Source organism: Amblyraja radiata, chromosome 28 (genome assembly GCF_010909765.2).
Source record: "Amblyraja radiata isolate CabotCenter1 chromosome 28, sAmbRad1.1.pri, whole genome shotgun sequence".
NCBI lineage: Eukaryota > Metazoa > Chordata > Chondrichthyes > Rajiformes > Rajidae > Amblyraja > Amblyraja radiata.
In genome coordinates this window covers 17,147,137-17,219,225 of record NC_045983.1, presented here as the reverse complement: position 1 = coordinate 17,219,225, position 72,089 = coordinate 17,147,137, and the positions used below count along the sequence as shown (strand labels likewise).

Genomic DNA, 72,089 nt, shown 5'->3' with positions numbered 1-72,089 from the left:
CGGGTATCGCCGTGAGGGGAGGGGGGGGGAGAACTTGGGTATGCAAAACAAAGAATTGCACTGTGACTTATCACACGTGACAATAAAGTATTCATTCATTCACAACAACTGCCGTGCACTGCTCTTGATGGCCAGGATGTGGAGACCCAAGGTATTTTAGGCTCCGGCCACCAGGCCTGAGTGGTGGTGTGGCCTCAGGCTGGGCACTGTAGAATATCAGCAGCCACAGCTGCCTTCAGAGCTCGGACCCTAACAATGCCAACCCAGCGGAAGCTGGAGCAGCATGATGAATCCTTAGCCAAAACAAGCTGCTGTGCATGAGCTTTTGCTCGGTTCTTAATGTTTCCTTTAGTCTGCCACCCGATTTTTTATCTTAGTTTAGAGTTACTGCATGGAAACTGTGGAAAGTGGTCCATCGGCCCACCATGTCCACACCGACCATGGGATCACCCGTTCATCAGAGTTCTATGTTTGACCGCTTTCGCAACCACTTGCTACACACGAGGGAAAATTACAGAAGACAATTAGCCAAGAAACCTGCACGTCTTTGGAATGTGCCAACACCTTTTGTTCTTCTGACTCTGCCGATTATCATGGTGTCCATTATACTCACCAAGGAGGTGATTGGGGCTTCCTTGTCCACCATTTCAAACCATTCGGTTTAGTTCCTGATCCTCCTCGAACACCATCCCTCTCACAGTAGTAATTGCTTCTATATCGCTAGACTCCCCTCCCCCTTCCTTACTCCTCACTGTATTTACCCCAACGCAAAGGAAATTGACCTTCTACCATTTACCACCAAGCTTTTTATTTCAAGGAACTGGATCTTTGTGTATGGAATGTTTTTGCTTTATTAGAAGGAAACAGCTCCTGAGGGGGCAATGTGGTTTGATGGATTTCATTAGTTATCTGCTTACACTGTGTGCTGCATCACTGGGCCTATTGCACTCTCGGGCCTGTTTAATAAAGGTGCCTGGTACTTCTCAGAATTCACAAGGCCCCTCAGCACTTAGATCACCCTCAGCTTGGCAATTAAAGAAACATATCTTTGGTGTGATTCCAGCAAGGGCACATCACTAAATTTGAATTCATCATTTTTTTATATAAAGTAATTTTGACCATTAATCAATGAAAATGAATGAAATTTGCTGATGCCAGAAATGTGAAATAAAAGCACTATGTGCATGAAGCACGTTGAACAGCAACTGTGGAGAAATAGCTGTTTCAGGTCAGAACAGGGAAGGAGAGATACTTATTAATGAACATCTGTCTGAAAAGGTGGGGTAGGCAGGAACACTTATCACATTTAAACAGCGTTGGAAGATTCATGATCTACAGGGTGATGGATATGGAAGGTGTAGCTATTTGGATAGTTATTATTTGACCAGTACATATTATTTGATGCAATGGGATGAATGGTTTTCTTCTTGCAATTATCTTGATACCACCATTGCAATATTCTCTGAAAAGTACGATTGAGTATGGATATTCTGGGCAACATAGCCATAAACATCCTCGCACATCCATACTATCTGCTGCTCTGTAGCTTTGTTGGCCACTGTAAGTAACAACCAAATATAAGTGGGTGGGGTGGGGGAGCCGATGGGAGTGTAAGAGGAAATATTGAACTCACGTGTACTGTGCTGAATGTCTCCAAACACCACAAAGCCTCTCCACCAATTTAAACTGTACAGGGCAATGGAACTGAGCAGTGAAATGGTCTCAATTTGCCTGCACAGGGACAGCTCTTACCAGCTTCCAAGCCTCAGTGCCATTGATTCAGGACATGGAGACTGACTACCATATCAAGGCCCGTTAGCCCAGGTCTGTCCACACTGGCACAACACAGCTGGGGTGAGTGCGATTCACAAGATGCTTTGCAGCATCCAACCAAGGATCTATTTGTTTGCGCTGACCAAATTCACCAGCTCCACCGTCTGGAGAGACCGAGGCAGCAGTCGCATTAGCTTCAATCAACTTTTGTAGTCAAACACCATCTATTCATTAGATAGACACAAGAAGCTGGAGCAAATCAGCGGGACAGGCAGCAACTCTGGAGAGAAGGAATGGGTGACATTTCGGGTCGAGACCGTTCTTCGAGGGTCAAGTCTTGACCCAAAACGTCACCCGTCCCTTCTCTCCAGAGATGCTTCCTGTCCTGCTGAGTTACTCCAGCTTTTTGTGTCTATCTTCGGTTTAAACCAGCATCTGCAGTTCCTTCCTACACTATCTATTCATTGACATTGGTTACAGTCCGAGGGTTATTCAGCACAGAAACAGGCCCCTCGGCCCATCAACACTGTACCAACCATCAAATACACAACTGCTTTTTTTAAATCTTCCTCTCTTTCCCATCAACTCCCCCCAGATTCTGCCGTGCACCTGCGCACCAGGGGCAATTTACAGCAGCCAAATAGCCTTCCAATCCACACAGCTTTACAATGTGGAGGAAACCGGAACACCCAGGGGAAAACCCAGTCACAGGAAGAACATGCAAACTCCACAGAGATTAACTGATCCATCTTACTAACAACTAGACAGCAATTCTAAGCTACTATCTACCTCACTGAAGACCCTTGGACTATCTTTGATTGGACTTTACTGTACTTTATCTTGCACTAAACATTATTCACATTATTCCCTTTAGCATGTATCTGTACACTGTGGATGGCTCGATTGTAATCATGTATAGTCTTTCCGCTGACCAGTTAGCACACAACAAACGCTTTTCGCTGTACCTCGGTACACGTGACAATAAACAAAACTCCAAACTCATAACTCAAAGCTCATTAGTGTTGAACTCTGGAGCTGTGAGGCAGTGGCTCAACTCATTGCACCACTGCTACCAGCTGAGCTGCTGCTGGTTCCATCATTCTTGCTCCACTGAAGCCCAGTGTGGGTGTAACATCAGCACACGGACTGCATTGGTTCTCGAAGATGATTCACCAGGACCTCTGCAAGAGCTGCATGGGGAAGGGTAACCAATGCTGTCCTGGTTAGACACTGAGGTGCAGAAGCTAGTTTGGGTCTGAAGACGGGTCCTGATCCAAATCACCATCCTCCAACGAGGCTACCTGACCCCCTGAATTAGACTGGGGCTTTTTTTCTCTTTGGGCCGAGAGAGGCTGAGGGGTGACCTTATTGAGATGTACAAGATCACGAGGGGCATGGATAAAGTGATCGCTCACAATCTTTTTCCCAGGGCATAGGCCTAATGCTTAAGTGGGACCACAGGGGCAACTTTTTCGCTGAGGGGTTAGTCTGTATCTAGAATGGGCTGCCAGAGGAAGCTAAAGAAGTGGACACAATTACAACTTTTAAAATGTGTTTTCTAAAGACATTTAGGCAGATTTTTAGATAGGAAAGGTTTAGAGGGAAATGGGTCAAATGCAGGTGAATGGGACTAGCTGAGAAAGCCAACTTGGTCGGCATGGACAAGGTGGGACGAAGGGCCTGTGGCCATGCTATACAGTTCTATGACTATGACTCTGTGAATTACTGCAAGAGTTTGCTTTTGCTCAGGATTCCAGCACCTGCAGTCTCTTGTATCTCCAAAGGCTGCCCTATGTTGGAGAATGACCCTTATGTTACACCGCTTCACCGCACCACTGCAAACACAACCAGCTGGAACACTAGATTTGGGCTGCAAATACATATGTGACTTCCTGATAGTGGCTTCTGTGAGTCCAGTGAGTTGGTCTGAAACTCTTCCTGCTGCTCCGTCTCCCTCTGTGCAAGGAAATACATCTGTGCTGCCCTTTAAGCTCAGCTTTGCAGCTTGCATCTCAGTGCATTGTTCTGGGATCACTTTCTTGTCAAGCATATTATTTATATCTCAATAAAGTTCTCAGAAGATGTCCGATACTTCCGGGTGATGAAGATCAAAGGCAGACAGAACAGAGCACATTCCACATAGACCACACATGGCAGCAGGAGGAGCACAGGGCTGCTTTACCCAGCCTGCTGCTCCCCTCACTCCCTACAGCAAGGAATGGTGGATGTATGCAACGAGCTACCAGAGGAGGTAGTTGAGGCAGGTACTATCGCAACGTTAAAGAAACATTTAGACAGGTACATGGATAGGACAGGTTTAGAGGGATAATGGGCAAATGCAGGCAGGGGGAACTAGTGTAGATGGGACATGTTGACCGGTGTGGGTAGGTTGGGCCAAAGGGCCGAAGGGCCTGTTTCCATGCTGTAAGACTCTGTGGCTCTTTGACTCTAGGGCTTTGGGCCAAACTAGGACAATGGGACTGAAGCAGATGGAGCATCTTGGTCAGCATGGGCAGGTTGGGCCGAAGGGCCTGTTTCCATTCTGTATGACTCTCTATGACTCTCTCCATGAATGAGATTGACTGTTGAATAGGGCAGGGCAACTCTCCCCACTACTGTCTCAGCCTGGTGTGTGTCCCTGTCATCTTCATAGTGTCCCAGACATTGGAAGATCAGCCGGGGATTTTAAATCCTCTCGATAACCAGGAACTCCAAAACAATTATTCGTAATTATGGTGTCATCTTCATAGAAATGCATCTGGTTCACCAATTAACAAAAGTTGCAGATGCTGGGAATCTAAAATTAAAACAAAAAATGTTGCCAGCACTCAGCAGGCCAGGCAGCATCCGTGAAGGGAAAAATGGGATTGATGTTTTTGGTTGACGACTTGAGTGTTTCCAACATATTCTGTTCTTATTTTGGGCTCCCGGGCGGGAATGCTGACAATCTTCCCTATTCTGGATTTTTGTAAATTCAGGTCCAACAATATGGCTGGTTGTTAAAAACCCTCTGACTGGCCTAACAAAACAGCCCTTCAAGGGCAATTAGATTTGAATCCGAAGAAGGGTCCCGACCCGAAATGTCACTGAGCCATGTCCTCCAGAAATGCTGCCTGACTCGCTGAGTTACTCCAGTACTTTGTGTCTTTTTTGTAAACCAGCAACTGCAGTTCCTTGTTTCGACATTCTTTGTTCATTCCAAGGATTCTGGCTTATTGAAACATAGACACATAGTTATTCCAGGACTTCGAGTTCTATGCAAGATTCCAACATTTGCAGTTCCTTGTGTCTATGTTTTGAGCAATATACGTTGGCCTTGAATGAATAAATACTTACAGATGGAAACAGTCAGAAGCCTCATTATCCCAGGTAATTTAGGGTACCATCAATTTAAAGCATCAGTGAGAAATCATCCTTAAGGAAGATACAACAAGAAAATTCTGTGACAAGAAGTTTTGGGCTGCACGGTGGTTCCAGAGACTCAGGTTGGATCCTGACTGCAGGTGCTGTCTGTAGGAATTTCTACATCCTCCCTGTGACCACATGGATAAAAAACTGTAAATTGTCCCCAGCGTTTAGGATAGTGCGCGTGTACGGGGTGACTGCTGATCGGCGTGGACTCTATTGGCCAAAGGGCCTGTTTCCACTCTGTATCTAAAGTCTAAAGTCTAAAGTCTAAATTATGCTCAAAAGTAAAGGTGTTAAAATCGTTTTTATGAGGTGTGTAGGACTATCAATGCCCCAGAATCATGCCTTCACTAACACAAGCTGGGCTCTGTAAGCCATAGGAAGCGTTGGTCCCTGCAGTGAATGAGTTGCTTTATCAAGAGACTCAGATCTAAGGTTGTGCCCATCACAGTCAGTGCCAATACCACCTGGCTTCATTCCGCTGGCTCCAAGGGGCAGTGCAAAGGACCCCCCCCCCCCTCAGGAATTGCAAATGATTCCCTATAGCCAATGGGGAGATTTCCCCAGCGCCCTGACCAATATTTACCTCCATTCTACACCACGATCTGCCCATTATTACGTCGCTATTTATAGAATCTGCCTTCTATGTTTCCCTGTTACAATGATGATTACATCCTGATGAGATTTCATCGCCTTGGAAATATGTTGGTGCATTTTGAATGGGGAACCGTGCTCTATAAATGTAAGTTTTATTATTTTCTTTTCATTAACCCTTTCTGGTCGTCAAATGATTATCCCTTATCCCACCATAGGATCAGAGTTCTATTCGACCTGAGAAAATATAGAATAATGGGGTTTTCTTCCGTTGATGGTGGATGGTGCTACAGTAGGCGAGAATCGTGGACGAGAATAACTTCAAATAACAACAGTAAAGCTGGCTTACTGGTTTGTGTGCTCTATGAATCAAATGATTGATTAACCTTCGAAGAAAATAAACCTCGGCAACACAAATAGAACCCGTAGTAATAAATGCTAAAATATTAATGCATCAATTAATTATTACTGAAGGTTATTTATAGAATCAGTAGGACACTGGCTGACCTACATACGCTACAAGGACTGCAGAATCAGCAGGAAAAAAATCTATTACCAGTCAATATGTAAAACTGCCAAAGGAGTATTCTATAAAAAAGAGATTTTACAACAACGGAATGTATTCTGGGATCATCAGGATAAATTACCACATGGCCATTGAAAGGCAGTAGTCTTAAGAGTTTTACTGGGGAATAGCAGGCCAATCTCTTCCTCCCAACCTGATGACCGGTGCTAAGTTAAAGGGTTGGTGAGTCAATCGAGATGAACCAAGGTGTTTTTCATAAAGGGCACCAGGCAAAAGATGGCAGATGTAAGGCACGAGCAAGAAGGAGGTCGTGCTGCAGCACCCTGGCCACTCCCCCTTCTCCCCTCTCCCATCAGACAAAAAGGTATGGAAGTGTGAAAACGCACACCACCAGATTCAGGGACAGTTTCTTCCCAGCAACTGAATCATCCTACCACAACCAGGGAGCAGTCCTGAACTGCTATCTACCTCTTTGATGACCCTTGGACTATCCTTGATCGGACTCTGCTGGCTTTACATTGCACTAAACATCGTTCCCTCACCATGTATCTATACACTGTAAATGGATCGATTGTAATCATGTATTGTCTTTCTGCTGACTGGTTAGCACGCAACAAAAGCTTTTCACTGTACCTCGGTACACGTGACAATAAACAAAACTAAATTTTATAAGCACAAAAAATGCAGAAAGCAGAGGCAAGCCTGCGAATTGGGAGACATCAGGCTTTAACAAACTGACGGAGAGTGAGCAAACAGGCTATGAGCTTCTCTAGAAAGAAATATTCAAATTTTGTACGAGCTTCTACAAGAACACATAGAGGCGAAGAGCAACAAACATAAATATTATTAACAGTGACGAATGCAATGAACAGCACTGCATCTTCCACCCTTGGCACACTGCAGCCTGCAGGACTCACTCTGAATTGTCCAACTTTAGATAACTTATTCTTTCTTTCTGCATCGGAACTAGCATTTCTAACGCCATCAATTTGGCTCGGTTTTCCTGTCTATTAGCATAGTCTGGCTTGTTGGACATGCCCCCGAGCCTTATTATTAGTAACATATAACACAAACATACAAGCGTAATGGGCTTCTAACTGCTAGATGCAGTGCCATATTCCCACAGCTCTACCTATCCTCCACCTCACCTCCTCCCAACTGAAACATAACTTGTTTTTTTCTATTTCTCAGTTCTGACAACGATTACTTCGCTTTTCCCCCATGTTATAATTTCTTCAATAATGGACTCCAGTATTTTGCCAACAATGTTGTTCAAATAACCTAGTAATAGCCCTCTATTATCTCTCTTCCTCTTCTTTGAATGTTTACACCCACCCTAAGGTTTCTATTTTTGCTTTCCTCAGGCAGGATCAATGTGCTTGCTGGGCAGTTTCCACCACAAAATGCCTTCCATCCCAACCCGTCCCACCCTTCAAGTCCACCATAAATGGGCAAGAACAGTGCTCAATCACTGGCCTTATTTGGAAACAAGTAAGGAAAACATTGGCCATTAACTGAGGTGTAATTGGACCTGTATTAGAGTCAAAGTTGAAGCTAAACAACATGGAAAATGAATGGGATTTAACCATTCTTTGTGCTCAAGGAGATATTTGAAGATTATTTTTAAGACTTGGTTTGCTGATGCACCCCTAGCTAAGTTAGAGGGAAAAGCCTAGCGCCTTGCACTGCCATTTTCTGAATTCCATTCAGAAACCATCCAGTGGGAGGTGCAGAAGAGCAAGTCCAGTCTCACTCTCATCAGACCAATTTGGAGAGTGCCTTGGAGAATTACATCCCACCAGCCCAGACTCAGTGATGACTCTCTCACATCAAAGAGTGGAGGTTTACGGATCCAATCCTGGCCTCAGCTACCAAAGCACTAAATCAATTGTAGTGCAATACTGGAGTTGTTGGCCCTTGAATAAATTATTAAGCTATTAATCTACTCTCTGAGATCAATGTAAAAGACCACAACACTGTTCCAATAAAGTGCTTCCAGATAACTGCAAATGTATTTCCCAGTTATTTTACAACACTGGCTACACTTGGAAAGTGCAACATTAGTCTCTTGCCCAGAGTAGGGGAATCGAGGACCAGAGGACATAGGTTCAAGGTGAAGGGGAAAAGATTTAACAGGAATCTGAGAGGTAACTTTTTCACACAAAGGGTGGTGGGTGTATGGAACAAGCTGCCGGAGGAGGTGGTTGAGGCTGGGACTATCCCAACGTTTAAGAAACAGCTAGACAGGTACATGGATAGGACAGGTTTGGAGGGATATGGACCAAGCACAGGCAGGTGGGACTAGTGAGCCGAGACATTGTTGGCCAGTGTGGACAAGTTGGGCCAAAGGGCCTGTTTCCACACTGTATCACTCTATGACTCTGTAAAGCACCTTGGGCCATGGTTGTATGATGGTCTATTCATCGTATTTACAGGGCGGCGATGTATTTTACCACTGAAGGTAAGATCAATGATTTTAAGGATTCCTTTAAGGACGACACACAGTCTTCATGGTTAAAACGCTGGCACCAAATCGAGCATTTCAGTTACTCACAAACAAGAGACTTGATTTGGACAGAAACACTTCTTAATTCTTATTACGAGCCTGTCAGAAGACTGGGCTGTCAAAGCTGCCTCTGGGGTTTGCAGAAATTCATTGCACAGAAATGCTAAGTGGATCTCACTGGAACAAAGGATCCAGGAATAGACTCTTAATTTGATTGAAATAAAATAATATGCATGGAAAATGAAAGAGATTCAGAAGTGCTGATAGACAACAAATTGAAACTATCGCAACAATACTCAGCAGCAATGAGAAAAAACTTGTCAGATGTTGGTTTCCATTAAAGGTCAACATTGAGCCGACATCAGTGCATTCTCACTCAGAATAATATACCATCCAATCTGTGCCAGAAAAACATACCGACCCATCGCAAAAGAAACAAGAACCAACAAGTCTCACGAATAACAAGTCTTATGAACAAGTCTCATAAAATGCGGCATTCTATAGCAATTTGGATGAATGCATTGTTGCCTACAACATAGAACAATGCAATTAGGTGGGGCAGCCTATTTCGTAGCTCATCGAACATTTCACCGCATGAACAGGCCCTTCAGCCCGTGGCATCTGTGCCATCCAGGATGCCGATCAAAATGAATCGCAATTAGTCGGCACGTGATCTATACTGCACATTTCTTGCCTGTCTCCAGGGTTGTCTAAATGCCTCTTTAACATTGTAATGGAATCTGCTTCCGCCACCACCCTGGCATCACGTACCTCGGTGTGAAAAAAACCTTGCCTCACACATCTCCTTTAAACGTTCCCCCTTACACCCTGAAGCCGTGCCCTCTAGTGTTGGACTTTTCCACTCAGGGAAGACAACTCTGACTGCCTGCTCTATCTATACCTCTCGTAATATAATAAGCCTCTATCACCTTGCCCCTCAGCCTCCAACACTCCTGAGAAAACAAACCAAGTTCAACATAGAACGATACAGAACTGGAACAGACCCTTCAGCCCGCAATGCCTGTGCTGAACATAATATCAGGTTAAACTAATCCTGCATCTGATCCAAAAGCCTCGTAAATGCCACTATCCTTTCTGCTTCCAGCACCAGCTCTGGCCGTGGGTTGCAGGCACCCACCACTCTGTGTAAAAAACTTGCCCTGCACATTTCCTTTAAAATTTCCACCTCTGACCTTACACCTCAGTATTTGACATTTCCACTCTGGGATAAAGGTTCTGATCAAAGATCCTATAGCGAGCAAGATAGATCACTCGACGAAAAAGGCGTAGTACGGTCATGGGCAGATTCATGGGTAATTTTCTACCCCATTTCCGTAACCGGCTTCTGTCTCCAGACCAAAGATCCCATAGCGGAGCAAAGATAGCTAGTGCGGAGACGGAAGCCGGTTACGGAAACATCCTCGTAAAAATAAAAGTTATTTGATTAAAAATCTTCTCCTCATTTTCAGAATTATAATTTATTAACATAAACTGTTCCCCCGCAACGTTGATCACACTGCGAGTCGGGTCGGGTCGGGTTACTGAAATTGATGGAAAAAAGGCCCACGTTCCGCTCCGTTGCGTACTACACGTCAGCCCATTGCATTCAGAAGGAGTGGCCTATCTTGCTCTGCTATAGGATCTTTGGTTCTGATTGTCAACCTTATCTATGCCTCCCATAATTTTATATACTTCTATCAGATCTCCCCTCAACCATCGATGCTCCAAAGAAAGCAATCAGAGTTTGTCTAATTCCTCACAGTTTAAACCGTCTAATCCAGGTAGCATTCCGGTAAACCTCTTCTGCACCCTCTCCAAAGCCTCCACATCCTTCCTGTAATGGGACCCAGAACGCCAAATGTGGCCCAACCAAACTTTTATAAAGCTGCAAAATGAGTCTCCTGCTCTTCTACTCAATCCCTCTACTGATGACTAGCATGCTATATGCTTTGTTTACCACCCTATCAATTTGTGTTGTCACTTTCATGGAGCTGTGGACATGCACTCCAAGATCCCTTCGTACATCGATGCTCTGAAGCGTTCTGCCACATATAGTATACTTTCCCCTTACATTTGTACTCCCAAAGAGCAAAACCTCACACTTGTTCAGATTAAACCCCATCTGCCATTTCTCCGCCCACATTCCCAGCTGCTCCAGATCCCGATGAATCATTTGGCAACTTTCTTCACTGTCCACAACTCGGTTTCGCTCGCTCCAGAGGCTGCCCAGCCTGTTGATGTTTCCATCATTTTCTGTTTTTATTTCAGATTTCTAGCTTCTGCATTATTTTTGGATGGTGGACTGGTTAAATGTGTGGCCAAAGATCTGGCAAATGGAGTGGGAAAATTCAATGGTTCAAATGTGCTACATCAGTCATGTGTGCAACTGCACAATGAAATCCTTTTTTGCATATTTACACTGGAGATACCATAACTGTTTTGGCACCATTTCCAAAATCTGGTCTCCCCACGCGCTCGGTCTACTGGAGCAGTTCCTAATCCAGGTTAGCCCCACATAACCCATAACCCACACATGTCACTTAACCCATTTTGGCAAAAAAATAAAAATGAAGCATATTATGAGAGTGGGGAGAGTCATATAAACCTCTGAGATGCAGAGGATTTGAGTGTGCTGGTGCATGGTTCACATAAGGCTCGAATGCAGGTAATTAGGAAATGCTAATATATTGCCATTGTTTAGTGCTAGGGGAATTGAATACAAAAGTAGGGAGATTGTGCTCCAGTTATAAGTGGCTTGGAGGACTGGGTACAGTATTAGTCTCCTTATTTAAGGACATGAATACACTGGAAGAAGTTCAGAGGAGGTTTACTAAACTATTTTTAACCAGAGATAGATCCTTACTAAGCAAGGGAACGAGAGTTTACCGTGGTAGCTAAAACATGTGGAGTTGGGGTTACAATCAGATCAGCTATGATCTTTTAAATGTTGGAACAGTCTCAGGGGGCTGTGTTTCCCTGTGCCACTCTAATTTACATCTTTATGAGTTAAATTATGCTAATGTTACATCCATCTAGATTGTATCCCTGTGAAAAAGAAGATTAGCGGGTCAGTCAGTGTTTTCAACATGATTAATGGATAATGGAGACTGATATACCCTGCGGGCGAGACCAGACCAAAACTAAACCATTCAACAGTGAACAGGGAAGAATTTCTGCAAAGAAAGGTTGGTGGTATTCCACTTCCCATAGGGAAGGGATTGCCGGATCGAGAGCCATGGAGCTTTGCTGGACGTTCCTCAGACTATCATTGATCGGACTTTACTGGCTTTATCTTGTACCAAACGTTATTCCATTAGTATGTATCTGTACACTGCGAATGGCTCGATTGTAACCATGTTTGACAACCATGCTCGATTGTCTTTCCGCTGACTGGTTAGTAGGCAACAAAAGCTTTTCACTGTACCTCGGTACACGTGACAATAAACTGAAACTGCTGGTTGAGGATAGTAGTTAGAAGTTGAGTGAGCTGGGATGGTGTTTCACAGATCAGACATGGAGGAGGTCTGAGAATTGAATGGCCTGCTATTTTGTTGAGGCTTTGTGACATAAAATACATATCGGCATAGTTATCTTTATTAAATGTGTATTAACAGCATTCCCTGCAATGTTCCATGTAATCAAAACATCAAGGCTTCTTATTCATCTCTTTCCTCCCAGTTGTTGAGTATACTCGGTATTAATAAGGTCCAGGCAGTATGGTTACATCTTGAGTTTCACTCTGTTTGCATCAACTTTGGATGCTGCCATCAAAGTTGAATCTCAATCCGTGAAAATGATCAGTAAGTTTGACAGTGAAGATAGACCCAAAATGCTGGAGTTACTCAGCGGGCCAGGCAGCATCTCTGGAGTATAGGTATTTGGGTCGAGACCCTTCAACAGAATGAATGAAAGATGAAGAATGAAAGTCTGATGAAGGGTCTCGACACGAAACGTCACCTATTCCTTTTCTCCAGAGATGCTGCCTGACCCGCTGAGTAACTCCAGCATTTTGTGCATCTGCCGTTCTGCAGTTCCTTCTTTCACCTATATGAGGCGCGTTACATGGAGGACTTTAAAGGAGGAGAGATGGAAAGCCAGAGAGGTTTAGGGAGGGAATTCCAGAGTGTGCATTTGGAAGCCAAAGCTGCCATTGGTGAAGTGAAGTAATTTGGAATAATCACAAGGCTAGAAGTGTCATAGCGGTAGAGCTGCTACCTCACAGCACCCGGGACACGGGTTCAAATCTGACGATGGGTGCTCTTTGGGTGGAGTTTGCATGTTCTCCCTGTGACCGCGTGGGTTTTCTCCGAGTGCTCTGGTTTCCTCCTACGTTCCAAAGACGTGCAGCTCTGTAGGTTAATTGGCTTCTGTAAATTACCCCTACTGTGCAGAATATAGAACATGTTTGGGTGATCGATGATTGGAGTGCACACCCTGGGCCAAAGGGCCTGTTTCCAAATTAAACTGAACCAAGTGAAGGAGCATTGGAGAGGTATCAGTTTAGTGGCGATTATATACCTAGGGAAGAAGCAAGTCCAAAGAAAGATCTGAAAATAAGAACAGGAATTTTAAATTTGTTCACAGCGGTACCGTAACGCAGCGGTAGAGTTGCTGCCTATAGCGCCAGAGACCCGGGTGCCATCCTGACTACTCTGAACAGAATTTGTACGTTCTCTCTTTGACCGTGTGGATTTTCCCATGGTGCTCCGGTTTCCTCCAACACTCCAAAGACATACTGGTTAGTAGGATAATAATAATAATAATAATAATAATACATTTTATTTTCAGGCGCCTTTCAAAGTCTCAAGGACACCTTACAGAAATTAACAGAAGAGAAAAAAACATATAGTCGGAGAAAAATAAATAATAAGGACATCACCAATACACAAATTAAAGACAGAAATCGCTCCAAAGACAAAAAATCAAAAGACACAATGTGAATAGGCTTCAGTAAAGATTATAAATTGTCCCTGGTGTGTTAGTGTACGGGATCGCTGGTGGGTGCGGACTCAGTGGGCTGAAGGACCCGTTTCCACGCTATATCTCCAAACTAAACTTACAATGGCAGCCAATGTATAGGTATCAGGTTTAAAATTAGGTGCCTAGGCACTGATAGGTAGTGAGGAGATTCTGCAATGTCACGGGGTATATAAAGGCAAAATTAATTCCAAGTTTGTCTTGTATGGTTTGATCATTTTAGTACATTTCCCAAATATAATTGAAGACCAACTAACAATGAATAATTCTCCAACTACTATGCAGGACGGCATACACATTGTAAAAGTCTTCTTTCAGTAAATTCACTTTAATACATATTAGCTTACTATGTGTGTTCATCTGCACACACCTCATATATATTGCACAGACCATTGTACATTAAGCATATATATGTTTTCTACAGTCATTGTATTTATAGGTACATATTCATATATTGAATATTAATAACATTCACATATACAACTTATGAAAGTGTACATTCTTACATACAAAGATGTTGTAAATCTGATTGCATTCCGCTTACAGTGGGAATAAAGTCACAGAATCCTTTGCCAAGTTTGTTTGTTCCTTTCCTGTGAAAATCTTTACAATCCTGGTCTCAGAGTTCTCATAATTGTTTCCTGTATAGGAGGAGGCCATTCAGCCCATTGAGTCTATGCCATTTTCCAGAACAATCCCATTAGTCCGATTCTCCCAATTATTCTGCAGGAAGCTATTCTCTATCACGCGACTTATCAGTTCTCTCCTGATTCGCCTAACCACCTATCTACACCAGGGATAACTGACAGTGGCCAAGTAACCCACCAGCCTGTACATCGCTGGGAGGTGAAGAGAAACCAGAGAGCCCAGTGATGAGGAGAGGCAGAAGACTCCACTGGAGGTCTGGATCGAACCCAGGTTCCTGGTGCTGCTAGGTTACAGCGGCTAGTAGCACTACCCACTGCACCACCATTGCAAAATTACTTTACCTACAATGTGCAACATCTCATGGTGCATTCAGGAAACGTTTCTGACCATTAAAAGAGTATGTTTTGTTTTGTGAAAAATGTGTTTTATGGAAAATGTCTGTGCATAATTACTACTGTCAACATTTCTGAACTTTTAGTATTCACAGGGCAGAGTTGCTGCCTTACAGCGCCAGAGACCCGGGTTTGATCCTGACCGTCTGTACGGAGTTTGTACATTCTCCCTGTGACCGCGTGGGTTTTCTTTGTGTGTTGGCTTGCAGGTTAATTGGCTTCAGTAAAATTGTGAATTGTCCCCACTTGTCTAGGATAGTGCTAGTGTATGGGGATTGTTGGTTGGTGGGCCGAAGGAACTATTACCATGCTGTATCTCTAAACTAAACTGTTCATACCAGACACACAGGTCAAGTTGAGCGCAGATCGTACACGGAGTAAAATGGCCACTCTCTCTGCCCATCACACTCTCTCAGCAAACTAATTCCACTCAATTTTCAATCACTGATAGTTCCACTCGGAGACCAGGCTTGAAGTGACCAAAACAAACACAGCCAGGAAGAGAAAGGAGACGGGAAACGTACCAATCCAAGCTTGTCCTGGGCCACCAAAGTCAAGTTTAAACAGTTTGTACCAACAAGTTTCCCCATCCACATTCCTGATAAGAATATTTCCGGATTTCCCTTTCCTTTGTCTGCATATACATTCCCAACGCTGTTCGTCAAACTTGTTGGCAGTTGTATTGTATGTGGATTCCAACAATGGTCTGAATATTAACACAACATAAATAAGGAGCGTCAGTGGAAATAGAACACGATTGATTTTCACTCCAAATGAATCATTATAAAAGTAAATCTCACGACAAAAGAAAATTCTGACAAAGATTCACAGTTTAACTTGTCAGGATGAAATAAATAAAAATTCCTACTCGCTGACACAAAGGATAAATTATCTCCCTGAAGTCACGATGACTGCGCCCCATGTTGAATGCGTTGTTGGTGTAGATTTGACTGAACTAGATTAAATGGCTCCAGGAGCGCACACTGTCACTGGGTTTGTCCGTCCAACCTGTGACCTGCGTGGGTTTTCTCCGGGTGCTCCGGTTTCCTCCCACACTTCAAAGACGTGCAGGTTTTTAGGTTAATAGGCTTCTGCAAATTGCTCCTAGGGTGCAGGATGCTAAACTGGGATAACATAGTGGTAGATGGGCCTGTTTCCATGTCATATTGAAACCAAACTAAACTTTGCTTTTTTATTTCATTATTTGTCCATTACCAGCTGCCATTTTAGGTGGGATTACCATAGAACTGCAGTCGTTTTTTAGTTTGGTTTATTACATTATGAGGGAAGATGGTAAAGATAACCGTATTATCCAGCAACGTTACTGGGAAAGAGAAAGTCTTTGGTCCTGGGGCAATGCGGAAAGTGCAGTTTTTGCCACGATGCTCACTGTGGTCAAATAACATGCTGCTACTCAAAGTCCAGACACATGCTATAGGGTGCTGGTCAGGCAGCATTAGGACTACTGTGAGCAAATTTGGGCCCCATATCTGAGGAAGGATGTGTTGGTTCTGGAGAGGGTTCAGAAGAGATTTACAAGAATTATTCCAGGAATGTGTGGGTTAGCATATGATGAGCATTTGACAGCACCGGGCCTGTACTCGCTGGAGTTTAGAATGTTGAGGGGGAACCTCATGGAAACTTACAGAATAATGAAAGGCATGGAGTGGATGGGGAGATCAGACTCACTGGTGGGAGAGTCTGGGACCAGAGGTCATAGCCTCAGAATTAAAGGGAGCTCTTTTAGAATGGAGGTGAGGAGGAACTTCTTTAGTCAGAGGGTGGTTAATGAGTGGAACTCATTGCCAGAGAGGGCTGTGGAGGCCAAGTCAGTGGTTATTTTTAAGGCAGAGATAGACAAATTCTTGATTAAAACGGGTGTCAAGGGTTATGGGCAGAAGGCAGGAAAATGGGATTAGGAGGCAGAGATCAGCCATGATTGAATGGTGGAGTAGACTAGATGGGCCGAATGGCCTAATTCTACTCCTATCACTTGTGAACTTGTGAAGGAACAAGTGGCAGAGATAAGAGTGGAACGAGGATGGCACCTGAGTGCAGCATCGGCAGTTCTTAACACCAACATGGCAAAAGAGGCATTCAACTTTCTTAATTGAATTGTTATTAGACAACCAAGTTCCAAAGTTAAACAACTCCAGCCTCCTGTACATGAAAAGTTCAAACTGAATCCCCCAACAGGTGGTGGTAAAGATCCAACAGCACTCATCCCTGAGGTTATGGCTAGTACTTGCTTTCCAGCTGATCATAAAAAAGGCATATTATTTATTTATCTGTTATCACTTCAGTGCTGCCTGCGACACCACACGGAGACAAGCTAATGCGGCATTTCCGTTACAACAGTGGCCGCGCTCCAAAGATAGTTGTGTAGGAAGGAACTGTAGATGCTGGTTTACACTGAAGATAGATCCAAAATGCTGGAGTAACTCAGTGGGACAGGCAGCATCTCTGGAGAGAAGGAATATGTGACGTTTCGGGTCGAGACCCTTCTTCAGACTGAGAGTCAGGGGAGAGGGGTTGATAGTTAATTGGTGAAAGTGCTTTTGAACAACCCAAAAATCATAAAAAGGTTTTTCTAAATGCAGTTCTTTCTATCCCTGCATTCAGTTAGGGCTCCTCTGGGCAAGGAGGCAGCAAGTGCTTCATTCAAATTATTTTCTTTCATGATAGGGAAGAGTTTGTAACCTGCGAAACAATTTTCAGCAACACTGGGTAATTCCTGCAACCCCCTACATCATGGCCCTGTGAGAGGCTGTTCTTTACAGGCACCACAGCAGTTCAAGGTGGCGATACAACAACCACTGCTCTCACGGACAATTAGCAATGGGCAAGAAAGCTAGCTCTGCCAGCAACAACACAGCCCCCCTCAACTGAGAAATTGAATCCATAGCAAGCTCAGCCTGGTATACACACTAATGGGAAAGGTGAAGAGTGGGAGATGGAGAGGAGAAAGATGCTTTCAAAAAGCTACGCAGAAAAACGTCGCATTCACTTGTGCAGAAATCAACACTGCCAGTGTTGTTAAATAACCTATCGCCTGATACAGTAGAATTCAGTCAATTGCCTCCTTCAGCCAGCAATTCGAGTGCCCATTTCCGCTCAGGATCTTGTCCACAGGCACAGTTACCTGCCCTTTACCTCAGTCCGTGGTGATCACATTTGCAGAATCTACAAAAGAGACAACAACAATTTATAGACCAACGGTAGCTGCCCGACTCGAATGTTCTGCAATACTTACTTTGCGCGACAGGCATCTTTTCGAGGGGCAGGGAATATCTTCCCATAAACAAAAGAGGCATTGTCAATGAAAAATGGGGCTCTCAGCTTGTTCACAGGTTGTTCACAGGATATGAGGATGCAAAAGGCAATCCGTAGGGGTATCCGTGAGACTAAACCAGAGAACACCATCCCGTTTTAGGTGTCTTTTACAGGGAGGGACTGTTGGCATCTCGGAGAAGGTTCTGTGACGGGTGTCAAGGGTTATGGGGAGAAGGCAGAAGAGTGGTCTTAGGAGGAAAAGATAGATTAGCCATGATGGAATGGCAGAGTAGGCTTGGTGGGCCGAATTGCCTAATTCTGCTCCTATCACTTGACCATATGAGCTTTTGACAAGAAAGATGAGATTAAAACTTAGGTTAAAAAACTTAGGTTAAAAAAAAAAGGATGTAATAGAAATGTTAACTGTGCTGAAAGTGGAAAAATCACTAGACCTAGTTGGGGTCCATCTGAGCTCCTGAGGGAAGGGAGAAAATTACAGAGACCTTGGCAACAGTCTTTCAAACATCTCCAGGTTCAGGAATTGCATCTGAGGTTGGAAAACTGTAAATGTAATACCTGTACCCTTGTTCAAAATAGGGCGTGGGGCAAATCTAGTAAATACGGGCCAGACAGTTTTAAACCAGGTGTTGGGAAATTCTAGATGCAAGGACAGGAGTAGAAACAACTTGGAGAAGTGTAGATTGATTAGAGTATGGACTTGTGGAAAGGCAAGGTTAGGTGGTTGTCGAACCAACAATAGAGCTTTCTCACTGAATAGTGGAGAGGGGCTGATGAAGGAGGTGAGGTTGATGAGGTATATATGGACTTCAAAAAGGCATTTGATAAAGTGCCAATCTTCAAAATTGAAGGCCACGATACAAAACGGACGGCAACAGTATGGTTAAAAAATTGAAAAGTATCGAGAAACAGAAGATCATTTCTCGGACAGGTGGAAAGTGCACAGTGGAGTTCCCCAGGAGAAGGTACTGAGGCCATAGCATCCCTTAATATAAATTAATGACTTAGACGTGGGTGTAAATTACACAATATCTGTAGTTGAAGAGGAAACGAACCTTGGAGTTGTTGCGAATGGTAAGGAGGACAATGATGGACTTCAAGAAGGCATGGACAGGCATATGGTTGGGCAGGTAGGAGGCAATTGAAATTTAATGCTGAGTAATGTGAAGTGTCACAATTTAGTGGAAGAATGACAAGTGGCAAGCCTAAAGGGGGTCAGCGAGCAGAAGGATGTTGGATAGATGTGCGCAGCCTTTTGGAATTCATGGTGGGCTTGAGAAAGCGGTTATAAGGCAAACAGGATCCTGGGCTTTTTAAAGGAAGCATGGAGTACAAGAGCAAGGAAGCCGCGGTGAAAATGAAACATGCCATTTCACGTCATCTACCTGCTAAAATATGGCTAAGATGCTCCTTCCTGAATTAGCCTGTCCTGTCGGCTACATCACACAGCCTGGCATTGCATGTCTGTGTGCTCACTCTCTAACTGCCCACATTTTGTTACCAATGTAGACTTTGATTGAATTGATTGATTGAGAGGTACAGCAGGGAAACAGCCCTTCAGCCCACCAAGAGCTATGTTATCCCACTTTCGTGTCCACTCCCTACACACTTGGGGCGAGTCACAGAGGCCAATTGTCCCACAAACCCACGTATCAACTCACACGGTTACAAGGAGAATGTGGTGTCCAAACAGAACAGCACCAGTGGGGAGGATCGAACGCAGATCTCTGGTGCTGGGAGGCAGCAGCTCTACCAACTATGCCACCGTGCTGCCCTCAAAGGCCACTCTCATATTTATGTCAACCTCTCCGACTATGATAGGATATGATAAAACCTGATCTAAACTCCACAGCAACCATGACTCTGATATAGGTCCCGTTGTCCTATCCACCAACATCTTTGCGATTTATAACTCATTACCTTTTTATAACTCATTACCTACTCTGAGAAAGTGTCTTCAACCTGAAACTTTATGCACCTCTTTCTAATCTGCCAAGTAATTCCGGCACTTTCTATTTTTAGTTGAAAAATCACAATGAATTTGTAAAAAATATTGTCTCCGCCACAAATGAAGTATTGCGTCGAGTTCCAGGCATCATACTTTAGGAAAGGTGTAAAGGCTTTGGAGAGAAGTCATCCACCAAAATGATTCCGAGGTTGAGGAAGTTTAGTTACGTGGCCAGAGATTGAGATGCTGGGGTTGTTCTCCTTGGAGTAGAGGAGTTTGTGAGGAGGTGTGACTGGTGGATTTTAACATCATGAAGAATAGATAGAGAAGATACAGAGAAACTGTTCCCATTGCTGGATGCTCATGAGCTGAGGAACTGAGAATGAAGCAAGAACATGCTTTGCTGGAGAAATTCAAGGGGTCAGACAGCATCTGAGGAAAGGGATAGTCAATGTCGAGACCCTGCATCAGGACTTCATCATCGCTCTCTTGACTATTTAACTATTTTAGGCTCCATTCAAGACATAGGATGCACATGATAGGTTCAGTAATTGAAAAGTAAAACTAAATTGATGCAAATATGGATGTAATTAACTGAATTCCTTAAGCACGGATCCAATTGAGAAAGGTTTCAGTTATTTTTTGCTGGGATTCACGTATTAGGCCGGCACAGAGCTGCTTAAATGACTGCAATGGCAGAAAAGGTAGGTGGATTTAGAAGCGTCAGAATGTTACAATAGCACATGGAAGATCAAAGCTGGAGAGCACAGAAGCTATTTGGATTTTTAAAAAATAACCTGTCCCAGGAAAGGATATTGAGTTTAACAAAGATTATGTGGCATATTGTGACAATGCTTAGACAGGGACAATATCTAAATGCAACAAAGTCGATGAATTCATAGCACTGATTAAAATACATGGGGGTTCATTGAACATCTGTAACGGAGAAATAGATTCAAGGTGACCAAGGTTGGTCGCTAAGTAATCTGACATTTAGAAGGGACAGATAGAATTAAAGAATCCTCATAGTTCTGACAGAAAAGAATGGGATGAAGGCAGATGGGAGAAAGGTTACATGGATATGTGAGCATTGGGACAAGAATAGGCATTCAGCCCTTAACGCCAGCTCCACTAATTAATAGAATTGTAGCTGATCCAATTCCATTTAGCCACAGTAATCAGGAATCACTCTACCTCTACCTTAAAACTATTCAATGGGTCTATTTTCACCACCTTATGAGGTTGCAAAGGTTCCAAAGGTTCTAATAGTTCCAAAGGTTCCAAAGGTTCATGAGCTTCTGAAAACCAAATAGAATTGTCCCATCTCGGAGCTAAATGGACAACTCATTGAATCGCTAGTTCTAAATTCTCCAATTCTTTCCATGAGCTGCATTCTGTCAACACCATGAGGATCTCAAATCGTAACTTCAGTCGAAGCAAGCCAAGCCAATACAACCATCCCTCATAGAAATGTAAATGTGCATAGAATAATTTGAGCTGAGGTTAAGAAACCACAGGGACAAGAAGCATTGATGGGGGTAGTTTATGGGTATCCTAACAATGATTGTAATATTGTTTAACAAAGAACTGCAGATGCTGGAAAAATCGAAGGTAGGCAAAAACGCTGGAGAAACTCAGCGGGTGAGGCAGCATCTATGGAGGTAGACAAAAGTGCAGGAGAAACCCAGCGGGTGCAGCAGCATCTATGGAGCGAAGGAAATAGGCAACGTTTCGGGCCAAAACCCTCCTTCAGACTGATCAGTCTGAAGAAGGGTTTCGGCCCGAAATGTTGCCTATTTCCTTCGCTCCATAGATGCTGCTGCACCCGCTGAGTTTCTCCAGCACTTTTGTCTACCTTCGATTTTCCAGCATCTGCAGTTCCTTCTTAAACAGCATCTATGGAGCGAAGGAGTAGGTGACGTTTTGGGTCTGAAGAAGGGTCTCGACCTGAAACGTCACCTATTTCTTCACTCCATGGATGCTGCCTCACCCGCTGAGTTCCTCCAACATTTTTGTCTACCTATGATTGTAATATTAGTCATGATAAAATTATGGAAACCAGGGGTACTTACAAGAGAGCATACAGAAATCATGAGCAAATATAAATCTTCACGTTAATGAGGTAAACCAAATCTGCAGTATTGTGTGGATTACCATTGAGGAACCAATTAGAATTGACAGCTTTTTCACATTAGTATTCTGCAATATGGCAGGATTAATTAACAACACTGATACAATGAGCCTGTGGGAACGAGTGACTGGAATACCGGCAAATTTATCATCTGCACAAAACTAGGGATTTAATTCTGAACAATGAAAAGTCTGTAGATTGGCTAAAGTAGATTGGAACAGTCGATTAAACATAATGACATCTCACAATGCAAGGGAAAGAAGAGCATGCCGGAGAATAGAGATGATGAAGTAACTTCAAAAGAGGGAGAAAATAAAATGATGGCAGACCAGCAAAAGGCAGACAGATTGCAAAAGCTTTCTGTAGGTAGGTAGGAAAGGACTGGCAGAAGTAAAATGACAGAACAGGCAGAACAGAAGAAGGAAATTAATCCAATACATTGTCGTTGTCTTAGCAACAGGAGATAAATAATATCCTTGAAATAGTAGGGCCCTGAGGAACAGAGAAATTACTGGTGTTAAAGAACATTATATTTAACAGTGGGGAAACAGGCTCTTCGGCTCATCGAGTCCGTGCCGACCAATGATCACCAGTAGACTAGTTATATCCTACAAACCAGGGACAATTTACAGAAGCCAATTAACCTACAAACCTGCACGTCTTTGGGATGTGGGAGAGAACTGGAGCACCTGGAGAAAACCCATACGGTCACAGAGAGAACGTACAAACTCCATACAAACAACAATTAGACATACACGGAGAGGACTGGTTTAGAGGGATATGGGCCAAATGCAGGCAGGTGGGACTAGTGTAGATGGGGCATGTTGGTCGGTGTGGGCAAGTTGGGCCGAGGGACCTGTTTCCACGCTGTATGGCGCTATGACTCGATGAGGTGACAGAGAGTGAGGTGATGAGTAGAGTACGGCCCCTCGTCAGCAGTGCTACAAATCTGCTCAGAGCTGTGGAAAACTGCAGGGTGATATTTACATCATGCAGAATGTAGTTGCTAAACTAGAATCAACTTTTGTGGTATCCAGCTGATATCAGGGAATCCAAAAACCTGTCATTACTTCTACATCTGTCAACACTTGTCCTCTGAACACCATTGGTCTCTAAAGGTGAGTCAATAAACTAACAGTTATGTGTAAATGTGGTTGGAAATAGCTCTGTCAACCTTTGGTGACAAGCCCCAAACCCACTGACAAAGAAATTAATATTTTCAGCTTTACATAAATAGGGTTCTGTTGCTCCGCAGTTTGGATTGAGCTGTTTAAACAACACCTTTCCAAATACCTTCTTTTAAGTAACAGTGTCAGCTCAAATGTTACTTTTCAATGCTATAATTTTGCTTCATTTGCAGGAATTGTCCTGTCTCTCAATTCAGTGTTGTTGCACAGAGAATGAGGGCCCGGATTTTGCAAGAAACTTCACTGAGGGAACAATGATAGTTAAAGGGTGAACTAGCCCACAGCTGGTGACCAGAAAGATGCCCCATCTTCATTGTGACTTGCTAGCCTTCATTTCGAAGGGACTAGAATATAAAAGCAAGGATGTAATGCTGAGGCTTTATCAGGTGCTGGTGAAGCTGTGTGTTTACAGTACAGGTATTGTGAACAGTTTTGAGCCCCATATCGGGGAAAGAAAGTGGTAGCTTTGGAGAAGGTCCTAAGGAGGTTTACGAGAATGATTCCAAGGATGATTGGGTTGACGTATGTAGTGCGTTTGAAGTTTGTGGGCCTCTACTCGCTGGTGTTTAGAAGGATGAGGAGGGATCTCAAGGAAAACTACCAGATAATGAAAGGCCTAGATAGAGTGGACATGGAAGGGATGGTTCCATTAATGGGAAAGTCTAGTGCCAGAGGGGATAGCCTCAGAATAAAGGAATGTACCTTCAGAATAGAGATGAGGAGGGATTTCTTTATCTAGAGGGTAGTGAATCTGTGGGATTCATTGCCACAGATGGCTGTGCAGGCCGTCATTGGGTATTTTTAATGCAGAGATTGATAGATTCTTGATTAGTAAGTGTGTCAAAGGTTGCGGAGAGAAGGCAGGAGAATGGGGCTGAGAGATAAAAATAGATCAGCCACGATTGGATGGTAGAATAGACTCAATGGGCTGAATGGTCTCATTCTGCTTCTATGTTTTATGGTATCATGCTATCTAGTTTGTTTTGGTTTCCCATCAGCTTAATGATCAGCATTGTACCCATGAAGGTACTGCAATAGTACACTAATTGGCTATAGAAATTGTTACTGAAAATCCAGCATCCAAGCCAATTTAATGGTGTAAAATTGTTAATGAATGCCATTCAAACCCGCCAGAAGGCTGAACAATTAAAAATGTGTGCTCTCAGGCAGTAAATTGTTGTTGCAGCCTTTAAAATGTAAAACTTTAGATTTTTAAAAGAATCATCTTTTCCTTTATATAAAGCTTTGTAATCCAGTCCTTTTCCCTTCTTAGCACCCGATTTGAGATTAAATTCACCCATTCAAATTCCCTCTACTTCTCTATCCTTTGCTTATTTCCTCATTTGTTAAACCTAATCCCATTGCCCTGTTAGAGAACTTTAAAGGACTTGGATAGTCTGCTAAACAGGGGCATCTTCAGCTCAAACTTTCAGAAAGGTTGCAAGCTGTATTTTTTTATTCAGCAAAGTGGAAGGGCATGTGCAGGATCTCCTGACCCATCAAATACAGCTCTGCAGTTGTGAGAGCTCTCAGCACCATAAGGAACTCGTGTTTGGCCACCACATGGATTCACCCAATCTCGCTCCACATGACTGGCTACACGGCTGTTAAGTCATTGGTGACAAGCTTCTCTGATGGTAACCTTTTGCCTGCATTTGTGTCCTTTTCAATTATGCATTTTTTTTCCCTACTGGGAAAAAGGCTCTCATCTCCCATTTATATCAAAGATCATTGCAACTAACGACTCGGGCATGGACTGGAGCAAACAAGGATGGAGTAGGCCATCAGCAACTTTGCACATAAAAGTGTCACAATTATTATCCAAACAAATTTCTCACCCATGGATTGTAAAAGCCATGAAGCTACGCCGATCCCAGAGAATCTACCGACTTGACTTCAGCTACGAGAGATTTAACGTGAGGCACCAGACTTATGGACATTTGTGCTTAGAACATAACTCAGTTGGTTGCACTTTGACTTGTCGGGGCCAAATGGCCTGTACTACTACATAATTATTTTACAGACTCGGTGGGCCGAAGGGACTGGTTCCGCGCTGTATCTCTGAACTAAACTAAAGTAAATATCTAGCTCGTATCTGGGCAGGCTAGTGCAGATGGATTAAAGCTCCATGTCTTAGGGTTGTGGTTCATTGGAACACCAGAGTGATATCAGGCCATCTCCGCACAGGTTGAGACCAGGAAACTTTATTTTATGGACTGATTGTGGAGTTTGTTTTCAGGATTCGCTCAAGATTTCACTTATTTTTAAGTGTCCTTTCTTGTGTACGAAGTATTTGCAACGTTACAAAGTGCTAAGTACATGGAAATCTGCCTGTCAGAATTAAGTTAATAGTCACCTTCTAATAACATACTAGTTTAGACAAACACTGATTAAAGAGTAGCAATGCATCTTAAAATGGCTCTATCCTTAGTTTGTTTTCATGCCGTCATGTCCAAGTCAGGCATTCATTAGTATCATTCTTTCCTTAACTCTTCAACAAGGAGGGTAAAAATAAGCACTCTTCCTTGGGTGCAGTGAATCATGCCATATTTTCACTCGGCACTGACGTTTTTCCAATTTACTATCTTTTGTATTCTTACGGTTCGGCACAGCTCAGCTAATGATTGGATGTGCAGCCTTAATTTAAAGTCCCACCCAGAATATCTAGGCCACAAATACAATTTCCAATCCACGTTGAGTCCATGGTAACTAACTATTAATGGTTCATAATGAGTATCTCTTCCATGAGCGTGTATCAAAAGCAAGACATTTGATTCAGACCGACTTCTCTTTCATTACACTTTGCACGCATTAAAGAAAAGAGTTACATTAATATGGCGTCTTTGTAAATTGCTTCAAAAACCATTAGAGGCAAAATAATGACTCTAAATATGCAGATACTTTTATGAAGGAAGTGACATGCTAAGTCAATATAGACACAGTAAGATCCCACAACAATCTCCAATGAAATGAGTGATCAGGTCATATTTTTGAATTCATCTAATGGATTAACATTCCACAGCTCCCCTACTTTTCTTCCAAGCAGTAAAAGCAAAATGTTACAGCTACTTGAATGGAGTGGGCAGAGCCTTGGTTTAAGGTCTCATCTAAAAGATGGCACCAGGATGGCAGCCTATACTTTGCAGACAAACCTCACAACCGCAAATTGATTCAGAACCAAAAGCGGCAGCCGCTGAGCCCCAGCTGACAAAGATATTTGTGTTTCTGGCTGATGTTTACATTTGCTAGCCTAGAAGAGATTTGCCTTGTGCCTGGGCCATTCAATGTGGATGGTTCATTCAACAACACAAGGTTCTCATTGCCTTTAGAATAGCTCCCGTCTTCCTCCCCTTCTACCCTGAGTGATGTAGACCTCCTTGTCCCCAGGTCATTGCCACAAGAAAGTGGCCTTATTGTGGCTGTAATTGTCTGGGGAGGTTAGAGACATCAGGATCCTAATTCATCCCTGCCTGAGAGTGGACTCTATCTACCTCATTGCTGACCCTCGAACTATCTTTGATCGGACTTCACTGGCTTTACCTTGCACTATCGTTATTCCCTTATAATGTATCTATACACTGTAAATGGCTCGATTGTAATCATGTATTGTCTTTCCGCTGCCTGGCTAGCACGCAACGAAAGTTTTTCACTGTACCTCGGTACACGTGACAATAAACTAAACTGAAATGAACTATGACAAGGATATATTAGACTGTGATTCCTCTTGAACCATCACGTGAGCTGGCTCGTTCAACATTTTGTAGGGTGTTGGAGAAATTAATAGCTAAATCAGGCGGATGTTCAGTAATCCAGGACACAAAGTTCAGGACACAAAGTTCAGAATTAAAGGACGTTCTTTTCGGAAGGAGATGAAGAGAAATTTCTTTAGTCAGAGGGTGGTGAATCTGTGGAATTCTTTGCCACAGAAGGTTGTACATGCTAAGTCCGTATATATATTTTTACGGCAGAGATAGATAGATTCTTGATTAGTACAGGTGTTAGAAGTTATGGGGAGAAGGCAGGAGAATGGGGTTAGGAGGGAGAGATAGATCAGTCATGATTGAATGGCGAGTAGACTTGATGGGCCGAATGGCCTAATTCGACTCCTATTCCTTTTGACCTTATGACAAAGTAAAGGGAGTGGGTGGGTGATGGAGAGACGTGGGGAAATTGGAGTTATTCTCCAGTCACCTTTCTACCACAGATGTTAAGGGGCTGTCCCACTGCGGCAACCTAATTGGCGAGTTTAGAAGAGTTTAGGAGAGTTTGAAGTGTCATGTTGAAGACCTCATTCGACTATGTAGAAGACCTCCTTCCACCTCCTTCAACTATGTTGAAGACTAGCTTCGACTAGCTTTGGGAAGATTGGACACCGAATAGTGGAGAGTGAAGACGACCTCCTTCGATCTCCTTCGACCTACCTTCAACTACCTTTGATTACCTTTGACTACCCTCAATTACCTACGAATAAGATGCCGACCTACTACGACCTATTACGAGTAAGAAAAGCCCTCCCTTCACCACCTCCAGTTTAAATTCCATTTGGAATATTGTGGAGGACCAAGAAACCAAGAAAAAAGCAAAAGAAAAATATCGATTTATTCCATGGCGACCCTTTTTTTACTCGCGGGCATTTTTCAGCATGTTGAAAAATACGGCGCGACCTATTTTCGAGCATGAAGGAGAGTTACAAAGACCTCCAATGACCTTGTGTCGACCATGTTGTGAGTATGAGTCGAGGGCAAACTTTTCCAAACTCGCCAATTAGGTTGCCGCAGTGGGACAGCCCCTTTATGCTTACTGGGCTATAGTTCTTAGGTTTTTCTTTGCATCCATTCTTAAATAGAGGCACAGTATTAGCCACATCCAGTCTTCCACCATCTCATTAGTGTCTAACGATGATTCGTGTATCTCAATTTATTTTTAATCTGAGGAGTTTTTCTGCCATTGGAGCCAAGAGAATAACACCAAAGGGACACAATTGGGACAATTTGCCAATTGTGAGACAAAATGTTTTTTTCATTTGGTTATTTCTTTCAAGGGACATAATTCACATTCTGCAGAACATGTGCAATTAATTGTTCCCGTCTCCCATTTAATTGAATGTGTCATTAAAAGACACATGAATGTACTTTAGAGAGCAGTAATTCAGCTGATTTCTCGTTGCCCAGCCTCTGAAACATTTGGATGAATTTGTATTATTCGTGCCAAAGAAAGGAGTGGTTATTTGATGGTGTCAAACACTGCTGTTTAAATAGACCACAATGCCAGCGTAATGGCTCTGAACTTGTAGCTATTAACAAAATGGGCCCATTTGCTAATGAAGAGCTCTACAGCTGCGATTGATAAAGGCAGCATTGATCTGTGAGCAGCATGATAAGCGAGAGAGAGAGAAAGCAGCTCAATGTTCAGTTTAACCCTGAGCATCGTAGAATGGTACAGTACACAAGGAACAGTTTCGGCTTACCTTATCATGATAAATACAATGACTATCTATGCTAATCCCACTTGCCAACATTAGACCTGTCTCCCTCAACGCCTTTCCTATTCGAGTATCTGTCCAAAAGCCTTTGATACATTATAACTGTACTTGCCTCCACCACCTTCTCTGGCAGCTTACTCCAGATATTCGCCAACCTCTGTGTGGAAAAATATACCCCTCAAAAATCTCCTTTCAATTTCTACCCTTTTGCCATTTGTCCTCTCATTCCTCGGCCCTTGGGAAACGATTCATCTATCTGTCTTATCTAAACCATTCAATTTATACAGTAAATCTCTGTAAGCTCTCCCCTCAGCTTGTAGGTTCTACTGTTAATAAACCCAGCCTCATTAATCTTTCCTTAAAACTACTGCCTTCCATTCCAGGCAACATCCTTATTGGACGATTCAAGTGATTGACACAATGCATTCCAATGTTTTTATTAAGTTTGTTATTTATGAAGGTGACAAATGAGGTGTTCTGCCTTAGGAATCCCATGGAACAGATTCACTTTAAGGTTGATTGGGAACTGTTGTTTTCACTACTGAAGTGATACTCAGTAAAGCGAGGGAGCTAGTCATCGATTTCCGCAACCTGGCTGGAGTACATGCCCCATTCTACATCAATGGTGCTGAAGTGGAGATGGTGCAGAGCTTCAGGTTCCTGGTGTAAATATCACAAACACCTTGTTCTGTCCAAGCATATTGACGTTACGGCCAAGAAGACACACTAATGTCTCTACTTCCTCAGAAGACTAAAAAAAATTTGGCAAGTCGCAAATGACTTCTACCATTTTCTGTAAATGCACCATGGAAAAGCATCGTATTAGGGTGCATCAGGAGGAGGCGCTGTCCTGAACGGCTGCCTGTCCTGCAGCTGTCCGTTTTTTCCCCTTCTTTTTTATTATTTTTAGTTCGTTAAGTGTACAGTCAGGGGGTCTAAATCTTTTATGTGTGGGGGGTGGTGGGGGGGAAGGGGGAAACTGCTTTTCTAAGTCCCTACCTGGTCGGAGAGGTTGCCATCCTCCGAGCAGCGTCTTCGACCTGTCCTCGCGGCCTACCAGCGGGTCCTGGGCGACGTTTCCCTGAGGGGACCTGGCCAGAACATCGGCTTTGGCGGTGGCGCAGAACGTCGGCGTTGGCGGCGGCGGCGCAGAACATCGACTTTGGCGGCAGTGCAGCGCTGGAGCGCTATTGCGGAGCGGGCGATGCCTTTCCTGGGTCGCCGCGCTGGGACTCCAGTATGCTTGGTACCGCCGAGGAAAACATCGTGGAGCCGCGGTTCTGCGGAGCGGCCAGCTGCGACGTTGAACTTACATCTCGCCGAGATCACCAGTGTGTGGAGCTCCGTCTGGCATGGTCTGTTGGCTTGGAAGCCGCAGGCTCCGGTGAAAAGGCGGTCGTTCCTGGCACCCCAAGCCGCTGGGGGTTCTCCCGACGCCGGAGTACCATCACCCGGCGAGAACATCTGGCGCCGTGGCGGCGACTGTGGAGGCCTCAATAGGCCCGACTATGGGTGGACAAGAGGATGGGGACTGGACTTTGTGCCTTCCCCCACAGTGGGAATCACTGTGGGGGGATGTTTTGGTGTTGAATTTCTTTATGAATACTGTGTTGTATTTTTATTAGTGTGCTGCAAGGACATCAGAATTTCCCCTGAATAAGGGGATTAATAAAGTATTTATCTATCTATCTATCTATCTATCTATCTATCTATCTATCTATCTATCTATCTATCTATCTATCTATCTATCTATCTATCTATCTATCTATCTATCTATCTATCTATCTATCTATCTATCTATCTATCTATCTATCTATCTATCTATCTATCTATCTATCTATCTATCTATCTATCTATCTATCTATCTATCTATCTATCTATCTATCTATCTATCTATCTATCTATCTATCTATCTATCTATCTATCTATCCTTTGTTTGGCAACTGCTCTGCCCAAGTCTAAGAAATTGCAGAGAGTTGGGGGCACAGCCCAGTCCATCACACACACCAACCTCCCCTCCGTTATCTACACGTCACGCTGCCTTAGGAAAGCCGCCAACATAATCAAAGACCACTCACACCTGGATTAGTCCATCTTTTCCTCTCTCCCATTGGGCAGAAGGTACAAAAAAACTTGAAACACGTACAACCACGTACAGATTTAAGGACAATATCTATCCCATTGTTATTGAAGAATCATCTCTGACCCCTCTCACCCTGGCCACAAACTCATTGAAGCACTTCCCTCTATAAGGTGACTCCGGACTGTTAAAGCCGCTACAGCCAGACATAAAAACATATTTTTTTCCACAAACAGCAGCTCTACTCAACAACCAAAAGTCTGTAGCCTCCTTTTGCTCTGGTATTTTATTTCATTCTTCACATGTTTAAATTATAATGTTTTATTCTTAATTGTTTACTGTATATCATGTTGTTACTTGCGAGCAAAGCACCAAGGCAAATTCCTTGCATGTATACATACTTGGCTAATAAAATGTATTCAATTCAATTCAATTCAAATCAATTTACCAGGCCTCTCAGAAGCTAAAGATACTGTATATTCCTGACTCCCCCACCATAGACTTTGTTGCGTTCATTGCAGTTTTTTGTATCGGGCACTTTCTCTGCAACTGTAATGTTATATTCTGTAGTCTGTTTCCTTTCACTCTACATATCCTGATGGACGTGTATAGCTTTTCATTGGAATCATGTATGAATGGTTTTACTTGGATAGAATGAAAACAAAGCTTTTCACTACATCTTGGATCATGCTGAGATGTAAGGTTTCAATGTACCATGAGCTTACATCGAGCTTTGTTGCAACAGTACAGAGCCCAAAGATGAAGAAGTCAGAATGGGAGATGGATTCAAGAAGTACAAGTGAATCCCTACTAACAAGGAGGGATTGCTTGTGTCACAATTGGTGTGAAAGATCACTAGATACAGGCGAAAGTGTGAAGCAGAACATCTTGGAAAGCAAGACGTTATGTTTGGTGGTGGTATGGCATTGGAGATGCAGGTGATCACAAATGATACTCCATTGAATGTGGAGACTAGTAGCACAGAAGCAAGTACATATATGCAGCCCTATCCTTTTTCTGGGTAACAAGAGAGATGGCAGAAATCGGGGAAGTGAAACAGGCGCAGCTGAGATGTAGTGGAAGGGAAACCAGACTTAAAGAAAAGAGGTGGCAACATCGGAACAAACATGTCAAGGACAGAAAGAATGAGAATGGAATGGAGTCCTTGCAGGAAGCAGGGTGAGAAGAAATCTAGTCAAAACAATAGTGGGATTAAGTGAGTTTACAGTGGATATAAATTAACATGGGCTTGGAAATGTAGCTCAGGAAGCAAAGAGGTAATGACCTAAGGTCAACAGAGATTACTGGGGCAACAAAGTAGATAATCAATAAACCATTGGAATATTTGAATCTGAAATGGACTTCTGAAGTAGATGGACGGGCAGGATAGAAATGGTTCACTTTACATATGAGGAAGAAAAGTAATCTTGGTGGTGGTGAGAGATGAAATGAAGAAGCTCAAGTCCTCAATAGCAGCTAAATTGTGGAATTGAAGCAGACCCGGGTGAAATCTAGTTCGTTATCCTTTTTATAATACCAGATAATGCACCCCCTCCTCACCATTTATAATGAAAGAGAGTCCATGTCCGTGTTGGAATTCATTTAAGTAATAGTTGTAGCGCAAGCAGTCTGCATTTTTGATGATAGTCATCGTCATAGAATGATAGTCGTAGCTAGTGGAAGCTAGTCTTCAACATAGTCGAAGGAGGTCGAAGGAGGTCTTCTACATAGTCGAAGGAGGTCTTCAACATGACATTTTTTTTCAATCTCTCCTAAACTCTTCTAAACTCGCCAATTAGGTCAAGTGGGATAGCCCCTTTACATCAGAACTGATGCAAAAGTAACTGTAATGTGAAAACGCACACCTCCAGATTCAGGGACAGTTTCTTCCCAGCTGTTATCAGGCAACTGAATCATCCCAAGCACAACCACAACCAGAGAGCGTTCCTGAATTACTATCAACCTCATTGCTGACCCTCGGTCTATCTTTAATCGGACTTTACTGGCTTTACCACGCACTAACGTTATTCCCTTATCATGTATCTATACACTGTAAATGACTCAACTGTAATCATGTATTGTCTTGACTGGATAGCTTTGCAACAGAAGCTTTTCACTGTACCTCGGTACACGTGACAATAAAATGAACTAAACTAATAACAAACTGCAACGGGTCCCCGTAATTTAATGCTTTTAAGCACAAAAGAGATTTTACCTTGAATATACTTCAGTGCATTCTCTTGATCTTCCTCCAAGTGGTTAGCAGTCCAAAGGAATAAGCCTGCCCCGATAATAGTAACAAATGGGCAGATTAAGAGAGCATGCTGCAGACTCTCAAACTTCTTATCGATTAAATCCGGTTGAGACTCCTGAAGAGCTGTGGAGATCTGCATGCAGATAGGAGAATTAATCATTTCATACGCAACTTGTTACACCAAAGTCCGCATTTGGTTCAGCAGCCCTGCTGCTCAAACCCTCACCCAGATCTTTATTACCTCTTGACTTAATTATTGAAACATCAGTTCTTGGTCAACCTTCCTCGAACTACTTGATTTGAGGACATTCAAAACTCTGCTGAATGTATCGGGCAATATTCAGTTCACCCCATCGACTCTCTCTACCAACTCATTCTGGCTCCTGCCGTCTAAAAGCATCATGGGTGGCCTTTTGCTTTACATCCACTTTCCCACTGCCCATGTCCTCAAATTCCTTTTGTGAACAAAAATCTATCAGAGATCCTTGAATATCCAAAAATGACTGAGCAGACCAGAGGTGAGAATTCCTAACATGCACACCCCTCTTTGTAAAGAACCTTGGCCCCATCTCAGTCTTAAAAGGCTGGTCCTTATCCTGGGTTCAGGACCTCAGTTCTTCACCCACTTCAGTCCCTCATAAGAGATTTGTATGGATCAATGAGATTACCTCTCATTCTCTGAAACACCAGTAAGCCCGTCCAACTCAATCTTTCTTCAAAGGATATTCTTCTCATCTCAGAAACCAATCTTGTGAACCAGCATTGGACTGCTCCAAATCAGGTATAATTGTCTAATATAAAGAGACAACCACAGATAGTGCTGTCACCATCTGTACACGCTGCTGAATTAAATAGACCTTGGTGAAACCTGAAGAAACCAAAATATCACCCATCATTTTTCTCCAGAGATGCTGCCTGACCCACTGAGTTACTCCAGCACTTTGTGTATATCTTCGGTATATACCAGCATCTGCAGTTCCTTTCTACAGATTTTGTCTGCTCCACTGCGAAATCCACTCAATGTGTGCCTACTTTGCAGATGAGCTCCTCCCTCCATCAGGAGTACAATGAGATCCTCTCTCACTGCCCCCTCTCTGTTATTCCTACTGCTCTCCAGCTCTACGAGTGTCTGAAGAGGGGTCCTGACCCAAAACGTTACCCATCCTTTTCCCCCAGAGATGCTGCCTGACCCACTTTGTGTCTATCTTCGTTGTAAAGCAGCGTCTGCAGTTCCTTTCTATGCCTTGGTGGCATTGTTTGTAGGAGAAAATGAAGTAAAGGAGAGTGCAACTTACAGCACCAACGATGTATGGACTGAAGGCATCGCCGAGTATGTGGGAGATGGTGATCTGGACGGCCTCAGCCATCGAGCGACGAGATGGAATCACGACATACTGAAGCGGAGAGAAAAAGGAAAGCAGAGATTGTGGTTCACGTTTTATGACTTCCAGGCTGTACATTACCCCATTTCAACAATGTCTCTTCTGGCACCAAGATTCAACCTCCTGAAGCTCATATTTTTTCAGAAGCAGGCTTTTCTTACCAGCTGCGCACAGTGGAACGTGTCGACATGCTGCCCCTGAAATCACTGTGCATGGACTGAAATTGCCAAACATCGGAATGCAGAGGAACATTCGGGACTACAGTAAGTCATGGACTCATAGAGTCAACAGCATGGACACAGGCCTTCAGCCCAACCTGCCCATGCCAACCAGCGTTCTATCTACATTAGCCCCACCTGCCTGCATTTGGCCCATATCCCTCTAAACATTTCTTATTCATGTACCTGTCCATATGTCTTTTAAATGTTGTTATTGTTTCTGCCACAAATGCCTCCTCCGGCATCTCATTCCATATACATACAGAGGGATACCACCCTCTGTGTGAAAAAGTTGTCCCTCAGATTCCTATTAAATTTGTCCCCTTTCATGTTCAACCTATGTCCTCTTGTTCTTGATTCCCCTCCTCTGGGTAAAATACTTTGTATATCTACCCTCTCTATTCCCCTCATGGTCTTATACATGAATGTCTGGGTAAAGTAGATTTGGAAGTTCTTCACATATGGACATACCACTTAGAGGAATTCAAAATGTTATTAATTTAGACACACTTGATGGAAGAGTACACAAAGTGCTGGAGTATCTCAGCGGCTCAAGAAGCATCTCTGGAGAACATGGATGAATGACATTTCAGGTTGGGACGCTTTTTCAGTACCTGAAGACTGAAGAAGGGTCCCGATCAGAAACGTCACCTCCCATTGTCTTCCAGAAATGCTGCCTGACCCAGCTCTGTGTGTCCTTTTGTGTAAACCAGCAACTGCAGTTCCTTGTTTCTACATTGATGGAAGAGTCGGTGTCTTGTGCTCGCTACTTACCAAGAGAATATCTGAAACTATTGAAAAATTCATAGCAAGGAACATGTCACCAAAGAAGACGCAAATCTTTGGAAAAAAAGAAGAGAAAGAAAATTACTCAACATGTCGTTTTTATGGTAACCAGGGTCCAGGCAACAAGGCCTTCAGTATGATGGGGCAGATAGGAAATGGCAGTACAGGCAGACACAACATCATGAGCCTGAAATGTCCAGGACTAAACATCCCTGAACCAATCCTACAAAAGACTACCTTATTGGGTATTACATTATATTATATATTTATATTAATGAACTTATTATAAATAGATGAGCATGATATAGAGACACATTTCATATGACTATTGTAAGGGCTACATAATTATTAAAATTATACACTGTCAAAATTAATATTACTTAGGGTTGTGTTTGATTGATAATTGTGTATAGTGTATTGTGAGCTGTCCAATGTTATGGTGCTGTACAAATATGAATCGTGCAGTAATTTTTTCTCCTCTGTAGTGGTTAAAATCTGATAAATTTACAGCACAAGTGGTGGTAATTCCTTGCCATTGTGCTGCTGCTGCTGTGAATGCAGAGGGTTATAAAACACGTGGAGAGAGTTGGAAAAGGGAATTTACATATCAGCACTTTTAAAAAGAGCAGGGGGATGGAGTGGGGGGGAGGGGGGGGAGTGAGGGCTAAGAGGGGTCTGAAGAGGAACTCTTGTTTACCCAGGGAGTGGCTGGGATCTGGAGCACTCTGCCTGAAGGGTGGTGGTGGTGGCAGATACTTGCACAGCATTTAAGCATCAAAGCACTTGACTTGCCGAGGTCTTAAAGGTGGCGGGCTCAATGCTGGTAAATTGGATTAGCTTAGTTGGGTACTTGGTGGGCAGCATGGACGTGGTGGGCTGAAGGGCCTGTTTCTGTGCGATATGACTCTGTGGCTTAAAGCACAAACCAGTGTGTGGTAGACTATGCTTCACTTGCATGGATGAATATAACTTCAACAACGATTCTTTGAAACAAAGGAGAGCGAAAATACTTCATAGAAGTATATCGAGTTGTGAGAAAAGACACAAAATGTTAGAGTAAGCGAGTCAGTCAGCATCCCTGGAGAACATGGATAATTTGCTGGTTTGCCAACGAGCAACTCAAAGGCATCCGTTTGAGATATTGGCTCAATGTATCTCTCTCCACAAGCATAGCCTGACTGGCTGAGCATTTCCCACTGCCTTGTACAGCAGAATGTTCCCTCTGTTTGTATTCCCACTCACTAACTGGCCTCATTTCAATGCTTTTCCCCATCCTCTCTCATCTAACCACTTCCTTTAACCTGTAGACTGAACAGCCTCCACTAGCAGTTATGGCCTCATCCTATCATTGAGATTCCCGATGTCATTATCCACTCAGCACCATTTCTCCACAACATAAAAGCACCTTGTTTTCTCACTTTCCCAGTTCTGACAAATGTTCTTTAGACCTGAAACATTAACTCTGTTTTTCTCTCTCCACGCCTGCTGCTGATCAGCTGTTTCTGGGTTTTTTTAATTCATTTTTTTGCAAATTCCCAGCACCTGCAGTATTTTTGATTCTCAATATTTGTAGGCGAACTGGCTTGGTGAATAGTGAAAGACTTGGATAGAGTGGATGTGGAGAGGATGTTTCCATTAGTGGGAGAGTCTAGGAACAGAGGTCATAGCCTCAGAATTAAATGACGTTTCTTTAGGAAGGAGGTGAGGAGGAATTTCTTTAGTCAGAGGGTGGTGAATCTGTGGAATTCTTTGCCACAGAAGGCTGTGGAGGCCAAGTCAATGGATATTTTTAAGGCAAAGGTAGATAGATTCTTGATTAGTACGGGTATCAGGGGTTATGGGGAGAGGGCAGGAGAATGGGGTTAGAGGGGGAGAGATAGATTAGCCATGATTGAATGGCAGATTGGACTTGATGGGCCGAATGGCCTAAATCTGCTGCTATCACTTATCACATGAGCTCATGGCTTTGCTGTGCCCCACCCAACGTTAATCTTCAACCAAAATCATTATTAAATAACTTTTTATTTTATGTAAAGTTGCTAAAGCTGCATTAAACTAGAGACAGAGAAAAACAAACTGACAACTTAATTTGCTGTGGCAAGTTTTAGGATGAGATGAAGTTGTGAATTGCACTGTATAAAGGTAAATGCCTTTGAATGAAAAATGACATTGAACATAGCACAGCACAGCCCAGGAACGGGCCCTTCGACCCACAATGTCTGTGCTGAACATGATGCCAAGTTAAACTGATCTCATCTGCCTGTTACAAATGATCTATATCCCTCTATTCCCTGCACTTCCATTTAAAAACCTAAATACCAGTTATCATTCTTATATAATTCTTAACTGCCTTTTCTAATCACTTATTGAACCTGCACTTAATCTGGAATGATCCGAGCTGCAGTTTGAGAAATTTGTGTCAACAAGTACAAAGAGTTTGCACAATTGAAAGCAAAACAATTCCCGGCTCGGTTTTAATACGAGCTTCACTTAAATCTCCCTGGCCACCACTGCACATCAATGCAGACGCATTGTTGTGGGAAATCCTGACTGTGTAACACATGATAACATGGGCACCATCTGAAGGTTTGACATGGTTGTATCTGTACTTACGTACGCGGCTACAATGCTCTTGCTGGCCACCACGATGACGGAGAACAAGAAAGGTGTGCTCAACAACAGGCCAGCTGCACAAATAAGAGGATCTGCATGAGGGTTCTTTTTCCGTAAGTTCCTTGAAATCAGTGCCCCGATCACGATTGCAAGGATGCCCGCCACGCAGGTGATGGCGCCGAATATTATGCTGCGGGAATCAGAGATGGGTGGAAAATGCAGTCAAAGCTTCTGAGCCAAACCAAGAGTAAGCATCGACACCTGAGCTGACCCGGCTCAGCACATCTAGTCTAATGGCCATCTAGTCTAATGGCCATCTAGTCTAATGGCCATCTAGTCTAATGGCCATCTAGTCTAATGGCCATGGGGGTGAAAAGCTGCATCTGTTGTCTGCACAGGCTCGCAGTGGGCACCCGAGGTCGGATGGGCCTGTGGTGGGTGATGGAGGTCAGATGAGGACACCGTCGTGAACAAAGAGGGACCCGGCTTGGGGAAAGGAGGCCACTGAGAATAAAGATGGACCTTTGGGACTACATTGAACACTTTGTAACTTTGTCGGTGCCCGAGACGCAACGACCCTTTGCATACTTTGTGTATGTTATGCAAAACAAAGTATTTCACTGTGACATGTCACATGTGATAATAAATTATCATTCATTCAATAAAGTTTCATTCATTCATTCATTCACACCCTGTCTACATAGCCTGTGAACCAGATACCTATCTGCTGACAAATGACCCAGAGTGAAAGTTCTGTCAGTGCAGACTCCCATCATTTAGTGCAGTGTAATCAGGAATTCCCTATCAACTTGCTCTTTAGGCTGAAACAAAGGCTTGGTGTCAGCTTAAAGGGCGTGGTGAAGAAACCGGAAGGTGCAGGGATTGATTGGGAGATTCTGTTTGCTGATAAGGGTACGGCTAGCAGGTAGGGAGATCTTTCCAAACGGAGAGAGCAAAGGTACTGGGGGCAACGTGTTCCTGTTAGGGTGAAGGGCAAGGCTGGCCGGTGTAGGGAACTCCAGCTGTTCAAGCTCCAGTCAGGCTCTTAAAGATAGCGGAGTCAGGGTATATGGGGAGAACGGGGTATTGATTGGGGATGATCAGCCATGATCACATTGAATGGCGGTGCTGGCTCGAAGGGCCGAATGGCCTACTCCTGCACCTATTGTCTATTCAAGGAAGAAGGAGGCATGCGTTAGGTTTAGGCAGTGAAGGTTCAAACAAATCCCTCCGCCAGTGTAAGTGTAGGAGTGCGGTGAAGGCAACCATGAGGCCAACAGATGATATAAAATGGAGCAGGCAGAAAAGGTAAAAGAAAATCCTGAGATTCCACAGGTATATTACGAGGAAAAAGTGTGGCTCGGGAGAGAATGGGTCCCCTTCATGATCAGCATGGCCATCATTATGTCGAGGCACAATGGCACAGTGGAGGTTGGCTAATGTTATTCTATTCGTCATGAAGGGCAGCGGGGGCATCCCAATGAACTACAGGCTGGTGAGGCTGACGTCAGTGGTGGGAAATCTGTTGGAGGGGATTCTTAGAGACAGGATAAGAGTTTTTTTGAAGTGGTCACCAACAGGATTGGTGAGTAGACATTTTCTACGTGGACTTTTGGTCTTTGACAAGTTCTGGTATGATAGGCCAGTCTGGGAGGTCAGGTCTTCCCCATGACCCAGTGAGAGTATTGTACTAGAGCAGAGGGTTAGTTGAAAGGGACAGGACCGTAGAATGGTGGACAGTGTAACCACAGCCCATTCCCTTCCCCATTGTGGCAATGGTCAACTAGATGTGTGTTCAGTCTGAATTAATGGCCCAGCGAGATACGCTGCCTGTGCCCACCACCCACTCTCAGCTGTGAATAATGTGAAGGAAACATAGAAACATGGAAAATAGGTGCAGGAGTAGGCTGTTCGGCCCTTCGAGCCAGCACCGCCATTCAATACGATAGTGGTTGATCATTCAAAATCAATTACCCCGTTCCTGCTTTTGACAAAGAAGTTGACAAGCAGCCATACCTGTCATTGGAGCTGACTTTGCTCTGTTCTAGCGACTGTCTGGACCGTGCACGGTACAGGTAGATGGGTCCCCAGAGTCCGAGCACGCCGGTCGTGAAGATGACAGCTGCGGCCCCAAAGGACGACAACATGAAACTCCAGCTGAAAGTCAAGAGGAGGAGAATTCAGTGGGCGAATTCTGCGGAGGAGCTGAAGGGGTTTACGTTGGCCCGTGCCCCAGTATGCTGCTACAGTATACAGTTTCCAACGCCCTGTACTTCCACAGGCTAGCAAGCATCTAGCTCCAGTGGTCAACTCCCTGCTTGTAGGAGAGTCCACGACTTCTGGTGATCACCAATGACACTCAGCACTGGAGCTGCTGAAGACGGTGAACGTGCACCTGGTTTGCACAAGAAGATGAAGCTCTATTCCAGGTAAACTGACTGCCCACTACAGACCCCGACACAGGCACAATATGCCACAACTGCTCTAATCTCGCATGGCAAGGTTTTTCTTGTCCATTATGGTACCATATTAGGCTCAGTATACGTCTTTCTTATTAACTTGCTGATACATCAGGCTACTGCCAACAAGGGGCGGCACGATGGGGCAGTAGTAGAGTTACTGCCTAACAACAATCCTCACTGCGGGTGCTGTCTGTACAGAGATTGTTCGTTCTCCCCGTGACCGCGTGGGTTTTCTCCAGGTGCTCCGGTTTCCTCCCACACTCCAAAGACGTACAGATTTGTAGGTTAATTGTAGGTATCTGGGCATGATGTTGACAGGAGCGACCACTGCTCAGTTGGCTCTGAAGGCAGGACTTTGTCCCGCTAGGAACTGGGCAGCGGTGGCTTCTGTCAACATCATGCCCTGATACAGGAAGACTGCTGTCATGGAGTCATAGAGAAACACAGCACGAAACTGGCCCTTCAGTCACTGAGTCAATGCCGCTTACACTAACCCTACATTAATGCTTTCCTATTGCTCTGCCTGTATTCTATCAATCCCACTCCCTGCCCTAAGATTCTCCCACTCACCTGCGGGCTATGTACCACCTCCATCACAAATTAACCCAGCAACATGCATATCTTTGGGATATGGGAGGAATTAGGGACATGTGGAGGAAACCCACAGGGTCACAGGTAGAACGAGCAAACTCCACACTGTCAGTGCCCAAGGTCGGGATTGAACCCTGTTGTCTGGACTTGTGAGAAAGCAGCACTACCAGCAGCATCGTTCTGAGCACAAGGTCAGGTCGGTTCCTTCTCTACCTGCCGCTGATCCAGTCTGACAGCTGTGTCCTTCAGGATTCAGCCAAATCACTACCAGTGAAGGACATTGGATCCCTCAGCCGGAATACATTCAATATATTATGGTGGCATGGTGGTGCAGTGGTAGGGTCGATGCCCAAACCTGAATACGGATTCTGTCTGTACGGAGTTTGTACGTTCTTCCCGTGACCGCATGGGTTTTCTCCGAGATCTTTGGTTTCCCCCCTCACTCCAAAAACGTACAGGTTTGCAGGTTAATTGGCTTGATATAAGTATAAATTGTCCCGAGTGTGTGTAGGATAGTGTTAATGTGCGGGGATCGCTGGTCAGTGCGGACTCGTGGGCACTGTTTCTGCGCTGTGTCTCTAAACTACACTAAACAATGCCTGAATTGTGCAATTCAATGTGCAAGGGCACTACTCCCTTGGCTTCTTCCAGGCAGTCGTCAACACTGAGCTACTTCAGTGTATTTACACTGAGAGTGAAGCAGTGACCATCCAGACCTGCTCGTTACTCACAGGACATGTAATGTGGAGTTGGGATTCAGGAAGGAGGGTGAATAAGGGATTAGAACTGGAGAAGAAATTAAGTTCGCTGAGCAGAAAAGATGGCAAGGTGACTTCTGCCCTCTGCAGTCGCAGGTTGGGATAGATTGTCACCAAAGCCTAGAAATAGGAGCATAAAGTATTGTCCATCTATGCACTACATAGTTAAAAATCAATTTTACTCCCAGCAGATTGGCAGGTTTCCTATGCAGACCTTGTTTCCCAGCACTGCTGTCCTTGATGTATCTGCTATCTCTCTCTCTCTCTCTCTCTCTCTCCCTCTCCCTCTCTCTTTTCCGTTTCAAGGACTTTATTCCACAATTGCATATTATAATGTACCAAAAGTAAATAAACATTCAATGGTCACAATACATCAAGCAGTCATTATAGTACAATGGTGCAATCTTTATTTACAATGCTCTCGACCCCTCGCGGCGACCAGCGTTCACGAAAGGCCTCCAGAGTCCCCGTGGACACCTCGTGTTCCCACCCCAGTGACACGCGAGCACAGACATCGGCCCGGAAAAGGGGCAGGCAGCCGACTCTGGCGTGACCATCGACCGCCCGCTGCCTGGACCCGCGAGTGGCCATCTTGGACAGGCCCAGGAGAAAACTGACAGGGAGATCCCACCATCCCAATCGGCCCTCCCCACTCCCTTCTCCTGTGCCCAAACACCAGACTAAAATGCAGCCAAAACTTGAGGAGCAGCCCCCCTTCAGATATTCGTACAGGGGCAGCAACCTCACACGCGCCATATACACGTGGAACACGGTCTCTTCCTCGCCGCGGAGGTTACAGGCCTTTTCTACGTTTCTATGTAACTCATTATCGTTTATTTGCTCCATTTCCTGCCTGAATCCAGAAGATTGCACAGAGTGGGTAACTGTGCTGCAGGCCCAAGGTGCCTGGGTACTGAGGCAGTAGGAGGCAAGGACTGGGAAAGGTCCTGGGCCGACAGCACATAACATGTAAAACCAGAAACCTTGCTTCCTTTAAAGAACGGAAGGTACACAAAAATGTTGGAGAAACTCAGCGGGTGCAGCAGCATCTATGGAGCGAAGGAAATAGGCAACATTTCGAGCCGAAACCCTTCTTCAGACTGACAGGGAGAAGGGTTTCGGTCCGAAACGTTGCCTATTTCCTTCGCTCCATAGATGCTGCTGCACCCGCTGAGTTTCTCCAGCATTTTTGTGTACCTTCGATTTTCCAGCATCTGCAGTTCCATCTTAAACATAATTCCTTTAAAGAATCCCTGTTAGGTTCCATCAACAACCTTTCGCCTTCCCTCCAGGGATTCTTCAGAGCTGTGCTAATGAGCTCAGAAGGTCAGCAAAGATGAAAGATCACCCTGCAGTCGGGCCATGCCTGTTGGCCTCGGTGTCTTGGATTAGGTCAGGAAGGCGAACGCAAGGGTCAAGCACTTTCCTCGTTATCCAATGATGTGTTCCCATCCAGGATCTAGCTCTTCAGTAATGTCCTCCACACTCCAATGAAGATCAGTCATTTGGATGGAGTCCACAGATGACAGCCAACACTCATGATAAATTACTGCAGCGACAACTAATATGGGTTAAGATGTAGGTAAATTGGCAGTTCCCGTTATGTCCATGACATGGCGCTGTTGAGCCATCGTGCAAACCTTGTTCGTGAAAACCAAATTCAAAGTGTTCCCAGCAACCACATCCTTTCTTTCTTCCTGAGTTCTTTCTTCCCAAAAGCCCTTTCTGGCTTATGTCCTCCCTCCACCACCTCCAGTTTAAATTCCATTTGGAATATTTTGGAGGACCAAGAAACCAAGAAACCAAGATCCTGCTCTTTTCAACATCTTTACATGTTGGAAGTGGATAAAAATGTGACGGCTGTATTATTGAATACTGCGGAGGCTCAGATGTTTTGTTCATTCAGGGCAGACTTTATGACTTTGAGGGATGTAGGGAAGGAGAAGGAAAATGATTCTGGGGTAAAAGATTATCCATGAGCATATTGAACGGTGGACGAGGTCGATTGGTCAAATAATGTCCACAGTCTCACCTTGGGACAGAAGGCAAGTTTGAAGATATGAGTTTGATGGCCACTGCAGTCCCAAAACATATTCTAGCTGATTGTGGATTTTTAAAGTGTATTCTCTTTTACAATATAGGAAAGGTCACAGCAAAATTTGTAGAACGTAAGACGACAAAGTGTGGAATTGTGCTTGGCAGTTCTGGAAGGAAGGAATCTCCAGCTCTTGGCTCCTTACGTCCGGACCAAGTGCACGTTCGAGTCGAAAGGCGGAAGTGGGAAACGAGCTGCAGGTCAGATATAGGCTCATCAGCCGTTCCACTCTGTCCCTGAGCTCTCTGCACTGAGCTGCTGAAGGCAGGGACCAGAACAGTTTAATTAATCCAGGGGCTGAAAAGGTCTGAAGAAGGGTCTCAACCTGAAATTTCACCTATTTCTTTTCTCCAGAGATGCTGTCTGACCCGCTGAGTTTTGTATATATCTTCCGTTTAATTTATTCATTATTTGCATCTATTTGGATAGTTTTACCACATTGCTATTGTAGATATTTGAGCAGCTTTCGAGGGTCTTTGCCGGGGTAAGTTGTCAGTGGAGCAGGGGCATGGCCTGACGGGTGCATCACCCTGGGTGACTTGCCACAGAGACCGGTCGCTTCCTGAATCTCAGCTCTTTCCACCTCTTTTCCATTGGGAAAAGCTGGGCTTCTTTGGGCACCAGACCAATTACACCTCAACCTATTCAGGGAACAAGGATCCCGACTCAAAAGCATCACCTGTCCATGTCCTCCACAGATGCTGCCTGACCCACTGTGTTCCTCCAGCGCTGTGTTTAGCTCTGAGGGTGCTTTTACATCCAAGTTCTGAGCTGCTGGACCTTTAGTTAGACTGGGTAATGAACCTGTGGAATTCATTTTCACAGATGCCTGTGGAGGCCAAGTCATTGAGTATTTTTAAAGTGGAGATTCGTGATTAGTAAGGGTGTGAAAGGTTACGAGGAGAAAGCAGGAGAACGGGGTTGAGAGGAAACGATAGATTAGCCCTGATCGACTGGCAGAGTAGACTTGATGGACTGAATGGCCTAATTCTGCTCCTATAATATATGAACATAATAAAGAGTGTGTACAGTCTTATAACTGAAGTCTGTTCAACAATGTCTCTAATTACCCCTGACTGATCTACGAGACAAAATAATGGACGTGGTTTACTTGAAGTTTCAAAAAGCAATTGATTTATTTCCTTTCTTTTCTTAAGGCCCTCTTCTCTTTGGGGCCTTTTTGTTCACACTTTCAAGCACGCAGTCTACTTAACCATCATTATTCATTTAACGCCAACTACTGCGGACTACACATCACTACTATCCTCATTCTTCTCTTCTTTCTCTTTTCTCTTTTTCTATTACTGGTTAAAGTTTTTTAAAAAAAGAAGTCGTACACGAAATGTATTATGTTGCAAATCATGATTAAGATGTATGTACATTGCTTCTAATATTTTTTTTAAAAAGCAATTGATAAATTATCAAACAAAAAGAAAGGCGGCAAAAGTTATTGCTCCTGATAATTCGAGAAAATGATCACTTGGGTAGAGATTTGGTTGTGAAAAGGGAAAAGACAGGAAGACAAGAGAATGCAGATGCTGGAATTTTGATTTAAAAACAGCAAACTGACTGCTGAAGGTATGAGAGTCTGAAGAAAGGTCCTGATCTGAAACGTCATCTGTCCATTTTCTTGTACAGTTGCTGCCTGGCCCACTGAGTTCCACCGGCAGTTAGATTTTTGCTCAAAATTCTGAAAAGGCATGACTGAAATTTTCAGCAATCATGGAGAAACAGTGTCTTTCTTCCTGATTGCCGTGTTATATTACAAAAGGTTAATAACAATTTAAAATGCCATTAAAGTAGGTTGAGGTTGTACCACTGTAAATGTTGTGAGGCTTAGTTAAAAAAATGGAAGCATTGCTTTATAAAGCAAAGCAGATTTTAGCTGAAGATAGACACAAAATGCAGGAGTGACTCAGCAGGTCAGGCAGTGTCTCTGGAGAAAAAGAATAGATGATGTTTCAAGTCGAGATCCTTCTTCAGACTGAGTCAGGGGAAAGGGAAACGAGAAATATAGATGGTGATATAGAGAGATATAGAACAAATGAATGAAAGATATGAAAAAAAGTCATGGTGATGAAGGAAAGGTGGAGCCCACAATGGTCCATTGTTAGCTGTGGGCTAGATGATAACGAGTTGACCTGCTGAGTTACTCCAGCCTTTTGTGACTAAATTCAGCTGAAACCAGCATCTGCAGTTCCTTCCTACAAATTTAAGCTGGTCTGGTCACATGGAAGGAGGTAAACGCGAGGCACCTTGTGACAGTTTAGCTTAGTTTAGTTTAGATTAGTTTAGCGAGACAGGCACTTTAGCCCACCGAGTCTCCACTAACCAGCGATTCCTGCATATTAGCACTATCCTACACACACTAGGGACAATTTACAATTTTACCAAGCCAATTAACCTACAAACCTGTACATCTTTGGGGAGGAAACCAGAGCTCCCGGAGAAAACCTACACAGGTCACGGGGAGAACGTCCAAACTCCGTACAAACAAGCACCCGTAGCCAGGATCGAACCCGGGTCTCTGGTGTTGTAAGGCAGCAGCTTTACCGTTGCGCCACTGTGCCGCCGGTTGCTGCCTGTGTAAGCTGCAGGAAGGGCGGGCTGGTTGCAACACAGCACAACCGAGAAAAATGTAAAGAAATACATTTTGGAAGCAAGAGAAGAGGACAAGATGTCCATTATAAGTGAGAAGATTTACATTGGTTTAAGAAAACATTGACTCCATAGCTTAGAATGGCTAGATAGGGGCAATAAACAGGGAATAAGTGTCATTCTGGTGTCCATGCTGGGTTTTTATGGCATTTTTTGTTTTTATTGCAAAATTCAACTTGTTCAGCATTATATCTGGAGTTGTGGAATGCCAGTGCAGAGAAGTCATTCTCACCATCTGCATGACCATAGTCAGGCTGCATTTGGCGTGTGAAGCTCTGAATTAGTGGAATGTGGTTAAAAACAACCAGAAAAGGGATGTTGACAGGAAGAAGTGGTTACACAAACAAGCAAGGCTTGGGTAATTGTTCTTTGTCCTGGAGCCTAGAGGTAAAGTAATAATGCAAAAGAGTTTGTATTTACAAGATACAGAGAGAATGGTTCCCATGGGCGAGGTAAAAGTACACATTTCAGATAATCCCAAGAACTAAAGGCTACTTTCTTCACACGAAGCAGAGAATATTGCAGAGTTCCGTTCTGTGTAATCACCCACAGTAGCCACTATAAGGAGCGATGTGTCGATAAAGCCAATGCCAGGAACCTACTTTGTCACCAGGTATTTCAGATCCTGCAGCCAGGAGGTTCTGGAGAGCAGGGAGTCCGTGTGGTTTTCTGCCGCTCCTCGTGGAAGATCAGGCACCAGGAAGGTCAGGAGGAACAAGGCAACGAAACAAAGACATGGGGTCACCTGTGGGAGCAAGCAAATGGAGCATGCTACTCATTTCAGTTTAAACTGGAAACTTAGTCAATAGTTTACATGCATTTATATAATGGTTCTATGGCAGTGCCTTGCGTATAAAGTCATCTCTGGAACAATATCCACTAAAGCATTACAAGAAGCTGCACCAAATTTTCAGTCCAAAATAGAACATGACATGGCTCTGATGTGTTTGTTGCATCGTCCAACTGACTAGATGATTCTATTAATTGAGTGCGAATATTTTTAACATCTATGTGCAATTGCTGAATAGAAGATGTGAAAGGCTTCTTCTCTTTACCTGTATGACGGCTTTCTATAAGATTGTAATGAATCTGGCACGAGTGTTCATTGTTATGGCCCTGGATGGTCCTAGCTCAAGAGTACATGTCTGGGTTTTTTTAGTTTAGATACAGGCCCTTCAGCCCACCGTGTCAGCGCCGACGAGCGATCATGCCACCAGCACTATCGCACACACTAAGGACAATTTACAATTTTACAGAAGACAATTAACCTTTCATTCAACTTCGATTTCACTAACGATCCAGAGTGGCTTATATTACCAGCTAGCAACACAAAGGACTATTTTACACACTGTCAGAGCACAACAACTTCTCCTTCCGCATGAACGAGCATCTGTGCAAAAGACTGTGGGTCCAACGTTGGAATTTCCCGCATACAGAATAATATTGTAACATTGTAACGTTCCACTGGGAGACGATGTGATGCAGAATTTCCTAGAACGACTGATATCAAACAGTGAGAGTGCAAGTACATAGCAATTAGTCTTACCCTCAATGCCCAGTGCCAGTCGCAGGTCAGCTGGAACATAGCAGACCCAAGGATGTAACCAAGGCCACTGCAAAGGAACAAATACGGCACATTTATCTCACCTGATCGTTGAACAAAGTAATCAACAATCTGTGTTTCAGAACCTTTGTGGCAGCCACCTGGTGGTGGGGGCTGTACATAACACTGTACATAACCTTCAGCTCTGGGGGGCATCCGCCATCTCGGGTCCCACCTAATTCGGCCTTACTGGGGTAAAAACGTTACGTACGAGGTCCGGCCACCTCGTTTGGCTGCCCGTCCGTTTTTGTGCCTCCGGTTCTGGGGGGAGGGGGTAATGTGGTGGCCCCTGGTGGTGAGGCCACGCACTGTACATAACCTTCAGCTCTGAGGGGTCACGTGTCCCAGTGATGAGAGGCAGGGGTCACTTAGTGGTCACGGGTGCCCCTGGGGAGTATTTAAAGTGTTAATCACACGCGCGCGGGGTGTGGAGTTAGGAGTCTAGTAGCAACAATAAAGAATCGCATTATTGAGCAAACTTCGTGTCCTGCTTTGTTCTTTAACAGACAGCTCTGTGTCAGATACACCTTGATCATTCAACTCGCTATTTGGCCACATTAAACATCTCCATTCCAATGACACTTCCGGCAAAGATGCAAAATGCTGGAGTAACTCAGCGGGGAAGGCAGCATCCCGGGAAAACATGGACAGGTGAAGTTTCGGATATGGACCCCTCTTCAGACTGATAGAAACATAGAAACATAGAAATTAGGTGCAGGAGTAGGCCATTCGGCCTTTCGAGCCTGCACCGCCATTCAATCTGATCATGGCTGATCATCCAACTCAATATCCTGTACCTGCCTTCTCTCCATACCCCCTGATCCCTTTAGCCACAAGGGCCACATCTAACTCCCTCTTAAATATAGCCAATGAACTACCTTCTGTGGCAGAGAATTCCAGAGGTTCACCACTCTCTGTGTGAAAAATGTTTTTCTCATCTCGGTCCTAAAAGATTTCCCCCTTATCCTTAGACTGTGACCCCTTGTTCTGGACTTCCCCAACATCGGGAACATTCTTCCTGCATCTAGCTTGTCCAACCCCTTAAGAATTTTGTAAGTTTCTATAAGATCCCCCCTGAGTCTTCTAAATTCTAGCGAGTACAAGCCGAGTCTATCCAGTCTTTCTTCATATGAAAGTCCTGACATCCCAGGAATCAGTCTGGTGAACCTTCTCTGTACTCCCTCTATGGCATGAATGTTTGATGGATCAGATGTCATGGGATGTGGGTGGTGTTGGCGAGGTAAATTATGGATTGCAGGTGGCATGAAGGGAGCTCAAAGTTGAGTTTGTGGGATGGGATGGGATGGGATGTATGTGGTGGCGGTGTGATTGAACGAGTGTTGATTAATGGAAGGGGTAGGTTGACTGGGGATGGAGGCAAGTGGAAAGGATTGGGAAGCTGGGTGAAGTGGTGAAGAAGGAGAAGTGGTGAAGTTGGGTGAAGTCTGAAGAAAGGTCTCGACCCAAAACATCACCCATTCCTTCTCTCCAGAAATGCTGCATGTCCCACTGAGTTTCTCCAGCTCTACCTGGGTGAAGTGATATTGGATGTAAAAAGGCAATGGGGTGATGGGTGACTGAATGGGGATGGTGGGAGGCTGGAGTGAGAATAGGGGTAATTGATTGGGATTATTACATGTCGCCAGATAGGGTTGGGGTGGACGGGAGCTAAATTGGTCGTGCATCGGCAGTGGTGATTGGGATGCAGACCATAGGAGAGAGAAGTAGGTGATATGTTCCCATTCATAAGTTCATAAGTTCTAGCAGCAGAATTAGGCCATTTGGCCCATCAAGTCTACTCTGCCACGCAATCATGGCTCATCTATCTTTCCCTCTCAACCCCATTCTCCTGCCTTCTCCCCATAATCCCTTACTAATCAAGAATCTGTCAATCTCGGCCTTAAAAATATCCTTTGACTAAAGTCCCCTGATTCTCTGTCTGGTCTCGACCTGAAACGTCACCTTTTCTCCAAAATGCCATCTGACCCGCTGAGTTACTCCAGCTTTTTGGGTCTATCTTCCATTGACTAATTATTGATTATTAGTTTTGTTGATTCAATTATTGTATATTCAACTATTATTGATTTAATAACCCCATGGCTTAGCCTTATGGGCCTGTCCCACTTACACAACTTTTTTGGCGACTTGCCGGCACCCGTCATAGGTCCTTGCAGGTTGCAGAAAATTTTCAACATGTTGAAAATCCAGCGGCGACCAGAACAAGGTACAACTCTTTGCGCGACTACTCAAGACCATGCAGGCTTCACCCCGCGACATGTCGCCGGGGTGTCACCTGTGTGGTCGTGCGTCATCTCCACAGTCGCCCAAAGAGTCGCAGCATCTTTCTGGTTGCCACTGGATTTTGAACATGTTGAAAAATTTCAGCGACCTGCAACGACCTATGACGGACACCGGCAGTCGCCGAAAAAGGCGCGTAAGTGGGACAGGCCCGTTAGTTGCACTTTCCTGACTGTTCAGCATCTCTGAAGACTATCTCTGAAGACTATCTCTGAAAATCTATCTGAATCTTGGATCCGTTTGCTGATATGGGTGCCACAGCTCTCATGCATGGAGGACGTCATAGGTTCACCAGACTCAGAGAAAAATAAAGTTCCCCTGGACTGTAGGGTCCAGGTTGAAGTTCGAATGACTGCAGGCCTTGACCAGCATCACATTACCACTTTGGAGGGAGAACCGTCCATTGGGAAAATTCTACACACTCATCTTTCATTCTTGGGGCCAGGAAAATAAAGGTGTAGTAGAACGCAGAGAATCACTCGATGGTGCTGGTGGTGGGATCCCAAACAGCAGGAACTGCACTTAGGATGGAGAATGGGAGGGGGAAATCCATATCCTTAATTCTGACCCACTTCATAATGTCAATGTTAGAGAGCATAGTAGGAACACACGTACCTTCCCACTGGAATTGCAATGTAGAAGAAAGAGAGAGCCCACGTCCTTTTGGCATCTGTGAAAAGGTCTGCGATAATAGTGGGTGCGATTGTAGAATAAATGGCTTGCCCTATCCCGACAACCGACAAGCACAAAATTAACAACCAAAAGCCCTGAGGAGAAAAGCAATTAAAGAATAGTGGGTCAGGAGCAGAGAGTCAAAGACATTTCTCAGTCAAACGCTTTCAATGCATTACTACTTTCAAATAATTACAAATGATGTACAAACTGGCATAGATCTAGCAAGCTTTGCCAGTTTCTGATTCAGAAACTCAGGCTCTGAGACATGAGAGTAGGAATGTTCATACGTTCATAAGCGATAGGAACAGAATTCGGCCATTCGGCCCATCGTTTACTGCCCCATTCATTCATTCATGGCTGATCTATCTTTCCCTCCAAACACCATTCTCCTGCCTTCTCCCCATAAGCCCTGACACCTGTACTAATCAAGAATCTATCTATCTGTGCCTTTAAAATACCAATTGACTAGGCCTCCACAGCCTCCTGAATTCCACAGATTCACCACCCTCTGACTAAAGAAATTCCTCCTCATCTCCTTAAAGGAATGTTTTGTTTTCAAGGTGTCTAAGGTATCTTGATGAATCAAAATAGAGAAAGACATTTCTTCAAAGTACTTTCCAAATCCATGACAGCCACCATTTGGAAAGGTTGGGGTAGGGGGAGAATGTGATAATTTCCAAGTTGTACCTTCATCATCATTTTATCTAAATCTGGGAATCGCCCATCTAATAGAGTAGGGAACATTTCAAATGGTCAACAAAAGATTGCCAGAATGAATGGGGAGAAAGATACTTTAATTCCAGGTGCATTTGGTATATTTGACAAAACCCCAGGTCCAAGAGAAGCACATGCACATATTTAACTGCTGCCTTTAGAATTTCCACCCATTAAACTTTACAGGAGAATAACAATCATTAAATGTTCATTCAGTCAAATGGTTAATGGAATTAAGTCAATGTTAAACTGGGATTATCAAAGACTTGACAGAGAATAACAGATACCAGTAGACTTGGGAAAGATTGGGCTGATTGCATTCAGCAAATACTTTGAAAATATGTGCTTTCAGATGTTGGAGGAGTTTGAAGTTGAGTTTTCCCTGAACTCTTCCTGAATTGGCCACATGCAAAAATAAGATGTCTCTTATGGGAAATATCTTGGTAAATCCTATGTGCAGTGCTGGGCCATATTTGGAACGTAGTGAATACTATGCACCCACTGATTTGTCCTCAAACTCAGCAATCAGGCCTATTCTGGAAACACCCCTCTAAGTTTAAGAACCTCTTGAAATAGAACTACAAACAAACTTCATGTTAGCTTTCCCCTCCTCCCTCCAAACTCCTGTTTTCATCATATCTTCCTGTCCCAGTTTCCTTCAAAGCTGTGCATTGAGACGGCTTTCTACCTTAATGGTGCTATAAAATGCAGATTGCCCAAGCTGCTGTATAAATCCTAGTACTTGCACTGTTGGTGAAAGCAGGATAAAGGGAATATAATTTTCTTATCAGATGACAAGCAGACATACTGATCTTTAAAAAGAAAAGAAAAGGAAGAAATACAAAGCTGCAGAGAAAAAAATTAGGAATGTAGATCCATCAGTTATGTAGCTTCAGTCAATGAACACGTTGGAGGCAGCACAGTTTATCAGCAACAATGATGCTTATACCTGTGCCAAATGGCTAGTGGGATGATGTTAGAACCAGCATGAAGTGAAAGGTTGCAACAGAAAGCATCCACACAACAGCAAGATAACTCCTCTTTACCCAGAAGATAATGCAGTCAGGTGCTGATCTGTCTGTGCTCGAATGCTTTGAGACATGCCAAGGGGAGACTGTAGTCAAAACAGAATTGGCATTAAATGGCCAACTTTCAGAACTGCCCTTGAGTCTCCCCAAACAAAAGATTAATCTATTGCTTGTCATCTATATTAATGACTTGGATGAGAATACAGTTGGCATGGTTAATTAATTTGCAGATAACATCAAAGTCGGCGGTGTAATGGACAGTGAAGACATTTATGTAAGATTGCAATAGGATTTAGATGAACTGAGGAATTGGGCCAAGATTGAATTTAACGGCAGTGTTGCTGTTTGGAAAGTTATACCAGGTCATGACTTACACAATAAACTGTAGCATGTTGTGGAACAGAGAGACCAAGGGATGCAGGTACACAGTTCACTGACAGGTAGATAGAGTGGTGAAGCCACAAAGCAGTCTTAGTTTAATATTAGTTTTAGAGACACAGCATGGAAACAGGTCCTTCGGCCCACCGAGTCCATGCCGACCATCGATCACCCATTCAAACTAGTTCTATGTTATCCCACTTTCTCATCCGCTCCCTACAGATTAGGGGCAATTTACGGAGACCAATTAACCTACAAATCCACGCGTCTTTTGGATGTAGGGGGAAACCGGGACACCTAGAGGAAACCCATGAGCCTCAGGGGTAACATGCAAACTCCACACAGACAGCACTCAAGGTCAGGATAGATCCCGGGTCTCTGTTGCTGTGAGGCAGCAGCTCTACCAGTTGTGCCACTGTGCCACCTAGTCTTGCTACAACTGCATACTACATTGATGAGTGTATTACAAACATAGAAATAGGTGCAGGAGTAGGCCATTCGGCCCTTCGAGCCTGCACCGCCATTCAATATGATCATGGCTGATCATCCAACTCAGTATCCTGTACCTGCCTTCTCTCCATACCCCCTGATCCCTTTAGCCACAAGGGCCACATCTAACTCCCTCTTAAATATAGCCAATGAACTGGCCTCAACTACATTCTGTGGCAGAGAATTCCAAAGATTCACCACTCTCTGTGTGAAAAATGTTTTTCTCATCTCGGTCCTAAAAGATTTCCCCCTTATCCTTAAACTGTGACCCCTTGTTCTGGACTTCCCCAACATCGGGAACAATCTTCCTGCATCTAGCCTGTCCAACCCCTACTATTAGAAGTATTGTTCTCAGTTCTGGTCACCCAACTATAGGAAGGATTTCACTGATCTGGAAAGGGTGCAGAAAAGATTTGGGAAGATGTTACTGAGACTGGAAGGCTTAAATCAGGAGAGGTTGAATATGCCGGGCACCATCACTGGTATAATAAACAGTCTGCCCCGTAGTTAATGCCAACCTACCCGCAGCAAAGGAGCACAAGCATGTAACAATACAGAAGAGCTGGGCAACAAGCACATCGTTCTTCAGCCCCAACTTTGACAAAAACAAATTATGAAATAAAAATAAATCAGCCTACAGACTCATTAACGAAGGATCCCGCCAGAACCGCACTGCTCCATATGATTATTCCGATGCCCATGAGGATCTTCCTGTTGTATCGATCACCCAGGTAACCAAAGAATGGGGCCAACACCGTGTAGCTGCAGGTAAGGACTGAACAAAACAGGCAAGTCAGTGATAAAATCGGGCCAGGTTTCAATTCAGTAGTGAGTTGCCTACATGCTCCGAGGCTAGAGAACCGTTTGCTGGAAACTCCTGCAGGAAAGTCCTACATGACGACAGGGAACTTCCACGGCTCACCACAGCGAGGGGAGGGGAGGGGACGCACAGAAGTAACCAAGCCCATGACAACAGATGAAAAAATATCTTCAAATGACTGCCAAGCCACACCTTCTGGGTGACCAAAGCTGTGGTGAACGTTTCTGACCTCCCAAAACTATTAATAAGATACATTTTGATTTTAGCAATAGTAATACAAATATAAATTCTTAGACATTTACTCAAACAATTAATAAAATCTGAAAATATTAAAACCTCAATCCTTGCTGACTGTCCCCTTCATTGAAATCTAATCTGACGTGATTCTTCACGAAGATTCCCCTGTGTTAATGCAATTTTGCATCACCAGGTGGCCCAGGGAGTCTTGCTTCAGAGTGCAACTCTCTGTCTCCCTGACAAATGCCCATGAACACAATGGGGCTTCCCACATTTGCACAGGTCCATTAGGAGGCCAAGCTTGCTGACAATTACCCAGCAAAACACCAGCCGCGAGCTCTTTCCCCCCAAACCCAGCTCAATGCACCTGGGCAGCGGTAGAGTAATTTCAGATGAGCAGAACGAACAACTCCAGCCCCGCTGATCTTTGCACAGGAACCCTGCAGATCTAATAGCTCAGTTCTAGCACTCCCAACTCCAAGTAGGTGCAGGTTCAAATCCCGTTGCAGACACATGACATCAGAATCCAATCTCCGGAAGGCCTTCGCTGTTGGAGTGGAGGTGTCTTCATTTCAAAGAAATATTAAATGGTAGAAAAGCCGGCAAGTTTTCTTTCAATCAAATCTATGAAATATTTCAGAGCTATCAATCCATCAATACATTCCGTGTCCGGGCCGGGTGAGATTTCCCGTGTTGTCAAATTAAGCCACGGGCTCAACTCCTGGTTGTGCCCTTCCGTCAAACCCTTTAAGTTTCAGCTTTGCAACCATAAATGTTTTACTTTTATTTCATCAGCGGCTCGACTGGATGTTTACAGACATCAACGGTTGTGCAATACAAATGGATATCTTTCTTTCACTCCTTTCATTATAGTAAGGCCCCTTTTCTCACTACAAACAGCTGCCCCCAGTGGAACAATCCAGCGGCCTCACTTCCTGAAGAGAGGGCATTGAGAAGCTGCAATAAGGCAGGGAAGGAGGATGCTGGAAAAAAAGGTTAAACTGAGAGGATTGGAAAGGATAATAAAGTGTCAGTGAATCATTGAATGTACCCCGAGGGTCCACAGAACAGGCCTTGCAGCGAGGCATTGGGGAAACCATTACAACGAGAATTGACAAGCTTAGATACAAGAGAGAAGAGCCAGAAGGACATTGTTATTAATTATTTTTTCAGGATCTAGGGGTTGCTAGAACGCCTAACATTTATTATCCATGGTTAAAGGCAGCCATATTGAAGTTGTGGTGCAGGTACTCCCACAATGCAGTTGGTTAGCAGGTTCGATGATTTATACCCATGGACAAGTCCCAAAGTGGAATGTTCTATTCTGGATGGTTTTGGGCTTCATGTCGTTGGAGCTGCAGGCATATGGAGAGTATTCCATCAATGGAATGGCTTTGAGACGTCAATGTCGGTCCTTTGCCACAGGATATCCAGCCACTAACTTGCTGTTGTAACCAGAGTATTTATGCTACTGGCCCAGTCAAGTCTCTGGTCTTTCGTGAGCCTCATCATGTTGATAGGGAAGAACTTAATGATCATAATTCCATTGAACGTCAAAGGTAGATAGTTATGCCCCTGTCCCACTTAGGAAACCTGAACGGAAACCTCTGGAGACTTTGCGCCCCACCCAAGGTTTCCGTGCGGTTCCCGGAGGTTGCAGGTGGTTGCCGGAGGTTGCAGGTAGTGGAAGCAGGTAGGGAGACTGACAAAAACCTCCGGGAACCTCCGGGAACCGCACGGAAACCTTGGGTGGGGCGCAAAGTCTCCAGAGGTTTCATTTCAGGTTTCCTAAGTGGGACCGGGGCATTAGCCTCTATCTTGCTGGAGAGGACCATTGCATTGCACCTGTGGCACAAAGCTTGCACCACTTATCTGCCCATGTCTAAGCGCTGCCCAGGTCCTGCCACCTGCCGTTTTCTGAGGAACTGAACATTATGCAATCATCGGTCATGTTTCACCTGACAGTCAACTCGGGGTAGGGTGAAGTACAGTGGGATCAGACAGTGTCTCACTTACCTGTTTGCAATAAACCAGCTAATCCGTCATCTATATTGAAGTACTTCTGAACCTCATTCAGTATACCTGCAAGAGGACAGCACAAATAATGTGACTCAGTGGTGCAAAGGTGGATATTCATATATCAAAGGTCAGTGAAAGTCATCTGCTTATCTTCTACAATGACGTATCACCCTTATTTCCCTCTGGACATCACCCCACAATCCATTTTGCGATTACTCTGCTTTTTAAAATTCTTATGGGGCTTTTTCACGGGGCGAGTTGACGCAAGATGTCACCAGAGTGAAGTGGTCGTGGTCCAGCACGAGTCTCGCATGATATAACGGGGGGTAGATAAAGAGTTCCCACGGTACTCGGCATTTCTGTTATTTGTGCGAGTGACTTGTCCGTCTCCCGAGCTTTCGCGTTAAATCTTGAATGAACATCGTGAACTACACGTGACACAAATGATGTAACTTTTTTTTTCACACACTATAAATATCCTCCCTTGGTTGAATTGGCTCATTTGGAGACATGTTTTACTGTGTATGTGGGAGACACAGATGGACTGAGCACAGTACCTCGGTCTTACTGTGTGTGGGAGAGGGGGAGAAAGAGACGTACACTCACAGAGGCAGAGTCTCTCAGCCTGTGTAAGAGGGAGGGAGAGAGAGAGAGAGGCACACACAAGGTGGATGTGAAATCTCACCTGCCTGTTTCAGTGAGACACCCGCCGCCAGTAAATGAAGACACCCCCATCTGTCTCCCTCGACTCCCCCACCTTTCCCTCCCAACTCCAGTCCCGAACCGACCCCCTGGGAAACTGAATAGAGCAACAATATAGATATAGAAACTGAAACAATATAGAAACTGAATAGAGCAACATGGCAAAAACATCTCTGACACGCTTTACCCCCTTTCTTTGAGATTTTCTGGGAGCCATCTCTGCAAGTGTTCCTGTTAAAAAGATTATCCAACAATGACAATTAGGTGGGACGTCCTCGAAGGACACATGTTCCCTTGTCGATATTGAGACCACCTTTTATACTCACCTTCTGTCCCCTCTGTCCAGCTTCCGGGTTTACCGTTCGCAGGAGTTCCCACGCGCTATATCTCTAAAATCTGAAGTTAGGTAATGTCTAAAGGAACTGCAGACGCTGGTTAATGCTGGTTAATACGCACAGAAGGACACAAAATGTTGGTGTAACTCAGCAGGTAAGTCAGATCTGGGAAGAAAAACATAAAAAGCTGGAGTAAGTCAGCGGGTCAGGCAGCATCTCTGGAGAAAAAGAATAGGTGGCGATTCGAATCGGAACCCTTCTTCAGACAGCCTAATCGGAATTGAGTCTGAAGATGTGTCTCGTCCCGAAACATCAGCTATTTTTCTCCAGAGATGCTGCTTGACTCGCTGAGTTACTCCAGCTTTTTGTGTCTGTCTTCGGTTTAAACCAGCATGTGCAGTTCACTCCTTACACGGGTCTCTGTACAACATTGATTGGTAGCGTTCCGGACCCTGCTTCGGAAAGGCATCGATCGCTAGTCGGCGAGGACTCCGACCTGTATCTCTCAAAGAAGTACATGTGAAAAATTTCTCACGGACTATAAAAATGCGTAACCTTTCAGTAAAGTCCCTTTTAAAGTCCCTTTTAAAGATTATAGTTATTTTCTTGAATCTCATTAACATAACTCATGAATAAGTTGATGTCCATATGCGGATGCAAATCTTTATTTTTATTTATTTTTTAAATTCAATCCCACAGAAGACAATTTTTACTCACCTTCTGTCCCCTCTGTCCAGCTTCCGGGTTCACCGTTCGCAGGAGTTCCCACGGTACCCGCAAGAGTTATTACGGATATCGCACTGGCCACTACGTCCATATAATGTTGCAATGCTCAACCACAAGTGTACAAGTCACTCTTGGAGAAATTCAAACTTTCTTGAATTTTCTCCCGAGTGACCAAGATACACGATTACCTGCCGTTAGCGCTACGGTGGTCCACGGTGGTCCACGAATGCCGTACTGTTATCGCACGAGGTTCCCACGATGTTAAACTCTGGTTAACTCTTGCGTAAAGTCGCCCCGTGAAAAGGCCGCTTAAGAAGCTCAAAAACTATTCCCAAAGATCTCTTGATTTTCATCTCAACTCAGCCCAAACGTTGAAGTCTCATCCATGTCTTTATCATCTCCAGACTCAGTGAGGAGTAACTTGGATTTCAGTAATAAATGGAAAATTGCAGCACATCAGCTTGATGACCTATGTCTCTCCTGACTTTTCCAACACAGTCAGTTTGAACCTTTGGAAATACTGAAGAATTGATTCAAAATATGTATTTTCAAACTGCAAGTATTCTTGAGCACCCACTATCTTTATATTTTTGAGATACAGCTTGGAAACAGGCCCATCGGTCCACCAAGACCATGCCGACCATCGATCATCGACCGTCCTTCCGTCAATCTCTCTGGCAGAGAATTCCAGGTACTCACCACTCTCTGGGTGCAAAAGGTCCCCTCAGATACCCTCCAAATCTTTTACCCCTTTGCCAAAATGTATGTCCTCCAGTTTTATTCACCTCTGATAAGGGTATATGATTCCTCGGTTTACCCTATCCATGCACGTAATTATCTTATATTCAGGCACTCCCCGATTTACATAATAGGTGATTTACATAAACTCGCAATTACACAAAGAATTCTTTAAGCCCACAGCTTTATTTCTGAGTCCTGCATCTCGGTGATCGCAGTAACAGTGCACTTGTACCACCGCATGCGGCCGTTACCGCAAGCCACTCAGCTTGTGGATGCATATGGTTCTCGTGGATGCTCCCACATGGTCTCCATGTCGGAGCATCCACGTAGTCTCCCACTGGTACTACACAGTAGGAATAGTAAATCTACGCGTTCTCGGTAGCACTTCTGGTTCCGACTTATGCAACATCTGACTTAAGCATGGGTCTACAGAATGTAACCCTTACGCAAGTCGGGGAGCGTCTGTACCTCAATCATGCCCCGACTTAACCTCCTTTGCTCCAGAGACTCTCCAGCCAGTCCTCATAACTAAAACATTTCACCCTAGACAACGTCCTGTTAGATTTCCTCTGCACCCTCTCCAGAACAACTACATCCTTCCTATAGCATAGTCATTAGGGTTGCCTGCAGGGCAACAGCTGTGGTCCGCCCAATGTGTTGTAAAGTTCCAGGAAACACAGGCCAAATCTTTAGACTTTCGAGATACAGCATGCAAACAGGGCTTTCGGCCCACTGAGTCCACGCCGACCAGTGATCACCCCGTACACTAACACAATCCTACACACTAGGAACAATTTTACACAATTTCACATTTTTACCAAAGCCAATTAACCTACAAACTGTAATAGAATAAACTGGAATAAAAGTGAAATCATGACATTAAAACCTCAAGAACCTACACACTTACTGAAGTTCCCCTTTAAAATCGCAACAGAAAAATTTAAATATTTGGGTATTCAGATTACTAGAAAATATAAAGCATTATTCAATGCTAATTTCATACCTTTATTAAATAAACTTAATACGTTGATTAAATTTTGAAAAACACTTCCCTTATCATTATTAGGTAGAATAAATGCAATAAAAATGATCTTCCTACCACAATTACTATACCTGTTTCAATCTATATACCAAAATATATATTTTTTAAATTAGACTCTAATATTACAAATTATATTTGGGACTATAGATCACATAGAATCACAAAAAAACACTTATGTAACACTTATGTAAACCAAAAGAGGTCGGGGGACTTTCACTTCAGAATTTTATGTATTATTACTGGGCAGTGCATATTAAGAATATGATTTATTGGTTGGATAGTTCTACCCAACAGACAGAATGGATAAAAATGGAGAAGGAGGATTGCCATCCTTGTAATATAGGAACGATCCTCTTCTCCCCCAAAAAACAATAACACAATATATAAGAAGAACCCAATTATATATGGTACAATAAGAATTTGGAAACAAATAAAATTATCTTTAAAATTAAGAAATCTAAGAGGTCGGGGGACTGTTAATGCCAATAGCGAATAACCCTTTATTTAAACCATCTCTTATTGATAAGACATATAACCAATGGGAAAGTCTCGGAATTAGAAGGATCGGGGATTTGTACGAAATGGGAAACCTACTATCATTCCAACAACTACAGGTACAATTAAAATTTAAATTGAAAAATAACCAATATTTTAAATATCTTCAGATTTGCGATTTCGTGAAAAAATATATACCTGTACAAGGATATCAAAAAGTAACTCCTGACTTATTGGAAGAAGCAATGAATATTGAAGCTGACTCACAAAAATTAATATCATATTTATATAATAGTATTCTAAATATAGACCTACCATCGACAGAGGTACTTAGAGAAGAGTGGGAACGGGAACTAATGTTAAAAATTATGAAGGTTAAATGGGAAAAATACCTGATATATATTCACAAATGTTCAATTAATGTAAGACATAATCTAATTCAATTTAAAATTGTACATAGATTATATTATTCAAAAACAAGATTGAACAAATTTTATCCAAATATATCCGCCACTTGAGATAAATGTCTAGCCCAAAAGGCAACTATAACACACTCCTTAGTTTCCTGCATAAAACTTTATAGATTTTGGAATGATATTTTTGAGATATTTACAAAATTATTCAAGACAAGAATGGAACCTAATATTGAAACGATTACATTTGGTGTAATGGAAGATGGGAATAAATTGAACACATCTCAAAATCTATTCCTTAACTATGGTTTAATAATAGCAAAAAAATTAATACTTAAAATTTTGGAAGGGTACATCAATACCAACGCTTAAAATGTGGATTGCAAGTATGTTGGACACCGCTCATCTTGAGGAAATGCGATTCCTCCTAATGGATAAATCAGACCAATTCATAACGAGTTGGTCTCCATTCGTCGTTTTGTTGGAATCATATGGTGCAACACAATTGTAAAAAATAACTGTTTCAGGACTGGACGAGGGTTGGTCAAGATTATAAATAATGATCTCCTTTTCTTTTTTATTTTATTTTCTTTTCTCTATTTTCTCTCTCAACTTTCTTCATTTACTCGTTTTCTTTTTTCACACACTATATATTTCACATCTTTCTATCCTTTACTATCTAACTTATTTTTCTTATTCTAATCTTTTTTCAATGTAACAAAAAAAAAAAAGAAGTTGTACATAAAATGTATTATGAAAATATATATTAGGCACTTTGGTGCCATATGACTGTACTTACTTCTAATAAAATAAAATATTTAAAAAAAAAAAAAACCTACAAACTGTACGTCTTTGTAGAGTGGGAGGAAACCGGGGCACCCAGAGAAAACCCACGAGGTCACAGGGAGAATGTATAAACTCTGTACAGAAATCACCCGTAGTCAGGATTGAATCCGGGTCTCTGGCGCTGGTGCTGTAAGGCAGCAACTACTGTAAGGTGCTGTAAGGCAGCATCATGCCATCTGGGAAGAGGTACAGGAGCATTAGCTGCAAAACCAGCAGGATGCTCCTCAGCTTCTTCCCGCAGGCTATAAGACTGTTAAACGGACTTTGCCCCCTGCCAAAGTATCGCGCACCAACCACCAACCTGGACAGAGCCACTGTCGTGCCGCTGCCGATCGGAACGCCTGTTGATGTTTAGTTGAGAGTAGTGTTAAACTTGTTCATGATATATGTATTTTTATTTCTATTTATTTTTTACTGCACACTGAATGGACACTGGTTTGAGTAACGTTTTTTTTGTTTCCTCTGGGTATGTGAGTACTCAGGAAAATAACAATAAAGATATACAATACAATACAATACAATAAAACATACAAAACAAGTGTTCACACAAGAGTATACTGTACTAATTATTCCTTTTCTCAAATTGTTGTGCTCGGAGCCAATCCAGCTCATGCCAATCTTCAAGCAGTTCTCCTGCCGTGGAGCTTTCCCACTGTGAGACAGTGAGACACTCCATGGCTATAACTGGGGGGTGACACGGTGGCGTGGCTGTAGAGTTGGTGTCTTACAGCGCCAGAGACGCGGTGTTTGATCCCACTATGGGTACTGTCTGTACGGAGTTTGTACGTTCTCCCTGTGACTGGGTGCTCCGGTTTCCTCCCACATTCCAAACGCATGCACGTTTGTAGCATGCACATGCACATGCACACGTGTGACGTCCCACATTCCAAACACATGCATGATTGGCCCCCTGTTAATTGTCCCTCGTGTGCAGGATAGTGCTTGTGTATGCGGTGATCGCTGGTCGGCGCGGACTCAATGGGCCGAAGTGCCCGTTTCTGAGCTGTATCTCTAAAATATTTTTAAAAAAGCTTAATAACTGGGGCATACTTGGAGCTGATACCTTACATGCCTGAAGGCTTTCAGCAGAAACACTGCAGAGGTGGTGATGCAAAGTTTGCAGAAGACCACTCAACACTGATACAAAGCTTGCTTGCAGACTGATACACTGCCTTGTGTTCCTTCCAATGTTATCACATTTTAATCTCAGTAAAAACACCATGACCTAGCCCTTCCTAGAACCATTATTTAGGTCAACTTCAGCTCTTGGTTTTTGCAGCTTCTCAGCAATCTAAAGACAGGGGCCTTGGGACCAAACTCAGCATCAGAGAAGGACAACTATCCCGGGAGTTCACAAGATGTAACTGAGAAAGGTGAGGCAGAGACAAATAAAAACACAACGGCTTAATTCAGGTGGCCTTATCTCTGGAGAGAGTCAATTAGAGCTGTTAGTTGATGCAGTAAACAAGTATCCTAGAGCCCCCCATGTAATTGAGAAAGCAATTTCTATCAGTTACCAATTAATTTTAGTCAGCAGATGCCAGCAGCCTGTGGTACATTGTGCATAAAGCATTGCGGAGGTCGACAAAGCACTCTGTAGTCCTAACAATGTAGATGTTGAGGGGGAAAAAATATTTAAAACGTATTATTCAGGTCCAGCTCATTTGTTTTCATAGGGATAGCCTGTCAGTTTTCACTGGAGGGAATAAGCAAGGGATTAAAACGAGAAAGTGCTAGAAACCCTTAACAGATCAGATAGCATCTAATGAAACACAAGCTCAGTTTCACTCTTTGCTGTTACTGAGTATTTTGAGGATTTTTAAAATTCAGATTTCCAGCACTGTTGCAGTAACCTTGAACGGTTTGAGTTTAGTTTGCTGTCACGTGTACTAAGGTACAGTGAAAAGCTTTTGTTGTGTGCTAACCAGTCAGCAGAAAGACAATACATGATTACAATCGAACCATTCACCGTGTATAGATACATGATAAAGGCTGTGTCGTGAATAATGTTAAGTGCAAGATAAAGCCCGTAAAGTCTGATCAAAGATAGTCCAAGGGTCTCCAATGAAACATAGAAACATAGAAAATAGGTGCAGGAGGAGGCCATTCGGCCCTTCGAGCCAGCACCGACATTCGTTGTGATCATGGCTGATCGTCCCCTATCAATAACCCGTGCCTGCCTTCTCCCCATATCCCTTGACTCCACTAGCCCCTAGAGCTCTATCTAACTCTCTCTTAAATCCATCCAGTGATTTGGCCTCCACTGCCCTCTGTGGCAGGGAATTCCATCAATTCACAGGTAGATCGTAGTTCAGTACTGCTCTCTAGTTGTGGTAGGATGATTCAGTTGCCTGATAACAGCTGGGAAGAAACTCCCTGAATCTGGAGGTGTGGGTTTTCACACCTTTATACCTTTTGCCTGATGGGAGAAGGGAGAAGAGGGAGTGGCCAGAGTGTGACATCCTTGATTATGCTGTTGGCCTTACCGAGGCAGCGTGTAGTGTGGATGGAGTGAATGGAATGGAAGTTGGTGTGTGATTGTCTGGGCTGTGTCCACAAATCTCTGCAATTTCTTGCTGCCTTGGATGGAGCCTTTCCCAGTCCATGCTGTGATGCATCCCGATAAAATGCTTTCTATGGCACATCTGTAGAAGCTGGTGAGAGTTGTTGGGGACATGCCGAACTTCCTAGGCCTTCTAAGGAAGTAGAAGCCCCCCCCTCCTCCCCCTTAATTGAGGTGCCAGTCTCTACTTGTCAATAGAAAAATAAGTGAGGATAAAGGGAACTTTCTAGGTTTATAAGGTTGTCATTCGTGGGGTACTGCAAGGATTGGTACTGGGGGCTCAACAATTCACACTACACCAAAGACTTAAATTTAAAAAAAATAATGATAATAATAAATACTTTATTGATCCCCTCAGGGAAATTCAGATGTCCAGAAGCCCTCAACCAACAAACCCACACATTCAAAACGAACGCAGACAGAAAATATATAAAATACAATGTGGACACTACCTGAGAGCAATAAATACTTAAAAAGACCAATAATATACATTAAAACAATAAATAAAATGCAAGAATGCATCCCCCTACAGCCTATAAAATCTAATGGCTGCAGGGGTGAAGGATCTCCTGAACCGCTCCGTTCTACAGGGCAGGGAGAGGAGCCGGTTGTTGTTCCGAGTGCTCTTTTGACTCTCCAGAATTACATGGAGGGGATGCCCGGAGTTGTCGAGGATGACCTGCACCTTGCGCCTCGTACGCCTCTCAAGCACATCCATCCCAGAGTCCACTCTCCCCTCCAGCACTGAGCTAGCTCGTTTAACCGGTTTGTCCAGCTTCTTGTTGTTTTTTGCACTAATGCTGTTGCCCCAGCAGAATAGCGTAGAAAATAACACTTGCAACCACAGTGTTGTAAAACATGTGCAGTATGTCATTACGCACATTGAAGGATTTGAGCCTTCTGAGGAAAAAGAGTCTGCTCTGGCCTTTTTTGTGGAAAGCGTCAGAGTTGACAGACCAGTCCAGTTTGTTATCCAGGTGCACTCCAAGGTATTTATATGTCTGTACCACCTCAATGTCAGCCCCTGCAGCGTTGACCGGCTGAAGGGGGAGCTTGGACCTGCCAAAGTCAACCACCATCTCTTTAGTCTTAGCTGTGTTCAGGATGAGACTTGGCTGATTTGCTTCAAATGTAATATTTGCAAGTGTGTTGTTAAAGTAAAACTAACTGGGAGTGGGATCAGTGATAAGAATATAAACAAAATGAATGAGTGGGTAAGATGTGGCCGATGGAGGATCACATGGGAAAAAAGTTCACTCTGGTATGATAAACAAATGCTGAGAAATTTCAAACGGTGAGATGGGGAAATATTCAAATGAATCTGTGTGTCGGCTCAGGCAGCATCTGCAGAGGGAATGGACAGGATGGTGTGGGTTAGGTTGATTGGCAGATGGGTGGAGTAAGTGACAAAGACGAGAGGTGAAAAGGAGACAAAAGTGGTGTCAGATAACGAAAGAAGAGAAGTGAAATGTAAAGCAGAGGGTGGGATATGGGTGGAAGAGGACTGAGGGGAGGGGAAAGTGGAGGGGATAAAGGGAAATAGGGGACTTGGTGATGAAGATGAGCCTTTGGAAGAGGAGCAGAGTGACTGAGATGGTGGGGAAAATGTGTGCACCCTAGGGTAATGGGGGGTGGGGTGGTGAGCAGAGGGGGAAAGAGAGGGGGCATTGGCAATGATATAAATTGGAGATTTCAATGTTCATACCGTTATGTTATAAGGCAGTTACCCAAGCATCGTCTGTCCATTCCCTTCACAGGCTACCTGACCTGCTGAGTTCCCACCCCTGCAGTTTGCTCTTTGCTGAAGATTTCAACATTTGCAGTTTTTTGTGTCTGCATATGTACTGAATATGTACTATATGTGAAGCAGCTAATTATGAAGATAAATTATCTGTTGCTGGAGGATTTCAGTACAGGAGTAAGGATGTCTTGCTACAATTATCGAGTGCCTTGGTGAGACCATCTTAGACTTGGTCTTCTTACTTAAAAGGAGGGAATATTGGGAAGGTTTTGCTTGATTGGTTCATTGGATACTAGTCTGTCATGAACTGGGAGTTAATGGGGAATGAATCAATCCTCCTTCAGAAGAATGAGAGTTGACAAGAGTCACATAACACAAAACTGGCCCATCGGCCCACTACGTCAATGCTAACCATCAGGCACCCATTTTACGTCAATGCATTCTACTCTCCCCACATCGCCATTGACTCCTCCCAGATACTACCACCCACAACTCACTAGGGGGCACTTTACTGTGGTCAATTAACCTACCAACCAATACATCTTTGACACTGAAACGTACAAGGTTTTTAGAGAACTCCATGAAGTTAGAAATAGGGAAAATATCTCATTTGATAACGAATCTAGAACTAGGGATCTCTCTTTCAGAATAAGAGGTAGGCCATTTAGGACTGAAATGTGTAGAAATCTCTTCAGAAGGGGATCAATTTTTGTCATTCTCTGCTTTGGAAATCTGGAGGCTTTGTCATTGTTTATAAACAGAGATTTTTTTGATGACGTGAAACCAAGTGGGAATTTGACTTGTGATGAGAATGCAAAAAAAGGTTTCAATGAGCTCAGTGAGTGGCGGCAACAGGCAAACAGAGAATAATGTTGAGGAGAAAATGCCCATTTTGGGATTTTAAACAAATGCCATTGATGATCTGAGATTCGGAGAAGTTTCTTCAGCGAATGGTGACTTTTCTAGTTCTCAATCTCAAGGACTGCGGAGACGGATCCATTGTTTAGGGAAAAGCCTAGATATAGTGGATGTTCTGAGGATGCTTCCTGTAGTGGGAGAGTCTAGAACCAGAGGCCACAGCCTCAGAATAAAAGGACGTACCTTTAGTATGGAGATGAGGAGGAATTTATTTAGCCTGAGAGTGGTGAATCTGTTGAATTCATTGCCACAGATGGCTGTGGAGGCCAAGACATTGGGCATTTTTAAAGTGGAGATTGATAAATTCTTGATTAGTAAGGGCATCAAAGGTTATTGGGAGAAACCAGGAGAATGGGGTTGTGAGGGAAGAATAGATCAGCCATGATCGAATGGCAGAGTAGACTCAATGGGCTGAATGGCCTAATTTTGCCCCTTTGTCTTATGATCTTGTGGCCTTAGGATCAAGGGACATGGAGAAAGAGCAGGAGTAAAGTAATTGAGATCAATTAGCCATAATCTTCTTGAAGGACAAAATTAGTTTGAGGATCTGAATGGTGTACTTCAGCCCTTATATCTTGTGTCTTTTAAAACAAGTGACATAACTTAAAAGTAATGCATTTGATGTCAAGCTCTTAGACAGATCTTGATAACATGAAAAGTACAACCACAACAGCCACACAAGACCTGCTCTATTTTTGCATCCTTGACAGGAAGCACATACCCGCGGTTCAAAGTCAACTCTGCCCTCTTTTGTCAGTACATTTTAAAGCATGAGACACACATAGTGAAGCATGAGTATGCAGTTCATTCTTTAGTTTCCAATATGTGCTCCTGGATTCTGGGCTTCACTCCTGGAACGTAAATTCAGAATCCCATTTACAATCATGTCTTACTTGGTCTCCAGCTACCTCATTATATCTACTGATTTCCTGAATTATCTATTTTTTCCACAGAAAATAAAACTTAGACGTCCCCGAGAAACTTTGCGTGTTCTCGGCAGACTGAATTTCCAGGTCTTAGCTTGTTGCTCCACACAACATCTGACTTCCTTTAAACTTCCGTGGTGAGGGTTCAATCTCAAAGGATTCTACTTCTGATGGGCACTTTCACCTGCTGGGAACATAGACCAGAGACTCGATACACACTCTGTGTTGTTTTCAACCATTTTAAAGCATTGCATATAAATCCTTCCAGTTGTACAAACACTCCCCGACATACGCAATAGGCAACTTGCGTAAGCTTGCGCTTACGTAAACAATTCTGTACTCAGTCCCAAATGCAATCAAGGCAATTTGCCATTTCCACAACACTGTACATCACTCAATCACTCAAGTTGACACTAGAAACAAGTCGGTAATGGCGGCAGTGCTTACCCTGAAGGCCACGTGCCGCAGTGCGTGCCTCGGATGCAGCTGGACGCCACAGAGACAGTTAATACTCTCGGTGAGCGCAGACACAGGGCCGGTGATTCCGACTTAAGTAAAATCTGACAAGTAAAATAGGCAGTCTCAAATAAAGATCTCCATACACTTGCATGTTCCTGCATGGTGCCTGTTATAGGGCCCTGCAAAAACATGTTCAAGTTCAAGTTCAAGTGAGTTTATTGTCATGTGTCTTTAGATTCTGGAGTAATTCCTGAGGACTGGAGGGTAGCTAATGTAACCCCACTTTTTTAAAAAGGGAGGGAGAGAGAAAACGGGGAATTACAGACCAGTTAGTCTAACATCGGTGGTGGGGGAAATTCTGGAGTCAGTTATTAAAGATGGGATAGCAGCACATTTGGAAAGTGGTGAATTCATTGGACAAAGTCAGCATGGATTTATGAAAGGTAAATCATGACTGACGAATCTTATAGAATTTTTCGAGGATGTAACTAGTAGAGTGGATAAGGAAGAACCAGTGGATGTGTTATATCTGGACTTTCAGAAGGCTTTCGACAAGGTCCCACACAAGAGATTAGTATACAAACTTAAAGCACACGGTATTGGGGATTCAGTATTGATGTGGATAGAGCACTGGCTGGCAGACAGGAAGTAAAGAGTAGCTTGTACACGCTAGAATTTAGAAGATTGAGGGGGGATCTTAAAGAAACTTACAAAATTCTTAAGGGGTTGGACAGGCTAGATGCAGGAAGATTATTCCCGATGTTGGGGAAGTCCAGAACTATGGGTCACAGTTTAAGGATAAGAGGGAAGCCTTTTAGGACCGAGATGGGAAAATAATTTTTTACACAGAGAGTGGTGAATCTGTGGAATTCTCTGCCACAGAAGGGAGTTGAGGCCAGTTCATTGGCTATATTTAACAGGGAGTTAGATGTGGCCCTTGTGGCTAAAGGGATCAGGGGGTATGGAGAGAAGACAGGGATGGGATACTGAGTTGGATGATCAGCCATGATCATATCGAATGGCGATGCAGGCTCGAAGGGCCGAATGGCCTACTCCTGCACCTATTTTCTATGTTTCTATGTTTCTATGTGTCCTCGATAGGACAATGAAATTCTTGCTTTGCTTCCGCACACAGAACATAGTAGGCATTTACTACAAAACAGATCAGTGTGTCCATATACCATAATATAAATATATACACACATGAATAAATAAACTGATGAAGTGCAAATAACAGATAATGGGTTATTTTACTTCGGAGTCACGTGAGTGACTACGTGAAGAGCCCGCTCAGCACGCATGCGCGGCATTGCGTTCAGCAGTGCAACAGCGGTCACAGTGGGAGTCAGGCGCTCCTGCTGCAGTTTAAAAGACGGACCGTCAGGTAAGTTACTCTGATGTCGGCTTTTCTTTTGCAAGGAGAGCCTTCTGATTTGGTTTTCAGACATGAAGAAAAGGCTCTCGAAGAAATCTGTCCCCCGCTCGACTCCGACGGAGGAGCGTTCCATCTGTGGGGGGCAGGAGGCGGTAGGACCGCTTACCCGGCGCTCCGCCATCCCCGACACTGGGCCGAGCCCAGTCCCGCTAGCGCCTGAGCAGCGGACTGGTTGTATAGCCACCAGGAAGAGCATCCGGCCGGTGGTTTCCGAATCGTCGGACGGGGACGTCTCACCACCCGTTCGGGGGAGAGACAGCCGCGTGAGCCGCATGGAGCGACTCCTGGAGTAGGTGCTCCAGCGAGACTCGCTGTGTGAGGGGCAGTCTCGCAGGGGGAGTTCAGGCACTCCCTCCACAGTGCCTTGTGCACTGGCCATCGCTTCCTCCTCACCCGAGGGCAGCTTTGGCGACTAGGACTGCGCTGGTCAGGAAGAGGGGATGCTGGCTGAAGAAGTCGGGAGTATGCAAGGGGTGCAGGACCAGGAAGAGCTGCTGGGTGTGGTGGACCGCTACGTGGCAGCCCCAAGTGCAGGAAGGCCATTAGAGCCTAAACTAGCGGCCAGCATTAACCACCTCTCCAACAGGCCCCTACAGGAGCAGGTGGTTAATGAGGCCTTAGAATTGTACACAGCTCCAGAAAATTGTGAGTCTCTCAAAGTGCCGGCTGTCAACAGCCAAATCTGGGGGCACATCGGGACCAGGAGCTGAAACTGCAGCGGATCCTCAGGCTCCTGACGTCAGCCATCACATCATTTGCTCGTTCTGTGGACAATACGGAGATGAGCAAACCCAAAACAACAAAACCCAAGTGGCAGCACCCCATCGCGTCCACCAGTCGACGTCTACCCTATGGGACTGGTGAAAGCTCGGGGTCCGCATATCACCACCTGAAGTCTTTTTTAGACCAAGGCCCAGAGCGGACCCCATGGAAAATGCGCCACAGCCAAACATCACCGCCACGTCAGACAAAGCGCAAGACTCGCTGGTCTGGGAAGAGACAGAAGAAACACCGATAACCATGGAGGTAGGTGGGTCTGGTTCCTACCAGCATATAGAAAGTAGGGGCGCAATACTAACAGGGGGGAGATTACACCTGTTTAAGAAAGCATGGGAGTCTATCACGAGTGACAAGTATCTACTCAATAGCATTAGTGGATACAAAATACAATTTATACTAGAAAAATTGCCACCAGTTCAACATTCACCCTAGAGGGTCTTTTCCCTCTCAGTTAAAGAGAAACGAGAGGGACAAGCTGAACTGGTGAGACTAATCACTAAGGGTATCATGGGAAAAAACAAAACATGAACCCTTGGAATTTGTGTCAAATATATTCACTAAAACTAAAACAGATGGTGGGTGTCGAATCTTCATTGACTTAACTTCACTAAATATGTTTGTTAAGTATGTACATTTCAAAATGGAAACGTTTGTTACTGCCAAACAACTGATTTCCAAAGGATACTTCATGGCAAGCATTGACCTCAAAGATGCTTACTATTCAGTACCCATTCACAAGGATCATTGCAGATACCTGAAATTTACCTGGATGGGGCAGCTATGGCAGTTTAAAGCATTACCCAATGGTTTAACATCAGCCCCAAGATTATTCACCAAGATACTAAAACCAGCCCTGGCAATATTAAGAAGACAAAAAAATATGGTCATGGCATATCTTGATGATATCTTAATAGTAGGCAAGACCATGGAATTGGCATATCAGCTG

The 72,089-nt window shown here is 43.8% G+C and overlaps 1 protein-coding gene across 1 annotated transcript; it reads right to left on the bottom strand.

The window, feature by feature from the left end:
* Positions 1–17,379: 17,379 nt before the first annotated feature.
* LOC116989165 (protein spinster homolog 1-like) lies at positions 17,380–57,139 on the bottom strand. Its single transcript, XM_033046391.1, has 11 exons — positions 57,019–57,139; positions 54,584–54,720; positions 51,277–51,428; positions 48,307–48,373; positions 47,363–47,505; positions 40,213–40,353; positions 38,197–38,386; positions 35,572–35,637; positions 34,493–34,591; positions 33,159–33,330; positions 17,380–18,007 (listed from the first exon to the last, which is right to left on the bottom strand). The coding sequence occupies exons 1-11, from the start codon at positions 57,137–57,139 to the stop codon at positions 17,979–17,981; spliced, it is 1,317 nt and encodes a 438-aa protein (XP_032902282.1). The 3' UTR covers positions 17,380–17,978.
* Positions 57,140–72,089: the final 14,950 nt, after the last annotated feature.

Excerpts from the sequence above, each read along its gene's own strand:
- LOC116989165 (XM_033046391.1), bottom strand. The coding sequence starts at position 57,139 with ATGAATATCCACCTTTGCACCACTGAGTCACATTATTTGTGCTGTCCT. Across the intron at positions 48,374-51,276 it reads ATTGCAATTCCAGTGGGAAG|TGGCCTTGGTTACATCCTTG; the intron begins GTACGTGTGTTC and ends GTTCCTTTGCAG. Across the intron at positions 33,331-34,492 it reads GTCCATACATCGTTGGTGCT|ATCTCCACAGCTCTTCAGGA; the intron begins GTAAGTTGCACT and ends ATCTGCATGCAG.